Source organism: Coregonus lavaretus (assembly GCF_964263955.1).
Source record: "Coregonus lavaretus genome assembly, contig: HAP1_SCAFFOLD_2000, whole genome shotgun sequence".
In the NCBI taxonomy this organism is placed as follows: domain Eukaryota; kingdom Metazoa; phylum Chordata; class Actinopteri; order Salmoniformes; family Salmonidae; genus Coregonus; species Coregonus lavaretus.
Genome location: NW_028161187.1, coordinates 1 through 72,089, shown reverse-complemented (window position 1 = coordinate 72,089; position 72,089 = coordinate 1). Strand labels below are relative to the sequence as shown.

The following is a 72,089-nucleotide window of genomic DNA, read 5'->3' as shown; positions in this document are numbered from 1 at the left end:
CAAGGCACTTAACCCTAATTGCTCCTGTAAGTCGCTCTGGATAACAGCATCTGCTAAATGACTAAAATGTTCAATGTTTCAATGTTTAATCAAATATTTTATTTATTTTAATTTTTATACCTAAAATCAAAAATCAAAAGGCTAAATGATCCTTGCTATGAGCATCTTAAAGCAATTCCATATGTTAGCTTAGAATTAGGAAGGTCTGAAAAATGTTGGAAATTCTTGCCTACTTCACCCATATTTAATTTAATTTTAGCCAAAAAAGTAGTGTGTAGTTCCAGTAGTTAGCTACACCGCTACATGGCAATTAATTACTGAAAACACTACCAAGATTTGAATTTAGTTCAACTACCACCAAGCTACTGCAAAATAACATTATTTTACTAATTGAACATCAATTACTAATTGAACTACATGTATTTCACTACTCCCCAACACTGTCGTTTGATCACGTGCAACTACATTGACGATTTTAATTGGCTGATGTGCATTTTGAGACTGAGAAAAAGTTTAAACTTAAACGTATTCTAATGTTCGCAAGTATGGCCCCAAGGTGTTTTTATGGTCTTATCATTGGTTATTATGTCTCGACAGGATGTCAGTTAACCATACCAGCCTTTAATATATGGGTGAAGTATTATTGTGATGCATTTATAAATCTTTCTTGATCAAATAGTTCCCCTGCATGTGTCAACAACACAGCCCACAATGTATTATACTGTACTTAGAGGGCTATTGACGTTGGCAAACATCTCAGCAAGGATGATATGAGGTCAGTTATGTTAAAGAACATCATAGGCAAGGAAAGGGACATCTGAGTTTTCCCTTTCGATGAAAATATATCATAGTTAAGCCACAAACCAAATATTGAATTTACAAAGGTTTAATCTGGCATACCTGACTTAAGTCTTCATAAATCTGTTGCCTTTACATAATTAGTTATACCAGCAAAGCATAATGGTGTTATTTACTATGAAGATTTTCACATACAGATGTAGGATCGTCATTTGATCACCCTGTAGCATGAAAACATTTAACTTGTAGTGGGTTTTTTTTCTTTCTTTTTTTTAAGGTTTAAAACTACTTCTGAAGTTTGTAATTTCCACTTTAAAATGTCAGACTTGATTTTCACGAAAAATGTATCAATCCCTACAAAAATGTCCATTATTAAAATCCCCATAATAATTCACATTTCCTGTTGCTGCAGGATTGTTTTCCTGCTGTAGCAAACTGGCTCAAATTAAGATTGTACATCTGTACATTTTACCACATAAGACACTTGTTCTTCCATATTTGACATGAGGCTTAAAATTGAAAAATGGCTCATGCCAAACAGACATTAAGCTATTGTCTATGAACAATAAGTTAACAAATAGCATCCTGAACAGCCAGTTACTGCCATTGACATCTGTGTATACAAGTGCGCTATCTATAAAACAGCCCAACACAGCCCCTATTCTAACCCATTTTCAGTAGATGGTAAAGGGAAGATAGATATGAGATACCATTGTGTATTCATATTCGGAGGTGTCACGCCTGTGGTTTCTAAAGATATCTTTGTCTTGTCAGATGTGTTTGCTTACGACTGGGTGGGGTAGTCACCCTCTTTGTGACTGGGATAGCTTGAGATAATATATGTTTCTTGTGTAAATGAGATCACTGCATACCAAAACTAGCCAAAGATTGGACCCCAATATTTATCACAGATTTTAGCTTCATTCAGATGAATATCTTAAAGGTCCAATGCAGCTGTTTTTATCTCCATATTAAATATTTTCTGGTTAACAATTAAGAGCCTTCTTGAGATTGTTTTTCAATTAAAAAGGTCAAAAAGAAACAAAAATAGCTTCTTAGCAAAGAGCAATTTCTCAAGCAAGAATTTTGCTAGGACTGTCTGGGAGTGGTCTGAGTGGGGAGGGGAAAACTGAAAACTAGCTGTTATGGGTAGAGAGTTTGGAACTCTCTTTCTTATTGGTCTATTAACTAATTTACTGCCTGGTGATGTCACGCCATCCCACCTAAACAGGATGAAAATTTCAGGCGGTCTTTTCAAACAGCTATTACACTAAAAGGGCATGATCATAATTTTCAAAATGTCACAGTATTATTTACGTTTTAAGTTTTAATGTCACATGCAGTGTACAGTGAAATGCCTTTCTTGCAAACTCAAAACCGAACAATGCAGTAATCAATAACAATGTAATACTAGAAAATAACATAAGGTAGAACAAAAACACACAAGAAATAAGAATAAGAAATAAGAACACAATAAAGTAAGTAAGTAAGCATACTATATACAGAGTCAGTTCCAGTACCATATTTACAATGTGCAGGGATACTAGAGTGATAGAGGTAGATATGTATAGGAGTGACAGTGTTTGTGTGTGTGTTGGAGTGACAGTGTGTGTGAGTGTGTAGGGCCCTGTGAGTGTGCATATTCCAACCTCATAGTGTGGAAATATATATATATATATAAAACACAGGAAAATCACGTTTTTAACTGCACTGGGCCTTTAAGGTAGGTCACAAGTTTATATGTGTTGTTTCATTATTCACTTCAGAATAGAGTATAATCATACATAAACAACACCAGTATGTGTCTTGAAGATGTGGACACACTCTATGTTAGAACTTCATCAATGTCTTTCTTTATCCTCCCTTGCAAAGTCAACAGACAGCAGAGGAGGACGATTAGGCCCTGGCTTATGGTTCTGTGTTCAGGCAGCCCACAGTCACATTTAGATTAAGAGCTACTGAATCCTTCCACAGGTGGCTTTTGACCCAGTTAGTTGACCCGTTATGACCGTTGACATGATTTACCAACCTTTTGTTATGTATCAGCACATTTCAAAACAAGAGTGTTAAAATCTACATGGCTAACGTCAAGAATTTACACATAGAGCAAGTTGAGTGAACACACCATTCATTTAGCTGAACTGACAATAGGCATATATTATGTACCAGTGGGAACTGTGGTTGACATCCTGGCACCAGCCAAGCTTTCTTCTCCAGTTCCTTCTTTTCCAGTGAGGGCTGCTGGGATGTGTCTGGGGTGTTATCCACAGTTGCCCACCCGTGTGTCAATGTAGACTAGATGGATGAATTGGCTGCCATAGTGAAGGCATATCTGGGGCATTTACACAGCAGGACCTTCCTCTCTCACAGATGGAGCAGATTCCCTCATTGAACCATCCATCAAAACAGTACAACCAGACTCCTACACATTCATAAAGAGTTATGCTATCAAATCTGTTATGTAAAGCTGTGAGCAACTGTGTTTTATTATCATGTGTTTATATGGATGTCCAAACCTCAGTTTAACCGTGTGAAATTAGCTTTTGTCATGGGAGAATGTATGTTGATACAGAAACATAGACTGCTTGGTGCAGTCCAATGGTTTCTCTGTTTCTCTAGCCCGCAGGAAACAAGTTCTAGATGTCCCTCTTTCAGAGTGTGCCCATCAGATATCCAACAGTTTCCTATCAGTCACTTTCTATTTGAAGCACGTCAAATTCCACATACCTGTGTTCTATCTCAGAGGGAGACTTTTCATGGACAGTTGATGTGTGATCAAAACATAATTGTAAGGTAAACTATCTGAAATAGTTTGGAGAAAATATGAGACACTCGTATGTTTGTAAGAAAACGTGAGTATCTGGGAATGTGTGTGTGCTTGAATGCACCAACATGGTTCCCGTTACGGAGAACAAAGCCCTTATTTGTTCCCAACAGCCTCGCTCAGATGAAACTTCAGACTATTATGAGAGCTACTGAAGGATTGGGGGCTTGGGTTAGCTACATGTGACTCTCTAGCTAGCAGCCTACCTTTGTCTCAGCCTATTGGAAACTATGCTATGCATTTACTGTAGGAACGTCACACCAGAAGTCTTAGGATGCCTGAGAATGTAACACCTACCTATTAAACTTGACTATATTCTGTGGTCAGTCTCAATGTTTGGGAAGATGGAGGCACTGCCAATCAGCCATACTAGAGATTTTAGTGGTCTGAGCATGACATGTATGTCATATCCTCTCTATGACGCCAACAGTACTGTGTCTGCCCCACCCCCAAACCCAGGAGCAGCTGGGTCTTAAATCCACCAGGCAGGCATTGTGAAAGACTCCAACAATACAGCCATAGAGAGCGAGATGGAGAGCGAAAGATGGAGACGGTGTGTGGGGCTCAGCGTGTCCCCCTACCACTGAGAGGCCTCGGGCTCCTGGCTCTCCTGGCTTCCCTAACAAGCGACACACACTTCAGCTCAGATGTTTTCTCATGACTGCTAAAGAGCTTTCGGCCTGCTCTCTAATAGAGCCCTTTATGAGGGAGCGGCGGGGTCCGATTTGTCTTCTGTAAATACTATATGGCATGCCATTGTCAACAGGGGCCAGCCCATCTGTGGGAGGCAGAAGGCCTTGATTTATCCCCTTTTTTACCCGGTTGCAGATGCATTGTATTTTCTTTAAGCGTGGGAACACCTCTATGGGGAGAACCTTCTCAGGAAAGGGCACATTTTAATGGCTTAAGAGACTAGTCAGAATAAACAGTCAAATGAAGGTCCGACATGGAGGGAACTGAACAGAAGTTCCAGTCCACTGCACTGAGAAGAGAGGTGAAGTAAAGGCAAGCTTCTCCAAGGAGCAGCCATGATGACAGCTCAATATGAATTTTGGAATTCAGAATTCCATCCCGAACACCAACATCATTCCACTGTGTCATTCCATAATGCAGAAAATAACATATTCTGAAGGCTTCTGCGATAAAATGCCTCAATACTGAAGTAGAAGCATTTATTTTAATTGTCAGGCTGTTACGTTATCAGTTATAAGGGTGTGGGTCAGTTTGTTCTTGTACCATGTGAGTGTTATATTGTGACGTATGTAAACTGGTTTTACATGTGTGGGATGACTTTTTTACAGACTGACCCTGGATTTCCACATGCAGTTAATTTGTTTAGCAGGAGGACCTTTGTGCAGTGGGTGTAGGTCCCCATGCTCTGTGACATGACAAACACGTCAAGGCTCGTCTGAGAGGAAGTTTCGTGTTTAGCTGTGTCTTGAGCTGCAATACCATGTGCTATGACTGTTTAAAGAGAGGGCAAGTCCTATAAACCCCCACCCATGAAGAGCAAACGAGGTCCATAAACACACACAAACAACATGTTCTGGGACTGAGGACCTCAGGTCCCCAGACAAAGTAAAGGCACTGTAACTGCTTTCTATAATGAGTATTTCACATGGTTATGCAATCTCATGTAATAATCAGGTGTGATTTTAGAGCTGCTGTTATTTGTTGGTGCCTGTGGTATGGTCAAGGGTCAGAGGTCAGAGCTGTGTCCAAAGGTTAAGCATGTCACTGAGGTGGTAAATGGAGTTGTTTACAGGTCTCCATTTTGAGTTAACCAGACTATTGACTAAACTATTTAGGCCTACTGCAGGCCTACAGGTCCTTCAGAAAGTATTCACACCCCTTGACATTTTCCACATTTTGTTGTGTTACAGCCTGAATTTAAAATGAATTAAATTGAGATTTTGTGTCACTGGCCTACAAACAATACCCCATAATGGCTGTCTAGCAATGATCAACAACCAACTTGACAGAGCTTGAAGAATTTTTAAAATAAAAATGTGCAAATATTGTACAATCCAGGTGCGCAAAGCTCTTAGAAACGTACACAGAAAGACTCACAGCTGTAATCGCTGCCAAAGGTGATTCTAACATGTATTGACTCAGGGATGTGAATACTTATGTAAATTACATATTTCAGTATTTCATTTTCAATACATTTGCCAACATTTCTAAAAAGACAAATCTTACTTTGTCATTATGGTGTATTGTGTGTGTATATATATATAAAATATATATATGTAATCCATTTTGAATTCAAGTTGTAACACAGAAACATGTGGAATACGTCAAAGGGTATGAATACTTTCTGAAGGCAATGTATATCTGGTGTTGATGTTGCTGTTAATTTTGAAGTGGAAGAACGATTGTATTGGTGATTGCAATACACTTCTGTCCAACATGTGTTTTCAGTTAATACTTGTACAGTCATTTGTCCCTAACACTCTTTGCAAAACATGTTAAAAATCTGTGGTATTCACATTCTAATTAGCAGGTTGGTGTGATCTGCCTCAGCCACTGTAAAATGGCCTCTAGGCTTGTTCCAGAGTTTTTTTTCCAGAGTTTGAGTTTAAGCTATAGGTAGACTCAGTGATATTACGTAGATGCAGAAAGTAAACAGCATAGTGGGTCAATTTCCACAACAACTAAGAGCGTTGAAGCACGAGGCTCAGCTTCTCCCCTGTTTTGGTGCCTTGGCTACCATGCTGTAAAACAGCGTGAAGCGATCCCATGCACATGTGAAGATACTGTGTGTGACTGTGTGAGAGCGAAGTCTTGCATCTCGCTCATCTCAATATCTGTGGTGCTGCTCGTGGCAACGTCATTTCGCTGAGTCTACCTTTAATGATGTCATAACCCTGTGTGTATAATCCATATGTTATTGCATTGAGAAATACTGTATGTGTACGTGAGTGTTATTTAGTATTTTATTACAATCCCCATTAGCTACTGCTAAAGCAGCAGCTACTCTTTCTGGGGTCCACACAAAACATAAAACATGACATTTTTACATTTTAGTCATTTAGCAGATGCTCTTATCCAGAGCGACTTACAGTAGTGAGTGCATACATTTTCATACTAGTCCCCCGTGGGAATCGAACCCACAACCGTGGCGTTGCAACCGCCATGCTCTACCAACTGAGCTAAACAGAACTAATACGACATAATACATAACAATAATAGACAGGTAGATCACAAGGACAGAACTACATACATTCAAAGTAAGTATAAACACTTTCATACATTTATGTCTTCATAATCATGTTATTCATATACGCTACTGAATACAAGAGCAACACACAAAAAGGAAATTGGAAATGCAATAACAAGGATTGTGTTGCAAATAGGCATAGACTTTTCGCTAAATTCCCCTGACGTGAATATAGCAACATTGTTTCGCTAAATTCCCCTGACGTGAATAAAGCTGCCTTGTTACCATAGTTAGCGTAGTTACCACCCACAATGGGTTTCCTGGGATAAAATGCAACATTCATGAACATGAAATAACCAGGCCTTGAATCTTGAGCCTGAGGTATTGTGCTAGGCTTTGGACCTGCAAATAATATTAACAATATCCCTGTGAATCAGATGGAATTGTTACGCTCCTACTCATATAAAATGAACCAGAATCAGATTGGAGTTTCACCTAAGGTCCTTGGCTCCCACTGAGGCTTTCACCTCAACCACCGTGATCAGAGTTAACCGACGTGTAGTTTCCTCCCTCTAAAGTTTCAACTTAATGGTTTCTACCTCAGCAACTTGTCTTACATTTCCACCCTCATGCCCTACACCACATTCACACCCAGTAGCGTCCACCAGTCACACACATACACACATATCAGTACATACTTAGGTATCAACTCAAGGACAGAACTACATACATTTAAAATAAGAATACACACTTTATACACTTAAAGATGCACTATGCAGAAATTGCTCCGCCATTTCCTGGTTGCTAAAATTTGAATAGTTTGCCTAACTTCAGTTTGTGACAAAACAAGCAAGTATAGTGTAGAGAATCATTGTAGAGAAATTATATTCTTCATAACCAAAAATATTGTATTTTCAGCTGTTTAACCGAAAGTAAAAGACTCAAAAACGAAACTTAAGAACGTGAAGCATAGAAATAACTAACATAGAACAAATCTACCGCTTCCTAGACTTGACCCGATCCTAGACGGTGACCCGATCCTGTAGGTTCATGCTCTACAACATTCGGAGAGTACGACCCTGCCTTACACAGGAAGCGGCACAGGTCCTAATCCAGGCACTTGTCATCTCCCGTCTGGATTACTGCAACTCGCTGTTGGCTGGGCTCCCTGCCTGTGCCATTAAACCCCTACAACTCATCCAGAATGCCGCAGCCCGTCTGGTGTTCAACCTTCCCAAGTTCTCTCACGTCACCCCGCTCCTCCGCACACTCCACTGGCTTCCAGTTGAAGCTCGCATCTGCTACAAGTCCATGGTGCTTGCCTACGGAGCTGTGAGGGGAACGGCACCTCCGTACCTTCAGGCTCTGATCAGTCCCTACACCCAAACGAGGGCACTGCGTTCATCCACCTCTGGCCTGCTGGCTCCCCTACCTCTGCGGAAGCATAGTTCCCGCTCAGCCCAGTCAAAACTGTTCGCTGCTCTGGCACCCCAATGGTGGAACAAGCTCCCTCATGACGCCAGGACAGTTGTAAAGTGGTTATCCCACTGGCTATAAGGTGAATGCACCTATTTGTAAGTCGCTCTGGATAAGAGCGTCTGCTAAATGACGTAAATGTAAATGTTATCAATGAGAATGACAGATCTACAACTCACCTTTCTATGTGAATGTAGTCGGGTCGCCCAAAAAGTTACATATTACAGCTTTAAACCTAACATTACATATATCAATAATGCGTTGCTCTACTGAGGCAGGCCCTGATATCTTAATGTCACTGCACCAATGTTCTTTAAACAACCCAAGTTATTCTTACAACACCAGTTAGTCAGTGAGCTGAGCAGACTATCATATCATACAGAGCATGACTGAAGTCCTTACCCTACTGAGGCTTTGCTTACATGTTTTCTCTAAGCAGGCCCTGATATCCTAATGCCAAGGGCACATCTTGTCTTTAATTTTAACCCAAACACCAGATCTGCTTGGGAGGGAGATGCTACAAGCTATTTAGGTCAGAGGCAATGTGCTGTGGTGCTGTTTTATTAGTTTTTAAAGCTGTTTTTGCCGCTTGCTTGAGTGATTTGAGATGGCAGAGAGTTCCATGCTATCATGGCTCTATATATTACTGTGTTGCCTTGGATTTGTTTTGGCAATAGGGACTGTGAAGAGACATCTGGTTGCATGTCTTGTGGAGTATGAATGTCTTTCAGAGCTGTATGTTAGTTGATTGAATAGACATTTTGGAGTTTTAACACAATAATATTTCTTACAAAACGAGAAGTGATGCAGACAATCTCTCTTCTACTTTGAGCCAGGAAAGATCAACATGCATTTTGTTGACATTAGCTCTATGTGAACAATGCAGGGCAAGACGTGCTGTTTTGTTTTGGACCAGCTGTAGCTTTATTATGTCTTTCTTTGCAGCACCTGACCATATTACCGGGCAGTATTCAAGATAGGATAAAACTAGAGCCTGTAGGACCTGTAAGAATGCTGAGCATGTCTTTATCACAGACAGACCTCTTCCCATCTTTACAACCATTGAATCAATATGCTTTGACCATGACAGTTTACAATCTAAGGTAGCACCAAGCAATTTAGTCTCCTCAACTCGCTCAATATCCACATTTTCCATTATCAGATCCAGCTGAGGTCTAGACCTTAGGGAATGATTTGTTCCAAATACTATGCTCTTAGTCTTAGGACTAATCTAGGACTAATCTAGTCTCAGAACTAATTTGTTACTGACCACCCATTCTGAAACTAACTGCAACTCTCTGTTTAGAGTTGCAGTGATTTCACTAGCTGTGGCTTCTGGCGTGTATAGGGTTGAATCATCAGCATACACAGGCTTTGTTTAAGGCTAGTGGTAGATCATTAGTAAAAATAGAAAACAGTAACCGGCCAAGACCACTTCCTTGCGGAATACCACACTCAACATGTTTTACTTTAGAGATGCTTCCATTAAAGAAAACCCTCTGTGTTCTATTGGATAGCTTTCGATCCACAATATGGCAGAGGGTGTAAAGCCATAACACATACATTTTTCCACTAACAGATTATGGTCAATAATATCAAAGGCTACACTGAAGACTAACAGTACAGCTCCCACAATCTTCTTATTATCAATTACTTTCAGCCAGTCATCAGTCATTTGTGTCAGTGCAGTACAGGTTGAGTGGCTTTCTCGATAGGCATACTGAAAGTCTGTTGTTAATTTGTTCATAGAGGAATAACATTGTATCTGCTGGTCAAACAAAACAATGTCCAAAAGTTTGCCAAGAGCCGGCAATAGACTGATTGGTCGGCTGTTAGAACCAGTAAAGAGGAATGACTTTAGCTTCCTTCCAGGTTTGAGGAATATGAACAACACGCTGTGGGCTCTGCATGGAGAGATGCTCCACCACTATCACACATCTCAGATCTGTCAGGGCTGATGCATGCGTCTGTCTGCCATGTTCACCACGCACTGTTGGCAGGAAGGATATGCAACTAGCTACCATCATAGCTGCGGTAGCTGACACTGGAGGGACTCACACCCCAAAATCCTTTACTGTATATGAGCGAGAGCACTGCCTCAGGTGACCATGTGTCTGTTTTGTCTGGCCCTCATTGGCAGCTGCAGCCTCACACTCTGTGTCCAAACAAGTGGATTTGACTCAGGATGTTTGATATCACAAGGGCGTTTTATTGTGTCTCCACGGTTTCCCTACGTACCAACAGACATGGTTGTTTGGGCCAGATAAGATCCTGAAAGAATAGCCACAGACCAGAGCAGAGCTTCAGTTAAGCCACCAGTATCAGGACCATGAGAGAGAGACCATGGAGCTGCTTAGGAAGGGGTCATGAAGAGGTCACTGAGGACTAGTAGCTGGTGGTGTTGTTACTGCTGCACTGTGTACTAACTGTCATTACTGGAGCGTGTATTTAGTCATATAACCATTACTGTAAATTTATTTATGTTCTGCTATTCCTTTATTGTTCTGCGATGCTTTAGCATATTCCTCCAGTAAAAACGTGCACTCTGGTTGGCCGTACCCTTCCTTCAACTCCAAGGACTTCAGCCATGTATGTCTTTTTAACACCCAGGATTATGAGCACTGAGCACTGCTTTACAGCTTAGGTCTGAATTGTAGAACAACTGATTCTGTATCTATATTCAGTTGTTTACATTTCTTTTCTTGTTGCATGCACAATACCTAGCTAGTCCTGCCTCATTCTGAAACTAGAACAGATCGATCAATCCACAGGTGTCAGGAGATAATATATCCAAAATGCATAGCTAATATTTTCAAGCAGCTGAAAGGATTTTCTCCTGTAATAAGAGGGTGTGTTCATGCTAATGACTGATATTTCCCATGTCCCCATGCTCCTCTACAGGAGACCTGGTGAGGTCTGCACCTGGTTAGAAAAGGTACAGGAGAGTGTTTGTCGCTCCAGGGGTTTGAACCTGTGACCTCTCTATAATAACACTAATCACCTACACATGCAAGGAGTTGTTCAACTATTCATGGCTTAGTTCTCTCACCTGATTAGAGAAATATGTGTAATAGGGTTGCAAAGGGAGGGTATATTACTGGAAACTTTCAAAGTTTACCAGTAAACTACCAGAATTTTGGTAGCTTTCAAGGTTTTGGGGTAATTTTATAAAATGGCATCTAATGGGCTTTTTGGGTACTTCAGATTATCACATGTCCGTTATTATTTCTGGCCCTCTGTGTGGCCTTATCACATGGACAATATATACAATAATAAAATAAGATGATTTTAAAATACAACATTGAATAACAAAGCTGTAAAACATTATCCTAAATATAAACCATCAAGTTAGTGAATACCATTGGTGTTTAATATTAGGATTTCAGCATGAAATATCCTTTATTAATTTTCTTTACACACTTTTATTTATTTTACTAGGTCCATAAGTCTTTGTTGCAAATCATTTTTTGTCATTAATTAGGCTTTTTTCTCTTGAACCATATGGTTTATCCACTAGAAACTCATGGACAATATGGACAGATATTTAAAAAAAAATGAATACATTTTATTCAACTATAAATTACCAAAGTCACCATAGATTACTGAAGATTCTGGTAACTTTGGTAAATTACCGGTAGCTTTGCAACCCTAGTCTGTAAGTAGGACACTTAAGTAGTGTCATAACAAATGGGTATGCTTTCCGCCCAAGTGCAGTTTTGATTTATTTGCTTGATTATTCCTTCCCCATCTGTGGAAACTTGCCTCAAGCAAATCCAACTAACATTCAGAATTATTATTTTACGCTTATTTGAAACAGGGACAATGTACAGCAAATCATAAGTCTCAGAAGTGAGAAGTGATGTGTTAGCTAACATCTATTGCACACTGTGCATACAAAGTATTTTATATTGTTGAAATTCTCAGCCTATCCATTGTAAGCCTGTCCCTTGCTCTTGGGTCTTTCTAAAATACACCTTTGGGGGATGAGTGTCCCCAGTATCTGCAACCACGATACAAAAGCAACAAATACATTTTCACTGGAAACCATCAAAGGTAAATACATTTTTATTACCGCATTAGTGTTTAACTTTAACATCATAAAAAAGGTACCACATCCACCATTCTGAGATCCTATTTCAAGCTGCCTGCACAATGTCTATGTGCCTGAACGCTAAAAGAATGTGCTCCACAAAAATCTTTGCAACATGATACAATGCCATTGTGAGGGAAACCAAACTTTCCCCCATCAAGTGATAAACATGGGGGCCACAGCAATTGTTCAAGTGCAAGATCTTGTGAGTTTTGCCCCCGGACAGAATCCATTCACTTTTATTATGGAGAGGAAGATCATTCTGTGAGGTTGAGAAACACCCAGAAATGTTAATGTGTTTTTCTGTAACTTATACCATGTGCACCCATGGAATCCTCTGTTATGCATGATAAGACTACACCTGTGTGTTATTGGAGGAGATAATTCAACCAAATGCTCAGCTGTAAAATGGCTACAATCAACCTTTCTTCACCCATGGGTGTGGTTACCAGTCCGTTACACATGTATCTTCCTCTTTGATTATTGCGCATTTCCTTACACCACTATTCTCTCAGTGACTCCTTAGACAGTATATATGGGCTGTCAGTGTATGAAGTCTTTAATCAGACAACAGTCTATCAAAGAGAATCCATGTTGCAGCTAAACACTGAACTCTGGAGTCTCTGCAGAAGCTTCTGGAACAAAACTCCTTTTCCATCGAGGCGGTGATAGCTTTCATTCTTTTCTGGAGTATTTTATCCTGCTAGCAGAGAATGGCCATAGCGGATGAGCCCTTTAGCCTTGTTGCACACATCAAAGAAGCTAGCTACTGTCACTGGATGAGCTAGAGCAAAAGCCTACAAGCTGCCTCAGGCATGCATACAAAAACAGTTTTTCAGTATAAAAATCTGATCTGTAACTCTGATCCCTAATATTCTCAACATTCAAAGCTTGGGCAGTCTGACAACTCCAGTGAATATGGTAACACAATAATGATGAAACATGAATAGGGCCTGGAGTATTTCCTTGTTAGGTTACAAGGTCAGGAAAGACTTGTGGCGTTAAAAATGATCAAATACTTCTCAACTGAGATCAGTACTACCCTTCCTTCTGCATGATTGCACATATATAGACCTTATTCATGCAGGTGTATTTTTCCTTTTGGCACAGGCGGTAACACTCTCTCACCATAGCAGACACACGTCTGTGAGCACAGACAAAACATCCAGAGTTGGCCGCTTCCGAAACAGGGCACATACCTGACATTCCCAATCGTTCCCATGATAGAGTCGATGAGTGGCGGAAATGTCCTAAATGAGGAGCAGGTCGCTAGGGGTCATGTTGAGGATTATTTCAATTGGGGGAAACTAAGATTTAGCTCCTCTCTCGGCTCATGGCAGTAAAGCCTTTGCTTTTCATTTGCTTTTCAGCACAGTGGCAGTCACACAAACACTAGTAATCTTAAGGGTCTCAACCGCTTCAGAGCATGCTGCCCACTGCCATGGAGGGCTGGGCGACCACACAGTGGCTTAGTGGGGCCTAGTGTACTAATCACAGATTACAGGATGAGGATGGAGAGTGACCACAGAGAGAGTTTGTGGAAAAAAACATTATTTCCTTAACCTGCCTTCAATGATGCTCATTTGAAAGAGGTCCTCTGTGTTTAGTATTTCAGGTAAACTCTGGGTTGCTCACAAGCTTGGAGGCTGGTTTATAGTGAGCTCTAAAATACCCCCATAAACTCTCCTCTCCATTTCATTCAGTAGCCTGACCTCTGGGTCTGCACCCCACTGGCCTGACCAGAGCTGCCCAGTGAACGAGGCCACTGCCTGGGACACGACCTCCAGCGTTGCAGGTGCTGCCCCTCACTTCCGCCCGGGGGCCCTACATTGTAAGTCATTGCTCCAATAGTAAATACGGCGCCACAATGAGACCCCTGAGGCAGCAAGGGGAGGGTGTCAGTCAAGACAATGGTGAGAATGAGTCACGGCCGTGAAACCAAGCAGAGTCTGTGTTTTGGTTGGCCTTCACCTTGTTGTGGCTGGTGTTCTAGCGCTCATCTGTCAGCAGCATGTGCAGTTGATTAATTAAATCAGGCATTGAGTGAGAGACTTTGGGGTGGTAATCGGGAGCGCTCAAACTTGTAAGTGCAGGTTACATCAGGTAAGCTCCACTTGGCACTCTGATGACGCTAGTTTCCCTGCAGCGGTGCAGTCAAGTGGATCTGCTGCAGTTGACATTCAGTCGTTGTGGAGTGTTGCATTCTAAATACGAGCTGTGCTAATTGCCCCAGGTTTAATCTCTGACTGTCCTCTCATGGCTGGCATCAGACACCGCAACAAAGTTTCACAGCATCTCTCCCCTCTAGGATGACAATAAATAGTCTTTGTTGATGAGTTTGTTGAGATGTCAATTGTTTACTGTAGACCAGAGAATGAATGACTGGTGGAACCAATGTGGTTGTGATGCTGTAAGTCAGTCAAAGCACTAGTGTTTTCGTCCCTCCAGTTTTGTAGACATGAATCACACTGATGAAACGTCTTTGTTTGCTTATCGGTTCAAAGTGATATGAGTCATTTCAAAAAGATACATTACTACCGAAATAATGAAATCTGCGTCCGTACAACAGCATTACTCGGCCCTCATGTCCTGATAGCTTCTGCAGAACTTTTAATCAAGGTATAGAACAGTACAGAACGGCTCAACAGTATGTGAGATCAATACTGCCTTGCCATACACCCTGTACCTTTAAAACCCAGTGAGGCGTGGGCCAGTGGGCCTGGCTGTGGCGGTGGCAGGCCTGGGACACGTCTGCTGTTAACGGATGTGACAACCCCGGTGTGACTGGGAGGGACCGTATAGCACCACACTGTGCTAGAGGTCAGAGGTCACATCACAGGCCTGCTGGATTAACACACCTGTCGCTGGAATAACTAGTCTTAATGAGCATAGTACCATTGGTCCCAGTCTGATACCAGTGGGCCAAGTGCTCCTGAGTGCCTCAGCCCAGAGTGCTGGGGCTGATTGGCGTTTGGTGGAACCTTAATGGAAAGCTCGGCTCTCAAGTCCCTTCCTTCATTAGTGACTCCACCGCGGGGCTCTTTCTGCAGGGGAACAAAGGGACCTAGCAACACAAAGTGACACATTCCAGGGATTAAGGAGCATTGAAAGATTGTGCCGTTAAAAGAGACACAATATTTCCTGACGTGAAAGAAATGTTTTTTTTATAGGTTGTTCAATTTAACTCAGTTTAAGGGGCCACATTGTTTTTTTCTCCAATCTACTGTAATTTCAAGATATAAACTATATATACAAAAGTATGGGGACACCCCTTCAAGTTAGTGGAATCGGCTTTTTCAGCCACACCCATTGCTGACAGGTGTATAACATCAAGCACACAGCCATGCAATCTCCATAGACAAACATTGGCAGTAGATTGGCCTTACTGAAGAGCTCAGTGACTTTCAACGTGGCACCGTCATAGGATGCCACCTTTCCAACAAGTCAGTTCATCAACTTTCAGCCCTGCTAGAGCTGCCCCGGTCAACTGTAAGTGCTGTTATTGTGAAGTGACATCAACCCCATGGGATGAACTGGAACGCTGACTGCGAGCCAGACCTAATCGCCCAACATCAGTGCCCGACCTCACTAATGCTCTTGTGGCTGAATGGAAGCAAGTCCCCATAGCAATGTTCCAACATCTAGTGGAAAGCCTTCCCAGAAGAGTGTTATAGCAGCAAAGGGGGGACCAACTCCATATTAATGCCCATGATTTTGGAATGAGATGTTCGACAAGCAGGTGTCCACATACTTGTGGTCATGTAGTGTATATGCAGCAGGAGAAAGCCATCTCTAGTCTATCTGAGAGAGTTGTTATAGCCCTGTGGTTTATTTTCTAGCTCTGGATGGGCCTCAACACGGGAATAGCCTTTAAAGGTTAGTTAAAATAGCCAGGGAGGAATAGGACAGAATGTAGGGGACCTGGGTCTCAGTAGGCCTGTATCTGCATCGTTGTCCTGTGGCTGGGACAGGAAAACTGTGGGAGTTTGGTGTGGTCGGACCAACCCTGGAAAATGACATCAATCCTTCTTCCCTTCTTCCCATGCACTGATTTCCTTTGAAGTTAAACCTCCATTAGATACTAAATGGACTTGGATTCTAAATGTAGAACCAAAGGTGACCTTATCCTACAAGCACCATGACTGACACAATGATTACCATAGATATTGGCCTTTTAAAAGCATTCTTGAACTGAATGATGACGTTTTCTCTCTGGCTGTCATCCTAGTGAGACAGAGTGGTGCGTAAGAAGTTCCTGTCTCTCTTTTATAGAGCTGATAAACTGACATGATGAAGTAGTGACCATGTGGAAGGCCTGACTCTGAAGGTCCAAAGTCAGAGGGGTCCTGGCTCTCATAGCATGCTGCCATTATACACCCCCATTTCCCAACTGTTACCCCCAATGACCCTGGAGCAGATAGAGGCTCAGGGCTGACCTCTGCCTCTCAGACCCCAGAACAAAGCCCTGGCCCATGCCATTGTGTCCGCCTCCCATGTGTCAGTGTGTGTGGAAACTTGCGTAAGTGTGTGCATGCGTGTTCGCAACGTGAGTGCAAAAGTCTGAGCTTATGCCTGTGTGTGGGTAGAGTTAGAGTATAATGCCGGCAGACGAGGGGAGGTGGAGAGGGTTATCAGAGAGCCCACTGGGGGAAACACTGAATATGTTTCGGTTGGAGGCTGCTGGGAACCCCAACCTCATTAAAGCAGCCCAGTACAGAGGAATGTCTGAGAGAAGAGGACCAGGACCCTCGAGATTCCTCCTCTGCCTCTCAGGTGGCTGTAGTGGTCTGCAGCACCTGCCATATGGGACCACCCTCTCCAGTAGCGTGGGAAACAAACACCAGAAGAGTCACACCTGTAAAACAAAAGGAAAAAAATACGCTCATTATTCACATGGGGAAAATAATGCATCCAAATCTGACTTGACACGTAGAAAAGGTTTCCTTTTCAAGTCCTGTGGCAAAATGATGTTCTTATGTGTAACAATGCGTGCAATGGAAACAGAGCCACCTGAGAGAGTTCAGCACAGTGAAAAGCGTTGGGATATGTTTTTTAAGAAGCAGGAAGACTACCGTTCACATGCCATGTGATACAGTACATCCCCTTGTCTGATAATGATGGTGCTCCAGATTCTCCACCATTACCATGCATTTTAGATGGCTCAGGTTTCTCTGAGGAGGCAGAGGAAGGAAATGAGAAGCCTTGGTTATGAAATGCAATAACTCACAGGGCTGAGGAGTTCTCTTCAAGACAAAAACTTGGGAACATGTACTTACTTTGTTCTCTTTATAAGTGCCAGGGAGAACTGCAACCAATGCAGTATATATACACTACATTACCAAAAGTCGTCGAACATCTCACTCCAAAATCATGGGCATTAATATGGAGTTGGTCCCCCCTTTGCTTCTATAATAGCATCCACTTTCTGGGAAGGCTTTCCACTAGATGTTGGAACATTGCTATGGGGACTTGCTTCCATTCAGCCACAAGAGTATTAGTGAGATCGGGCACTGATGTTGGGCGATTAGGCCTTGCTCGCTGTCGGCATTCCAATTCATCCCAAAGGTGTTCGATGGGGTTGAGGTCAGGGTTCTGTGCAGGCCAGTCAAGTTCTTCCACACCGATCTTGACAAACCATTTCTGTATGAACCTCGCTTTGTGCACGGGAGGGCATTGTCATGCTGAAACAGGAAAGGGCCTTCCCCAAACTGTTGCCACAAAGGTCGAAGCACAGAATCGTCTAGAATGTCATTGTAAGCTGTAGCGATAAGATTTCCCTTCACTGGAGCTAAGGGGCCTAGCCTGAACCATGAAAAACAACTCCAGACCATTATTCCTCCTCCACCAAAATCTACAGTTGGCACTGTGCATTGGGGCAGGTAGTGTTCTCCTGGCATCCGCCAAATCCAGATTCGTCTGTTGGTGAAGTGTGATTCATCACTCCAGAGAACGCATTTCCACTGCTCCAGAGTCCAATGGCAGCGAGCTTTACACCACTCCAGCCGACGCTTGACATTGCGCATGGTGATCTTAGGCTTGTGTACAGCTGCTCGGCCATAGAAACCCATTTTATGAAGCTCCTGACAAACACTTCTTGTGCTGACATTGCTTCCAGAGGCAGTTTGGAACTTGGTAGTGAGTGTTGCAACCGAGGACATATTATTTTTACGCGCTACTCGCTTCAGCACTCGGCAGTCCCGGTCTGTGAGCTTGTGTGGCCTAACACTTCGTGGCTGAGCCATTGTTTCTCCTAGACTTTCCACTTGACCGGGGCAGCTCTAGCAGGGCACAAATTTAACGAACTGACATGTAGGAAAGGTGGCATCCTATGATGGTGCCATGTTGAAAGTCACTGAGCTCTTCAGTAAGGCCATTCAACTGCCAATGTTTGGCTATGGAGATTGCATGGCTGTATGCTCAATGTTATACACCTGTCAGCAACGGGTGTGGCTGAAATAGCCGAATCCACAAATTTGAAGGGGTGTCCACATACTTTTGTATATATAGTGTGTATATACAGTAAATATATATATATATATATACACACACACACAGTGGGGAGAACAAGTATTTGATACACTGCAGATTTTGCAGGTTTTCCTACTTACAAAGCATGTAGAGGTCTGTAATTTTTATCATAGGTACACTTCAACTGTGAGAGGCGGAATCTAAAACAAAAATCCAGAAAATCATTCATTTGCATTTTATTGCATGACATAAGTATTTGATCACCTACCAACCAGTAAGAATTCCGGCTCTCACAGACCTGTTAGTTTTTCTTTAAGAAGCCCTCCTGTTCTCCACTCATTACCTGTATTAACTACACCTGTTTGAACTCGTTACCTGTATAAAAGACACCTGTCCACACACTCAATCAAACAGACTCCAACCTCTCCACAATGGCCAAGACCAGAGAGCTGTGTAAGGACATCAGGGATAAAATTGTAGACATGCACAAGGCTGGGATGGGCTACAGGACAATAGGCAAGCAGCTTGGTGAGAAGGCAACAACTGTTGGCGCAATTATTAGAAAATGGAAGAAGTTCAAGATGACGGTCAATCACACTCGGTCTGGGGCTCCATGCAAGATCTCACCTCGTGGGGCATCAATGATCATGAGAAAGGAAAAAAAAATAAAAAAATGTAAAATGAAGGTGAGGGATCAGCCCAGAACTACACGGCAGGACCTGGTCAATGACCTGAAGAGAGCTGGGACCACAGTCTCAAAGAAAACCATTAGTAACACACTACGCCGTCATGGATTAAAATCCTGCAGCGCACGCAAGGTCCCCCTGCTCAAGCCAGCGCATGTCCAGGCCCGTCTGAAGTTTGCCAATGACCATCTGGATGATCCAGAGGAGGAATGGGAGAAGGTCATGTGGTCTGATGAGACAAAAATAGAGCTTTTTGGTCTAAGCTCCACTCGCCGTGTTTCGAGAAAGAAGAAGGATGAGTACAACCCCAAGAACACCATCCCAACCGTGAAGCATGGAGGTGGAAACATCATTCTTTGGGGATGCTTTTCTGCAAAGGGGACAGGACAACTGCACCGTATTGAGGGGAGGATGGATGGGGCCATGTATCGCGAGATCTTGGCCAACAACCTCCTTCCCTCAGTAAGAGCATTGAAGATGGGTCGTGGCTGGGTCTTCCAGCATGACAATGACCCGAAACACACAGCCAGGGCAACTAAGGAGTGGCTCCGTAAGAAGCATCTCAAGGTCCTGGAGTGGCCTAGCCAGTCTCCAGACCTGAAACCAATAGAAAATCTTTGGAGGGAGCTGAAAGTCCGTATTGCCCAGCAACAGCCCCGAAACCTGAAGGATCTGGAGAAGGTCTGTATGGAGGAGTGGGCCAAAATCCCTGCTGCAGTGTGTGCAAACCTGGTCAAGACCTACAGGAAACGTATGATCTCTGTAATTGCAAACAAAGGTTTCTGTACCAAATATTAAGTTCTGCTTTTCTGATGTATCAAATACTTATGTCATGCAATAAAATGCCAATTAATTACTTAAAAATCATACAATGTGATTTTCTGGATTTTTGTTTTAGATTCCATCTCTCACAGTTGAAGTGTACCTATATGATAAAAAATTACAGACCTCTACATGCTTTGTAAGTAGGAAAACCTGCAAAATCGGCAGTGTATCAAATACTTGTTCTCCCCACTGTGTGTGTGTGTGTGTGTGTGTGTGTGTATATATATATATATATACAGTTTAAGTCGGAAGTTTACATACACCTTAGCCAAATACATTTAAACAGAGTTTTTCACAATTCCTGACATTTAATCCTAGTAAAAATTACCTGTCTTTGGTCAGTTAGGATCACCGCTTTATTTTAAGAATGTGAAATGTCAGAATAATAGTAGAGAGAATTATTTATTTCAGCTTTTATTTATTTCATCACATTCCCTGTAGGTCAGAAGTTTACATACACTCAATTAGTATTTGGTAGCATTGCCTTTAAATTGTTTAACTTGGGTCAAACGTTTCGGGTAGCCTTCCACAAGCTTTCCCAAGATAAGTTGGGTGAATTTTGGCCCATTCCTCCTGACAGAGCTGGTGTAACTGAGTCAGGTTTGTAGGCCTCCTTGCTCGCACACGCTTTTTCAGTTCTGCCCACACATTTTCTATAGGATTGAGGTCAGGGCTTTGTGATGGCGACTCCAATACTTTGACTTTGTTGTCCTTAAGCCATTTTGCACAACTTTGGAAGTATGCTTGGGGTCATTGTCCATTTAGAAGACCCATTTGCGACCAAGCTTTAACTTCCTGACTAATGTCTTGAGATATTGCTTCAATATATATCCACATAATTTTCCTTCCTCATGATGCCATCTATTTTGTGAAGTGCACCAGTCCCTCCTGCAGTAAAGCACCCCCACAGCATGATGCTGCCACCCCCGCGCTTCACGGTTGACATGGTGTTCTTCGGCTTGCAAGGTTCCCCCTTTTTCCTCCAAACATAACGATGGACATTATGACCAAACAGTTCTATTTTTGTTTCATCAGACCAGAGGACATTTCTCCAAAAAGTATGATCTTTGTCGTGGAGTTGCAAACCGTAGTCTGGCTTTTTTATGGCGGTTTTGGAGCAGTGGCTTCTTCCTTGCTGAGCAGCCTTTCAGGTTATGTCGCTATAGGACTCATTTTACTGTGGATATAGATACTTTTGTACTTGTTTCCTCCAGCATCTTCACAAGGTCCTTTGCTGTTGTTCTGGGATTCATTTGCACTTTTCGCGCCAAAGTACGTTCATCTCTAGGATACAGAACGCGTCTCCTTCCTGAGCAGTATGATGGCTACATGGTCCCATGGTGTTTATACTTGGGTACTATTGTTTGTACAGATGAACGTGGTACCTTCAGGCATTTGGAAATTGCTCCCAAGGATGAACCAGACTTGTGGAGGTCTACCATTTTTTTTCTGAGGTCTTGGCTGATTTCTTTTGATTTTCCCATGATGTCAAGCAAAGAGGCACTGAGTTTGAAAGTAGGCCTTGAAATACATCCACGGGTACACCTCCAATTGACTCAAATTATGTCAATTAGCCTATCAGAAGCTTCTAAAGGCATAACATCATTTTCTGGAATTTTCCAAGCTGTTTAAAGGCACAGTCAACTTAGTGTATGTAAACTTCTGACCCACTGGAATTGTGATACAGTGAATTATAAGTTAAATAATCTGTCTGTAAACAATTGTTGGAAAGATTACTTGTGTCATGCACAAAGTAGATGTCCTAACTGACTTGCCAAAACTATAGTTTGTTAACAAGAAATTGCTTCTTTAATCAGCACAACAGTTTTCACTTAGAATGTATTTGTTGCCATTCTAGGGTCATGCACTACTCATAAAACATATTTGTAACTTGTATTATTAAAAAACATAAAATACCGTCAAATACTGCCATACTGTCAAAACAGGGATTTTTTATTTATTTATAATATGACACTCTTTTTTTCCCTTTATTTGACAGTATGGCAGTATCATATGATATTTTGGCCATATCGCCCAGCCCTACACTTTCAGGATGAAAACTTTCCCCACAGTCATCATAAAGGCTTCCCAGTCACTACCAAGCTGAGATGTTTGCTCTAAAAAGAGGTGTAGTCCTTATTCTCTAGGTTTAGTCTTGTAGACTGATTGCCTACCTGGCTGTAGGATGTTTGAGGCGTTGGAAATGTACATCTTATGACTAAGTCTCCTTATCCACAGGATGTAACCTTGACTGAACCTAAATACATGCATCTTCTTTTCAAGATGAAGTCTGTCCTGTCCTGATCATAAAGCAAAACAGAAATTACTATAAAAATCATGATGATTAATGGATTGAGGCATTTCTTGTAATCCAGCAGGATCATTATTTACGGTTACTCCTCTGGTCTCGTCCATCGAGGGTCAACAAAGATAGTGCAAATATTCCTCCATTGCCCCGGCATAACTGCCAGATTCAATATTTTGTGGCGTGAGTTTGCACAAAGTATATTGGTTTATTGACAGGGTTATAATTCTCTGGGACATTCTCAGGGACATGAAGATCTAGACAAACAGCCCACCCTGTCTACACTGCCTGTCCCTGTCAGATCACATATGGCCTGGGCAATGTGTTTGGGTAGAGTAGGACTGGCTTCTCTCCCCTATTCCTAGTCGGCGGTAGAACCAGGTCTGTCTCTGTGACTAAATATGTTTTTTTGGCTGTCAGAAGGCATTCGGTTTTCTGTTATCTCATTTCCACCTTTTACTTGTCTTATTCTAATTCCCTTTCCATTTGTTTCTCTCTTCACAGCACCATACGATTGGCTAGCAGGTTGGGCTGAGCTCCTGTGGTCCATTCAACAGGAGCAGATGTTAAGCTGTGCTCTCAGTCCATCAGCGTCAGGCTGAGGTGTGTCTGGGGCTTAGAGGTTGTAGTGGTATTAGAGGCTGTGTGTATGGTCCATGTGCTTGGTCAATGGCCTGTCCTGCTTATCTGCCCGCAGTGGGCCTGCACAGCCTGCAGCTGAAGAGCAGCTCAGGTCTGCATGGTCATTTCTCTTCACAAGCCGTGGACTGCCAGACAAAGGGCAGGCAGGCTGCAGCAGCTGCTTAACACGACACATTATAAAGTCAGAGTTGGGGCAAAAGAGTGTTTCTCCTCCGAGACCAATTATTAATGAGGTGCAGCAGAGGAAGCAGTCAGGTCTTAGCAGACGTGCAGTGCCTGTGACAAGTTTCCACTGCTCATGGGTTATTTATAACGCAGATTTGATGTGCATGTACTGTATGTCACAAAACCGCTTCATACATAACTATAGGGCCATAAATTAGGGAGAACATACATAGCCTACTGTAACTGTGAACTGTTGAAACGTGTTATGCTAAACAGGAAAGTTGGGTTAAGATGTATATAATGTCAAGTTCCACCATCTTATTCTCTCAACACTCTCACAGACATTAGTGCAAGTATTATTGATTATTATTACACAAGTAGAAATAAGGTGAAAAACATCCCATGTGACAGTCCACCTACATTATAGATATAGACAGTATTATTATCACTTATCTAAGATCTAACAGGAGTAGTGGAGTGAACCCCAAATCCCCAAATAAACCACACATGATGAAATCCAGCCTTTTACTCATCCTTTGGTTCTTTAATTCCTGTTGGCTCCCTGAAAAGAAGCTCTTTCCTATTGTATTTCTGAACTGCATTTCATATTCAGTGTCTTTCAACTGCATTCTGCATTACGTTGAAGTGCTGTTAGTGCCTGAAGGGATAGGACACCTCGGGACTTCAGTTCTATGTGTATTGCGTCTTCTATTATTCAAAGATGTTAATGCAACCCTTTATTTCAAGCAACACTAAGACTTTTGATTGTCTTTATCTCTGAACTAAAGTAACTGTTTACTTCATACATCAGGTGCATTCACTCTTAAGAAGCACAAAATACTGGACCAAAGATCCATGATTTTCCAACATCTAATTCAAGTGAAAGTTTTGTTTATTTTATTATATCGTGTGTTCTTAGAACCACTTAAAATAGAAAAGGAAATGGAATGAATTCCTTGCATAAGGTGGATGTACCTTTTGCCTAACATTCATTTGTTGTTTCATCTTCTGCTCTGGTATTGGCTCTGCCAGTGTGTGATCCTGAGCTGTGACCCAGCCCTGCGTCACGTGCATTCCCTTTCACTGAGAGGCACACACAGTATCTTGCTGGCGCCACTGAAAGCCACATCCTTTCATTCATGTTTGCCTGTCGTCCCTCTCCTTCTCCTACTTGCTCTGCCTTTAGCACACGTTTAGAAAGAGCCTGTCTGCATGCACTGCAATCACTTCCTTTTTTGTCCCTTTTATAGGGAGCTGTCACCCAGATGTCAACTGCTAAGCGAGACAAACAACACATCCCAGAATCCCCCAGAAGTCACAGCCTCTGAGACGTGAGGGGTACAAGACACATTCTTCAGTATCAGCTGGCCATTGCACTCTCCCCAAACTCTCTTCAATTATACCACACAGTGAAGCTGCATTGTGAGGGTCCAGTAATGTAATCCCCCTAAATCAAAATGCAAATCAGGCCTATTCTCAATCCTTTATGCTCCCTTCTTTTTTGAAGATGGCTAGCCGGCAAACGCTGTGATGGTGTTTTTGTGCTTTGTGTGGGAAGAAACCTTACTTTTACTGTTTAAGGCAAGACACAAAACAGGTCATAAACTCTACAAGTTCACTCCCTATGCCACACAGTTGTCAGTATGGAAAAAACATAATTCTAGTGCATCGTCTGGATGTATGGTAATATGATTATTGATAATAGCACATGTAAAAAGTATATAATGTTACGGTATTGGAATGTTTGCCATAGAATGTAGTATAGGACATAATATCACATTTTATGCTGTCACAAAGCGATTAAGATCAATAAACCAATAATTTACTGCAGTTAACATTCCAATGCCAAGATAAACAAGATGTTGTTGTCCGCCATACAGCTCCAAACTTCTTCAGAGTGAGAGGCTATAGATAAGGTGAGAGATATCAAAGCAGCTAACAATAGAGAGGTGGATGGGTGATGTACCTGTGGGTGAATAACACACATGAATAGGTTCCTTATGGGTAGTGTCTTGTCTCAACGCTAATTGCTGTTAAAGTATCAGATCCCATTTTATGGTTATCAAGTATCTTTGATGTTGGATAAAAGTTTTCTAACTAAAACTCAATGGAAGTATTGTGCATGATCTGAACATAAAACCCCTCTGGTCTTATGTTCTGCAACCTAAACTTACATGAACATGTATGCACTCACTAACTGTAAGTCGCTCTGGATAAGAGTGTCTGCTAAATGACTAACATGTAAATGTAAATACCAACATGCTAGTGTGTGACTTATTTAGCCAACTTAGAAAGAATACTTTTAATGGTCTTGGACACTCTTCATACAATGAATAAGAAGTGCATTGTGCCATAACAGACTTTGTCTTCATTATAACCGTGAGGTTCTCATTAGACATCCCTAAATAATTACAGAACCTTCTAATAGCACCGCTGTGCATTTATACGATACATTGAAAATATTGAATAGCCATTGTTAGTCCTCTGGTTTTGATTTATCCAATCATAATCAAACACATAAAACAGAGAACATCCTCCCAGGCTTCCAGGATGGAGGCAGTAATGTATACTGCTGTTATGTCTCAAATCCAACACCTGACACTGGATACCTACTGTATGCAGGTACAATGTGTATACTAAACACTGGTTGGTTTACAGTGTGTGTGGTATCTAGGAAACCATACAGTAAGGAGTTTAGTTTAGCTATAATCCGTCTTTATAGGAAAACTGCTAGAACCACCAAAGTAGCCGACTGTATGTGGTGGAAAATCAGAGCGCCATAAGAACATGGTCAATCTGGTCAATATTTAAGCCAACAGTGGACTCTTACTTCATGATGTTAGAAACAAAAGCAAATGTGTAAACACCTCAAGTAGTTTCTCCTTTTGAGTTAGTGCACTCAGTATGCTGTGTATGCTTATGCTTTAGTGGCTGCATGCATGCTGTGCTTGGCTTGTATGTTGTTGTCATGGTTCCTGTATACAATGTTCAATGGCTCTGAATGCCAAATATAAATCCTACTGTAAGGCAGCCAAATCAGAGAAATGGATGATTGTAGTGAGTGTCAGGATACTTGGAGCCTTGCTTATTGGTCTGGAAAGTCAGTTTGGCACTGACATTTTTTTCTCCCTCTTGTTTAAAACACAAACAAACATCCCCCCGAGCAATGCAGTGTCCCATGACCATGACTTGATTGACACCTGCGCCCTATTTTGGGTTCATCGACTATGGAGTCACTGAACCTTCAAATATTGGAGTTCTGATAGTGTGACAGTTCTCTTGTTCTCTCTCTCTCTCTGTGTCGGTCTGTCTGTCTGTCTGTCTGTCTGTCTGTGAGAGAAGCACTTTCTCTGGTTTGAGAGTCCCCTGTAGTGCTCCTTGACTAACAAATTAATGTTTTCAGACAGGAGAAATTGTAATAGGTGCTTTACCCACTAGTTCATCCCAAAATCACAGTAATAAAGTGGGAGAGAATCAAGCGTTTTATCTGGTCAGGTTCTATCATGGTGGTGCGTGTCCCTGTGTAAAGTGAAGGTTTTGGTTCAGACTGTCTGAAACCTGGACCACCTGGGTCAACATTAATAGCCCTGTCCTCTCCTCACACTGCAGTAATGAAGTATTTATGGGAAGGGTGGATTCAGAGTACCTGTCATTATCACCCATTGATAGATACCTGCCTCGTTCAGAATAGGGGAAGGGGTTGCAGGGAGTCAGTGGGGCAGGGCCTCATTAAAGGGGGTGGGGGCTCAGTGCTCGGTGCAGGGGAGTGGAAGAGATTCATGAAGGATCAAAGACATGGCAGTAATTGCATCCTGTTTGCTGTTTGAGAGATGAAGGAGCCCCCTGAGAACCTCCTCTTCTAAATACACCTCCTCCCCAAAGCTACAGCTCAGTCACCACAGCGTTACTCACTTTCCCACACTCCTTTGAAGAGCTTGTAGAATTCATATAAAAATGATCACGTATACTTGGTGTGTGTGCGTGTATGTGTGTATGTGCATACGTGTGTGTGCGTGTGAGTGAAGAGAATGAGTGTATGTGTGAGTGAAGAGAGCCTCATGAAAATAGTGACATAAGCTACAACGCCAGTAAAATGTCCTACTAGTTGGGTGGCCATTCTTGTGTGAGACAAATCTCATCTAGCCCCTGTAGTGTATGTCAGTGGAAGACCTGCACTATGTGTTCCTGAGCCTGTACAGCCAGGAAGGGAGTTTTACAGCATTCCTCATCACTGGTGCGTCACAGATCCTTGACTTTATTACTGAGGAGGGTACGAAAGGTTCCCATAAACTCTAGCCAGTGTTTCTGGACTGACATTAAAAAGGGATTAGCCTTCTCTATCTGTTGTGACCTCCGAGTGCATCCAGATCACATACTAGTTCATTCAGTGTTGTGCTGGTGTCATGCTAATATCAATTTCTGAATAGATATAATATAATTGAGAGTGATTGGAATTATAAAATCATTTGTGAAATAGCATGGTTATAGAGTAAAGTAACCCTACTACCGGAACTGGAGGTTTTCATTATGACTGGTCTTCGACGCACATTATAATCCAGCCCTATTATAATATTTTATAATTATGTCATCTGGAAAGGCTATTGGCCAAACGTACAATATGTTGCTTTAATCCATGCTCTGCCCAACCCGAGGTGAGGAAATACTTTAGTCCAGATGTTCACTGGCTGTGATAGACAGACATAAATACTATTTGGGCCATTGGAGCATATTTCGCCCTCTCTTATTCACAGTTTCTTGTTATGAAATTCTGTAGCTTATACATATGTAATAACAATATTATCTGAATGATTAAAATGTGAAAATATGTTAAATGTTCTGCACAAATAAAATATGTTGCTACAGTGGTGAATGTGAAGTAGAGCCAGAGGTAATGCTCTGACATTAGCTTTGCAAACAAACCTGAGCCTTGATGATGTTATTTGTGACGGTCTGAATGCATCTGCAGCTCTGGCTTTATAGCTACAATCCTCACACTGCTCAACAGCCAACACCCAGATTAACGCCAACAGCATGCCTCTGATTACAGCTGATGCTGGTTTGATCTAGTGTTCAGGTATGTGTTAAGAGTGCACTATGGCAGGGGTACAGTAGGGGTGGGCAGTGAGGAGGAGGAGGGGTGATCCTCTTATGAGACTCTGGCTGAGAGGGAGTGGATCTGAAGCCTGACTGAAGTCCAGTCAACAGTGAAATACAGTAGCATCATGTGATACCCCACCTGGGTCAGAGAGCAAGCCTCACACTCGCTATTGTGTGGAGAAATGTAATGTAAGGAATATTGTATGTCTCTCTGTCAAAGGTATCTCTGCTGCTTCTCCCTGTGTGGTTAATGTCAGAGGAAGTTTTAACCCCTGGCCTCAGTCACATTGATTGGGAATCCCCTGACACCCATGGATATGAGCCTAAATCCTTCATGCCCTCCCTGGTTTATGCTGTGTGAGCCCAGCATCTGCTTGGAGTTTTCATCCCTTTGCGTAATGCTCCATGCCACCCCTTACCCTACCTACCGTCTCTCTCAAGCACACATGCCCACAAGCGCATGAACACACACACACAGTGATGCATGCATCCACACACACTCACACATACATTGTTTAACATCATCCTGTACTTTTCACTCGTTGCATACAATTTGCAGACTTAGTATTGATTAGGCAAGGCAAAGTCATTTTCTGCATATTTCAATGAAGGAATTGCACATACAAGTTTTGTAAATTATCTTTATTTTAGTATGTCATACACCCTTCATATTTAAGACTCGTCTGTGTGTCCACAAAATCACATTGGACAAGTGCAGAGCACTACCTCACTTCCAACTAGAATTAGCACTAGTGCAGTGTTACAATTAGCATGGTCTATTTGAAGTCTGTTTAGTCTTGCAAACACAAAGGCTTCCATCCCTTATCCAATAATAATCTGACCAATAACACTGAGGTGTGTCATATCCTGGCACAGGTCAAAGGTTTTTTTTATAGAGAAAAGGCAACAAAATATGTGAATAACTGTAAGTGCATATATTTAAGTGACCAAGTATTTTGACTATGTATTGGGGTAAGCTACATATTAGTCAATACATTTTTGAATAAATTATATTGTTGTTCATTGTGGGGATATACTCTGTCAGATCCCTGAGTTTTTAGAAGTACAGTAATAATGTAATATAATTGTCAATAGAACTTGAAGCATCCTGGCAATTTATACCAATGACTCGCACACAGGTGGGTTATCCGAGTCCTGACTGTGCATGGAGCTCAGGCCAGTGTCTGAGTCGTCATCGTTGGCATTGCATGTCTTTGAAAGCCCCCTGGCTTGCTCCACCCACTCGCTTTTCGTCTCCAAGGGACGCATCATTGCTGCCTCAGTAACCACAGAGTTGCAGTCATTGTCGTCGCTTGGTGTCCCGTCGTCCTCTATATCCAATGAGTTCACTTTCTCCAGCAAATCCCGTATCTCCTTTTCTTTCGCCCCCCAAATATCCTGGGTTAGATTCAAATCACTCCTAATAGCCTCCAAATCCGTGTTCAAGCGCAGTCCAATGTATAAACTAGTATCCAGCTGCGTTTTGATCCTATCCTCCTCCAGAAGCAAATCGTTATCTAATGATGTATCAGCCTCCAGGGCTAAAGTGTCTGTGTGTGTCGCATGGGCTGTTGATACCCACATAGCGGTCTCTACCGCGCTGGGTTCCACCTCTTTACTTGACAGCTCCTCTTGCCTTCGCGTCATCCACCTCTGGTTCAGTTCCTCTTGGATCTCCACAGTAATGCTGTCCATGAGCGCTTCGTGCTCAGCCAATTCATCCTGAAGTCTAATCACCTCCTCACACCGTAGGGCATACTCCTCAAACTGGGCAACAGCCTCCGCTGAGCATTGCTTCTCATCCTCCTGCTTGGAGAGCCCGTCAGAATGCGCATCCACTAAGTATGTGTCCTGCACGTAATTGATCCCATGCATTTTCATTCTGTCAAAATGAACTTTAGCTTCATACCTTTCTATCTCTCTGTCCAGTTCTTTAATTCTCTGGATTTGTTGGCGGATTGTGTGGTCCTGGGATATGACCAGGTGAACCAAAGTTTCCATTTTCTCCCCAGTGGGCGCATCCTTGGATACGGTTTGCGCCCTCTTTTTATTTATTTTATCCAACTTTCTGAAAGCTTTCCTAACAATCCGACGTTGTTTCTCATGTGAAAAGCCCATGGTGGCTCTTGCTGTCCCCTTGTAAACGCACGGGCTCTCCTTGCTGAGCACAACACGCGCCTCTGCGCTCCGGGGTCCATGGTTAGCCAAAGAAGCCTCATTTTTAACCAACACAAACCGCACGTTCTCCTGCTCCTCTCCCCACGCGCCCCAAAGTCGAAGGATCTTTGTTTTATTCGGCAAAATTCTCTCAGATCCTCTCCATTTTTCTACGATGCAATAGGACTGGGGTGATCCAGAGAGCATGGCTGCAGAGACACATTGTTGCAAGTTTTGATCCTCAAGGAGCACATTGACCACATCAGCACAGGTGGTACGCTTTGACAGTCCGGAGATAAGCTTCTCCTCTCGGCAAACCCACACAGATATCTTACTTTCCTCGGACTCCATCATAAACTAAAACGAAACGTTATTCCCCTTTAGAATACCATTCAAATTCCGTTTTTTGAGGAGGGAAACGGATTAGAACAGAGTTTTGTCATTTAAGTGCTAAATGGATTGTACATCCGCATACGTTAGAATAAAGAGCAACATCCAACATTCTGAGAGAAATTGTTCATTTTACGCGTTCCCTCATGTAGTTGTAGCGGTTGGGAAGTCCATGTATCCGCTGTAGCGGTTTGCTCTGTATCCAAGTAGGCACACTCAACTGCGCCCTTTGCGCGCTGTGCGTACAACGGGAGACTCGCTCTGCTTTGATCACATGACAACTTTACAGTTCCTAAACTCGACAAGTAACACCGCCCATAAAGTTTGTCACTCTCCCAGAGAACCTGATTGCGTATTTTGAGAACCTTATATTAATAAAACAAGATAACAATAACAACAACAACACTATTATTCATTAATAACAACAACAAACGACTAATACTACAACTAATAATGATAACAATAATTACAACTATCACATCAATAACAATAGTAGTGATATGTAAAATTATAACAATACTTATAATAATACTTGTATAAATGCATGTTTATTACTATTAATATTCATTTTTAATAATTTACTGTAGTAAATGTTGATGAATGAGACCCAATGAGTAGGCCTATTCATCCTTAATTTCACCACTCATGTAAACATCATATTATAGCACGTGGGAACTTGGCAACACTCATGCATGAGATGTATGGCAGTCTGATGCCAACAGAAACACAGACATCCCTGGGGGTTATGCAACACATCAAATAGTGACAATGGGAGGAGTGAATTAAGGTACTGACATCCCTGAATCAGAATATGTTATCTTACTGCTGAGCATACTCACTTTTTTAAACCAAATACATTAGCATGCAGCATACAAAGACTAATTTACTTACATCTGCATAGGAGGCTATAGCCTAACACATTGCACAGTGCATCTTCTCTGGGTGACACACATACAGTGGGGAGAACAAGTATTTGATACACTGCCGATTTTGCAGGTTTTCCTACTTACAAAGCATGTAGAGGTCTGTAATTGTTATCATAGATACACTTCAACTGTGAGAGACGGAATCTAAAACAAAAATCCAGAAAATCACATTGTATGATTTTTAAATAATTAATTTAGCATTTTATTGCATGACATAAGTATTTGATACATCAGTAAAGCAGAACTTAATATTTGGTACAGAAACCTTTGTTTGCAATTACAGAGATCATACGTTTCCTGTAGGTCTTGACCAGGTTTGCACACACTGCAGCAGGGATTTTGGCCCACTCCTCCATACAGACCTTCTCCAGATCCTTCAGGTTTCGGGGCTGTCGCTGGGCAATACAGACTTTCAGCTCCTTCCAAAGATTTTATATTGGGTTCAGGTCTGGAGACTGGCTAGACCACTCCAGGACCTTTGAGATGTTTCTTACGGAGCCACTCCTTAGTTGCCCTGGCTGTGTGTTTCGGGTCGTTGTCATGCTGGAAGACCCAGCCACGACCCATCTTCAATGCTCTTACTGAGGGAAGGAGATTGTTGGCCAAGATCTCGCGATACATGGCCCCATCCATCCTCCCCTCAATACAGTGCAGTCGTCCTGTCCCCTTTGCAGAAAAGCATCCCCAAAGAATGATGTTTCCACCTCCATGCTTCACGGTTGGGATGGTGTTCTTGGGGTTGTACTCATCCTTCTTCTTCCTCCAAACACGGCGAGTGGAGTTTAGACCAAAAAGCTCTATTTTTGTCTCATCAGACCACATGACCTTCTCCCATTCCTCCTCTGGATCATCCAGATGGTCATTGGCAAAATTCAGACGGGCCTGGACATGCGCTGGCTTGAGCAGGGGGACCTTGCGTGCGCTGCAGGATTTTAATCCATGACGGCGTAGTGGGTTACTAATGGTTTTCTTTGAGACTGTGGTCCCAGCTCTCTTCAGGTCATTGACCAGGTCCTGCCGTGTAGTTCTGGGCTGATCCCTCACCTTCCTCATGATCATTGATGCCCCACGAGGTGAGATCTTGCATGGAGCCCCAGACCGAGGGTGATTGACCGTCATCTTGACCTTCTTCCATTTTCTAATAATTGCGCCAACAGTTGTTGCCTTCTCACCAAGCTGCTTGCCTATTGTCCTGTAGCCCATCCCAGCCTTGTGCAGGTCTACAATTTTATCCCTGATGTCCTTACACAGCTCTCTGGTCTTGGCCATTGTGGAGAGGTTGGAGTCTGTTTGATTGAGTGTGTGGACAGGTGTCTTTTATACAGGTAACGAGTTCAAACAGGTGCAGTTAATACAGGAGGGCTTCTTAAAGAAAAACGAACAGGTCTGTGAGAGACGTAATTCTTACTGGTTGGTAGGTGATCAAATACTTATGTCATGCAATAAAATGCAAATTAATTACTTAAAAATCATACAATGTGATTTTCTGGATTTTGGTTTTAGATTCCGTCTCTCACAGTTGAAGTGTACCTATGATAAAAATTACAGACCTCTACATGCTTTGTAAGTAGGAAAACCTGCAAAATCGGCAGTGTATCAAATACTTGTTCTCCCCACTGTATGTCACTTGACTGACAAACACCCCAACAAACTGATGGTAAAAGAAAAGCGATTGGATTGATCCAGCTTCGTGGGGTTCCACAGTACATTGCCTCGTCTCACTTTTCTATTCCTACATGCTAATCATCAACATCAGTTTAACAACCCAGTAGGGAAAAACTGATTGAATCAACGTTGTTTCCACGTCATTTTAACAAACACAATTCAATGTGATGACGTTGAATCAACGTGGGAAACTAATTGGATTTTCTAAGTCATCAAGTCATTTTTCACCCAACTTTTCACCTAAATCCAATGACATGGTGACATTTTTTGTTGATTTCACATTGAATTCTCGTTAGTTGACAACTCAACCAAATGTAAACCAAAACTAGACATTGAAATGACGTCTGTGCCTAATTGGAACACACTATCTGACACTTAGACGATCACTTCCTGGCTCATTCAGAAGGCAGAGTTCTAACCTTGATCTCGAGGATTTATCTGGAATTACCGAATTAGAGAGAAATCCTGACCCCCTGCTGGTACCTGTCGTGAGGACTGCTACACCATGAATCAAGACCATAGTGGGGTACAATTCACACCCATTATGAGTGTCCAGTATTCTTCCTCTTGTACTCAGATACAGCTGTGTAAAGGCCTCCCTAGAAACACAGGAAGTGTAGTAGTCCAAATCTGGCAGGGCTCTGACCCCTGGGACGATTACACTGGTGCACCTTGCATGGATTTAAAAATGACTCCAGAATCAGATCCTCTCACACACATGAGCCAGACAGACAGACACACATCTGTTAGATATTATGTGGACAGTGTCAGTGGAGAGAGAGGGCATTCTGTAGACGGAGGAGTTGTTCTGTGTCTCTGATTATTCAGTAACAAAGCACACTAAGGGAAAAGGGGATACCTAGTCAGTTGTACAACTGAATGCATTCAGTTGAAATGTGTCTTCCGCATTTAACCCAACCCCTCTGAATCTGAGAGGTGCGGAGGGCTGCCTTAATCGACATCCACGTCTTCGGCGGCCAGGGAACAGTGGGTTAACTGCCTTGCTCAGGGGCAGAACTACAGATGTTTACCTTGTCAGCTCGGAGATTCGATCCAGCATCCTTTCGGATACTGGCCCAACGCTCCTACTCGCCAGGCTACCTGCCGAAACTACTGACGTTACAATCGTTACAACGTAAAACCGTTACAAGGTATAACTGATGTGTGAGTGAGTGAATGAGAGAGTAATAGATACCTAGGCTCCAGGTTTAAATATGTTAGCACTTTTTACAACAGTGTTACAGAATGAGCATATCAGTGCAACAGCTAAACAACAGTACTGTGGCCTTCAGTCTTTTTTGGGCGGGTCCAATGGACAAGTCTTTATTTTGATAATGGCTCCATCTGGTGTTACCTTTCAGTATTATCCATGATAACTGTTCTGCAAAATGGAAAGTGACACATTTTACATTGACACTAATGCTTCATGTATTATTCACAAAATGTTTTCAAATTAAGTGCAACAGTCATGTTAGATGTTATTTAAAAATGATCGAAGCATAGAACTTTAGCTGAGAGAGGGCTGTGCTTTAGGGATAATAACATTGGTTGGCCTAGCGGAACCTTAAGAGCTTTGGGCCAGTAACCGAAAGGTTGTTGGTTTGAATCCCCCAGCTGACTTCGTGAAAAATCTGTTGATGTGCCCTTAAGCAAGGCACTTAACCCTAATTCTTCCTGTAAGTAGCTCCAGATAAGAGTGACTACTAAATGGTCCTCTGTAGCTCAATTGGTTGAGTATGGCACTTGTAACGCCAGGGTAGTGGGTTCGATCCCCGGGACCACCCATACGTAAAAATGTATGCACACATGACTGTAAGTCGCTTTGGATAAAAGCGTCTGCTAAATGGCATATTATTATTATTAAATGTAAATCATCTTTACCAAAGAGTGTAGCCTGTGTAAGTGGCTTCATTACTGTTTTTATAGGGGCTTTTTTTGTAAATTGTTGTCCCAGATTATGAAATCTAGTTTGATAATTGAAAATAATGCCACATCACATACTGTAACAAGGCTGGCACCAATACAAAAGGCAGAGAATGGCTCCCTCTGGCACCAATACAAAAGGCAGAGAATGGCTCCCTCTGGCACCAATACAAAAGGCAGAGAATGGCTCCCTCTGGTGTGTATCTGTGGTTAGTACAGCTGATGTGTTACATCTAATACATTTAAGTATTAATGTGGAGATGCTCTATTTTTTTTGGTATTCTCACTGTCAGTTGTTCACAGAATAAAAAGGGAGACCATATTTTTCATGATTTATTTAACTTCAATATTGTATACATACAAAGTATCTAGAAAGCTACAAAATATCTACCACTTTATCAAGAAGGCATCAAAATGTTACGGAGCAAAGACAAGACCATATGCAGTAGAGAACACATACGCATAGCAGGTTTTCTTTTCTGTCCCTTGCTCCAATGCTTTACTGTCATGGATATGAAAAGATATCACACTTCTGTACCAAGAAAAGCCAGGATATATAATTTTATACAAAGCACCTTTTTACAAAAAAAATCTCTGCACACAAACCCAATAGTTTTTTTATGATACTATCTGAACTATGGAAAAGTTCACTTTAAAGCCAACATCTTAAAATGGTAATAACGAACAAAAAAGGTACCAGTACCTACATTTAGACGAAATTACAAACAAATAACAACAAGAGCTAAACTGCTGATATGTTTGTGTCGAGATTCCGTTACACATCCATACTTTATGTCCATTTTGTTCAGAGTGTCCTCTAGACAATTCATCTGATCAAAGGCAACAGTCTTCTGGTCCCCAGAGACGTGGGAGGTACAGTCAACTGTTCCAGCCTGGAACTGACATGTCAAATGTACCAGCAGTGTAGCAGTAACAGCATCACCACCCTCTTGGGGCTTGGAATATACCCAAAACGTCATCACAAACCATTGTATACATGTAGAACAGTAAAACAGGAACACCTCAGTAAGTCATTTATAAACATGAACTAGTACACAGGGCAAAATGGGAGATAAAACAGTTAACAAAGAAAATATATGCCTACTGAACTCCAGTCTCCATAGGGCTGTAGCAAAAATACTGAGCAATTGAACCAACTTTGTCTGTATCCACCAGAATCTTTTTCTGCAATGATTCAGAATAAGATATTCCCATAAATAATTTAGTAAGAATCAGGAAACATGTATCTCTTCTTAAGGTAAAGTTGTAAGCCTATGTGACTTCACAGCTGCTGGAACGAGTCACCATCCTCCATTCTATCAGTTGCTGTCTGGTCAAACAGGCCTTTCACAGACTATAACTTTACACACATGAGTAGTACAGGTACTCTTCTTAACAGATCATTTCTTAAAACCAAATTATATTAATATATAATTTATTTGACCATGGATCGACTCACTCACTCACTGTCCCTTGTTATCTATTACAAACCTTCAGCAAGGCAATGTGGTGATTGGTTTCATTACATCTCTTTTTGGTTTAGCAACGCTTAATTCATAATTATTTTGTATTTTCAGAGCTGGAGATTCTAAACCAAAGGCACTTCCATGTTACAGTGCAGGACATGACTAGAGATCGTATCTCTGTATTTTTGGTCTTTCAGAACAGGAAAGGCAAAGTCAGTTCTTATTTATGTTAAAAAGTAACTCAGTTTAACTCGTGTGTGTGGTAAAATGTTGTACCAATATGTATATTGGCGAGTGATTTTATATGTTAAATGTTTATATGTTAAAAACAAAATACATTCTTAAAAGTGAACCAAGGCCAGTTTGACACCATACACTAAGGCACTGTACACTGTTACACTTTGGCAGATTGTACTGTAGTAGAATTCCTACAAAATGTGAAAATTAGTCACCCAGTTTAGGAAAAAGATCACAGCTTTAGTGGCATCTTTTGGAATTCACACGTCCGTAACATGTTTAAGGCTCGGAATTGGTGTAGGCCACAGACTCATGGGGTGGTGTGAACGTAAAGGCAGCAACACTGGCTAGGACTTAGTAGAAATTACACTGCAATGACCAGAACAAATGAAAGAAAATCAGAGATTGTAGAAATTACACTGCAATGACCAGAAAAAATGAAAGAAAATCAGAGATTGTAGAAATTACACTGCAATGACCAGAAAAAATGAAAGAAAATCAGAGATTGTAGAAATTACACTGAAATGACCAGAACAAATTAAAGAAAATCAGAGATTGAAAAAATGCATAATCTGTTCAGAGGCAATTAAACTGCATACTTAACACAGCCCACTGTCTAAGAAGTGATCCATTTTCTCACGATTATTTCAGGATATCCTAAAACCTTAAACCACACATCTGAAAGAAAAACATAAAAGTTAAAATTGTCATGTCCTAGAAGGGGAACCAAGTGCTTAGGACAAGGTGACAGTCCACTCAGAGTAGCTAAAGTAGTGCTTTCATGTTTTTAGAATCAAAACCATTTTAATGACCGTCTTCTCAGAAGAGAGGGACTCGTTTGTAACGTAGGACATTGGAACAGGATAGATGTATGGTTTCCTTATTGCAATGTAAGACTTGTAAGCCCTGTCTGAGGCAGAGACACAGGTTGAACTAGGCGTCTGTTGTGTAATCACAGTGCATTCATTCTGCTGTTAGTGTCTAAGACGTGGATTGTCCACAGGGATCGGTATCTTATTTCCCTGAAAAAAACAGATGTTTTTGTAAAGCAATAACTTCACTATTATGATGCCCACAATCACTTGCCTTCGACTAACTTTCGTGTAGCAATTTTATTATCCCCAAAATGTTTATTTTAAAAAAAAATGCTTTTCTTTGGAAAACCTATTGGTCAAGTATATATGTACGGTTTGTATATCTATACCACAGGAGGCTGCTGAGGGAAGAACGGCTCATAATAATGTCCGGAACGGAGCAAATGGAATGGCATCAAACACCTGGAAACCATGTGTTTGATGTATTTGATACAATTGCACTTATTCCACTCCAGTCGTTATCACGAGCCTGTCCTCCCCAATTAAGATGCCACCAACCTCCTGTGACCTATACACTCACAAATCAACTACAGACAGTAGTTTACAGAACCCATGGGGAAAAAACTAACATCTTTCTAGTGTTTTCTTAGTGTACATTACAAGTTCAAAGCAGAAAAAGACAACATACACATGTCTGTTGACCAAATGAAACCCAACCAACAGATTCCTTACATACTGCCACTTTTATATGTACATCCTACAAACAAAGATTGACTCGCCATCCTTAAAATGAAGAATTTCTCCTGTATCAAAACGTAGAACAACTGTACCGCAATTCACAGCTGCAGTCAAACATCAAATACATACATTAATATACAAAGAAATGAATGACAATAAGCTTCACCCAAAATGTGACCGAAAAGCAGTGTATGTGTGATTTTCAGCTAGAGGCACTGCCACTTTGTTTTGAGGTTCTTTAGTCTATGTAAAGGGAGGATTCAGGGGGTTTAGGAGTCTCATTCCTTCACCAGTCGGTAGATATGATGCTGCGCACCGTGCTCGCTGTTCGACACCTCAAACACACACGCCATACACAGCAGAGTCTCCTGTGTGTCCCTGTTCGTCACCACCTGGAAGAGACGGAGACATCATGTTAGTCATTCGGACTTAACGCAATCCCACTCCATGTAATGCAATGAGCAGTCTCTGGAGAGGAATCTGAGTCTCAGGAAAATGACTTTCCGATGTAAAAAGGCCCACGGACAGATGTCAATCAGAAAACAGTGTGACAAAAACAAGTCAATTTGGAAAATCTAAGGAATTTAAAGGAGCGGGTGAAAAATATGAAACAGACAAAACCAGGGCAGTGTTGAGAGTGCACACCCACACAAGCATTAAAAATAGCTCTCTCTGCAGTTGAGAATAGGACTTTAAGCCCCCATGTGATGGCTAATAACAGGGGTCCCCATCCGCTCTGATCTCCCCCTCCCCTCCTCCTCCCTGCAGATAATGAGGCTCCTCACACTGCGTTCCATCCCCTGTGGAATGCGAGGAATGCAGGAGCAGGGAGCAAGGCTCATCTCAGGCCCCAGTCAGAGCTCCTCTTTTCAGGCTCGCTGGAGCCAAAGGAGCCCAGCAGAAAGCCAGGATAAAGGAGAGGGAGGGTCCTAGCCACAGGTTAGAGTAGTGAGAGACTGGCTTTTGTAATTGGCTGCTTTAGGAAGCAGTAATAGGACATACAGGACACGACAGGACATAACGCTTACCAATAGGATGGTGAAGTTCTCCAGGACACTGTTCATCATGTATTTTTCAGGCAGGTGTTTGAGCTTGTGGATAAAGTTGATCATGTATTCACACATGGGAGACCGGCTTATCCTGTACACAAAGCGTCCGTTTTCAAACCGGGCATACTCCGTCTGGGGAGAGAGAACCAACATCCAGAAATGTGTGACACATACTGTATACCTTCCCTATATCAGCATCGAACATGTCACCCTCCCTAGGAGAGGGGGTGACCTTGACAATTTATTGTTAAAACGAGAGGCCGCCTGGATCTTTAATTTAAAGGCCCTTGCTCCCTTCGGTCTCATCGTAGAGTTTGATCTGAAGCCGTTCCTGTGAAAATTGTGTTTTTGCTATCCATTGTAAATAATGTGTTTGTAGGCATATATGCTGTAGACCAATTGTATCTATGATCGTATGTAATCCATTCATCTTATATGTTCTTCTGATATTTGTACATCGACAAATAAAATCATGCCACAGCTGGCCATGATTACAGACACCTGTGTGTCCTTCCAAACGATATAAACTAGTGACCCGCAGTGTTTGTCATTATACCCTGATGAAGACAGCTTGGTGATAAACGTTGGTAATCAATGATTGAATCTGAACTCCTAGTATGCTGCTCTCCTTTTCTTTTTGAAGTGTTCTACTCTGCTAGCCAGCACCTCACCTAACCAGGTGTTCTACACTGCTAGCCAGCACCTCACCTAACCAGGTGTTCTACACTGCTAGCCAGCACCTCACCTAACCAGGTGTTCTACTCACCTAACCAGGCGTTCTACTCTGCTAGCCAGCACCTCACCTAACCAGGTGTTCTACTACGCTAGCCAGCACCTCACCTAACCAGGTGTTCTACTCCGCTAGCCAGCACCTCACCTAACCAGGTGTTCTACTCCGCTAGCCAGCACCTCACCTAACCAGGTGTTCTACTCTGCTAGCCAGCACCTCACCTAACCAGGTGTTCTACTCTGCTAGCCAGCACCTCACCTAACCAGGTGTTCTACTCTGCTAGCCAGCACCTCACCTAACCAGGTGTTCTACTCTGCTAGCCAGCACCTCACCTAACCAGGTGTTCTACTCCGCTAGCCAGCACCTCACCTAACCAGGTGTTCTACTCTGCTAGCCAGCACCTCACCTAACCAGGTGTTCTACTCTGCTAGCCAGCACCTCACCTAACCAGGTGTTCTACTCTGCTAGCCAGCACCTCACCTAACCAGGTGTTCTACTCTGCTAGCCAGCACCTCACCTAACCAGGTGTTCTACTCCGCTAGCCAGCACCTCACCTAACCAGGTGTGCGCTTCTTCCGCCTCCACATATACTGATATCAACATGTTTAGTTTTTTTAACAATAAGACTGATTGAGTACCCACCTCCACCTTCTCGACCACCTGCTTGCCAAAGGAGCACACCTTAGTTGAGCAGGTGATTGTCATGTTCTCAGAGCTCTCATACTGACTGGTCACTCCATAGAAAGACCCCGCTTCATCCTCTATGTTGCAGTTCAAGTCAGCCTGGGAACCACAAATAACACAATATTAGTCGTTGGTAAGACAGAAATGTGTCTCATTTGTTCATCCATATGAGGTGAGAGAAATGTGTTTTAGCAAAAAAAATTGCCATCATCACAATACTGCCCTCTAGTGAGAGGGCAATCAGATGAAGATTTAAAGGGATGCAGAACAGAGTTGTATGTAAATGCACCATGCAATGGAAAATTGTTAGTGTAGATTGAAAGTCGTCATTTATCTCAAATAAATAACGACCTAAACCTGCAAATATATTACCATCTAGCTGGGCATCAGTGATCACGTGAATGGACATTCTTAAATAAATAACACACTTCTTAGCCACCTCTGAATGACTATGTAAATGTAATCCATATTTGGAACTAGATTATAAAGGAGATTAAATGAAGTTATGTTAAGGGACTGATTCATGCTAGTGAAAAGGAGCAGTTCTCCGAGGGCAGCTCTCCAGGCCCAGGACATCATGTTCATTATGGGGACAAAAAGAGCACATCTCCTTCTATAGCATCCTCCTCCTTCATTAGTCAAAGCAGTTACACTTTAATTATTGTGCAGATTGTGCCTTTCATTTGAAATTCAGATTGGCCGGTCACTTCAAAAGGAATTTGAGCGGGCTGTTCTGGCTGCGATGGCGAGCCCCACTTTGTTGGCTGCCGCTAGTTAGCATTTTCCATTGGGGTAAAATACATGCAATGTTTAAACAGCCATTAAGAGTGTAACCAGGTCACTCCATTGTTTTTAGATATTACACTGAATTAGCGAGCCCTTTGATCACAAGCTCTCCTGCTATGCGAGGCCAAATATAGCAACATGCATTCTGCAGCCATCTACAGTGTTTAGCCTCTGATTAAACTCACTGGAGATTAAACCAAACAAATCCTGTTTTCTCTGGGTTGTAAAACAGGAAATGCTTTATTCCACAGAAACAACATGAGAAATGATATACAATATATCTTTATGGAGATACTAATGTAGAACAAAATGCATAAAATACTCACCAGTTTCATTTCACAAGCTAATTAATAGTAAGTAATTCTGTGAACATATTTGGTTAAATATCTGTGAGTTTATTTTTCTTTCCACAATACAGTGTCTTCTCCATATCTTTTCTTTACCTCTTTCTCATACAAACACACAGGCCTACTGTTCACACTCAAGTGCTATTCAGTCACCAGACCAGTGCCGATACTTAGCAACATGACACTCACCCAAAATTTTATGAGGAAGAAGGAATTCTGGGGACCCTTGCCAAAGAGCTCCTTCAGTCCTCCTTTCTTTTCAGGGAATTTGTCATAAATCTGACGAATGTCCACTGACTCAAGCAAGGCATCGCTGTAGGAGTGGTTCGTCTGTCCGATGTGCACAAAGAGGTGCTTGTTGTACTGAAAGACAGTAAACAGGAGGATCTTACAGGGCTAATATCAAAAAGACACATTTGTAAAACATAAAAAAATGCTTTTGAGTATTGATCTCTCATGCAGAAGTTGCAGTTTTATTGCTGTTCTGTTTTCAATAACTGTAGAACATCTGGCTGACTGAGATCCTCAGAAAAACTATTGTAATTTACAGTACCAGTCAGTCTATTCTCCATGGTTTATGAGATATAAAAATATAGATAAGATATATAGTCATAAGACAAAAAGGAGGAATGCCAGCAAATCCAGGAATATCTTCACAATTAAATCTGTACTATTGTCCTAATGCTCTTGTTGTGAGAGAATCAAATCTTATCATGAGGGTTATTTCAAAGTCACTGTTGCCCTTTACTTCAGTATCAGAGTGCTGCATGGCCTCTCCAGCCTAGCCTTCAGGCCATGTAACCATCTCAAATATTCAGCTAAATGCAAGATTAATGGCTGTTGTCATGCGATATCAATAGCAAAATAAAATTCTCGGGGGAATGCAGACAAACCAAGACAGATCGCTCACGTCCAAACCAAACAATAAAGAATGTGAGGCATGAGTTTAGGGCTGCTGGTCTGTGTGCCTTTTCACATGATGTGACATGGGTCTGTGGTCCCTTACTTTCCCTAATCCCAGTGTTCTGTGTGTGTGTATGGTCGTCAGAACTAGTGAAGGGAATTCAATCTAGTGTGTGCATTCATTCTCGTCTCTTTGATCCTCGGCAGTGTGCAGCTAGACCCTCTGTGTGTTGAGAGGGGGCCAGAACTGGGTGATAAGAGCTGGAAATGACTGACAGCTATGTCTCATGAGAGTGACCACAAATACGGACAATACCCTCCCTATCTTGACATGCTTTTACATGCTTTCATGAAAAAGAAGAGCTATAAGAGCTTGCCGGTATTTTTTCCCTCAACATTAAAACCACATAAAAAACCTGAGGTAGTGCCATTCTGGATACAGTGAATAGGTCAGTGGCAGTGTGTAGTGGTGTAGTGTGGTGATGAGTAGCCTGGTAGAGTGGTACATACAAGATACATATAATACATATGCAGAGTGGGTGATGAGTAGCGGCAGGTAGCTTAGTGGTTAAGAGCGTTGGGCCAGTAACCAAAAGGTTGCTGGTTCGAATCCCCGAGCCGACTAGGTGAAAAATCTGTCTGTGCCCTTGAGCAAGGCACTTAACCCTAATTGCTCCAGCAAGTTGCTCTGGATAAGAGCGTCTGTTAAATGACACATAAATGTAAATGAGTATGGGGCTCTGATACTCACTGAGTCTTGGTCTCTCTGCTGCTCCAGGAAGGCAGAGAACTCCACCAGCCGGAGCTTGGATGTTCCGATGGAGCGGCCATGCCACGCTGGGACTGTGGGGGCTGGGGCTGACGTGGGCTCATAGCCTGCATCACAACCACCATGAGTAACACTCAGATGACACAACTCTCTCTCTGAGATATCATCAAATTGAGTTTTATCTCCATAACTTATTATAATGTCTGATTTTTAAACAACGCTATAGGTCTACTTATTAAGACAAATTTAGGAAAAAGGAAATTGGTTGTAAGCATGAGTGAAAGCCTTACTTGAAATCGTTGTTGTTACTGCTGGCTGGATGGGATATGCTTGTTGGGTGAACGGCTTGATGCTAAAACAGAGGGAGGAGCCCATTTAAAAAATGCAATGGTCTGGAACTTCTACAGAGCAACATATTGAACATATTACTACTGACAAACAGCGAGGAAGAAAGAAGGCTGACTGAAGTATTTGTATCTCTGGAACATATAGATTCTTCAACTGCTGCAACCACAAAGAAAATATTGGCGAGTACGTGACAAGGAGAGCGACAGAGATGGAGAGAGTGAGAGGAACAGCAAGAGGGTGACAGAGAGAAACAGAGATGGAGAGAGAAATAGAAAACAGTCACGTTGCATGTTTTCTGAGAATAGAACACGATACTCACTCTTGTGATGATCCAGGTTGGGCTGTCGATATCATGCCCTGCCAAAACTAGAGAATTAGATAAATCAATGCACAACAAAACATCCAAACACAAATCCCAAAAAAATACTTCCAAGCAGCACAATTAATACATGTAGTTATCTCGACTAGCATTCGTTTTGATTGTGTGCTTATCAGATGTGGTCAGTTTCCATAAAGCCCTGATGTGTGTAATGTGATTTGGATGGGACGTCAGTTGTGTTGGCTCTGTGGTGTGTTGGTCTGAGTGGACCGATAGTGAGTTGCCGGCAGGCCTCTTACCCCTGCCGCTCCGGGGAAGGCTGGGCGCGGGATGCCTGGCAGGCCCAGCTTGTTGTGGATGGCAGTGGCAGAGACGATCTGAGCCGAGGACATGGAGGCCATGCTCTGGAGGGCTTTGTCCTTCACGGTCTGATCCTTCAACGGCAGTCACAAAAGGCTTAGCACTCACAGAGGGCAAGATGGGGGACATAGAACAGTGATAACAACAGCCACGCTTCTAAACACACATCATCGCCTCCAACAATGACGGACAGCATGCATGTTAAAAGCAAACATATTGTGGCAGCCATTAAAGAAGTGGATTGTTTAAAAGGAATGTGCCACAGAGTAAAGTGAGAATTGAATTACTGTTTAAAATGGTAAGTGTGGGTATTCACTTAATAAAAGCAAGTTTCCTCGATGACTAATCTATCACTAACACACTTCCTACCATATATAATAGGTAATATATTGGAGTGAGTAATAATAAATCCTTTCTCTGCTATTCCTTGAATATAACATAATTCAATAGTTCTTATGTCAAGGATGGATTTGTCTGCCTGCCAGAACACAGTTAACCATACAAAGAGAATTACTAAAGTAAGTCAGAAGGACGAAAGCTTTGGTTAAGAGTTCCTTTCATGGCTCCTCTCACTACATCCCTCCACTCTTCTCCTTATGAGAAAGGCTTCAGCTCAATACAGTACATGAGGACTACTCTCAGCCTTTGCATATCAGAAATGTAATGTTGATATCAAGAAAGATTTAATCGATAGCAGGAGTAGGGAGTTAGTGTCTGAGGGAACGGTGGAGAAAAACTCACTTGCATCAGTTCCACTCAGAGGTCTACTGTATACCATCCAGCTAAACCCTATCTATTGCATTCCTTTTCTACTGGGTGTTAACGCAGCAGCAGCACAAACACACAGAAATGTCGTTTCTTATCCCAACACAAGTAGAGTACTTAGCAGTATACAGTATGTCTTCTGACCCATCCCTACAGAACTAGGATCCCCATGAGAACACATGCAGAAGCTGAGGGTCAGCATGCTGGCAAGAGCTGTACAGTATCTGTAGGTGGAGTGGTGTGAAGCTATGATAGAGGCCCACAGACTAGACAGTCACTGGGCTGCAGCAGCAGCTATGGTACTATAGCAGAAGCAAAGATACTCAACCAACTGACAGGTCTGGCAAGAGCAGAGCCAGGAGCTTGGACGGATAATTTATACTTACCATGCTTGTAACCTGAATGCAAACAAACAAGGTTTTATTGTAATTTTATAATCCCTCTGGACAACAATCCTGCAATAGCAAGATGTAACAATTTATGTTTTATCAATCACCATTTTGATTTCAATGACCCAACACACAATACCTTGATAACAAAGAGCATTTATAGAAATCACTTCAATCAATTTGACAATGAAGGTTTCAGTTAATCCAATTTGATTAATCCAATTTCACATAATGCTTGTAAAATTATATGATTTCAATTGAATCATATATATAATATCCTTTGGTCATAACAAACATTTTTGAAAACCCGGACTGACAAAATACCATTGTTAAATGGTATAAAATATTAAAATGTGTATTCAAATAAAACTGCAGTTTCAAGTATTTATGCCATGTCCTCTGTCAAAACATTACACTGAAAGAAAGTGTTGGTACAGGAACCTCAAGAGTAATTAATCAACTAGCACTGCTGTCACATTGAAACTTGGATACGTCAATTAATAATAATGTGGGGTGGGACATTTTGGAGAATGTGGTGGACTTGGAATGTCTGAGGATTTGATCACTATGGTCAGCTATGGTTTGAGAGAAGTAGCACAGAGAATGGCACCATAATGACTGTCATTTCACTCAACATGTCTCAGATAAGAAAAGAGACAGAGCAGATTTACAGCGATGTTCCCTGTAAATGGAGGGGGGCGAATGCCTTTCTCTTTGCTGCTGATCTCTAATTTGCTTTAGATGAGAGTAGACAGAGACCCATACAAAAGATGGCTGTTTTAACTCAGACAGCCGCACTGTGCCTGAAAGACCAGGCATTCACAGCTGGCTGATACACACACACACACACACACACACACACACACACACACACACACACACACACACACACACACACACACTAATGAGGGGTCATTAATCCATCTGAACACTGGGAACAGGGGAAAAGTGTGAAAGTCAAAAGATGTAGTCATCCCCTCATAAAGATAAGAAAGAAAGAAATCTGGCAACCCTTAAGGTCTTTAAACACACATACATTACCAAATGACCCTTGTAAAAATGCTTTGAATTACAGGTACATTTATGACAAGATTACACCTTTCACAATAAAAAAAAATTCAGAAGACATTTTGGAAAGGGTATATTTGGTGTTAGCCCATGATTTTCAACACATTACTATTGGTAAAATGAGTCACAGAGGAAGAATGTAATAGGACAGCTACACACAGAGAAAGGAAGGCAACTGATAGCCATGTCAATGTGATAGCTTAGAGTTATCAATATGGAGGGAGTGCGCAACAGCAGAGAGGGCAGATGAGATGCTGCTTCCTCATGGTCTTAACTCAGCACTGACAGGGGAAGATGATTAGGTTAAAACAGCAAAATAAAGAGGCAAAGGTTTTTTCATAGACCACCCTTAGTCTTTGAACCTAAACCCTTTTAACATGCAGCACATCAGTGGCTGATACTGTGTCTGCTTATGACATGTAAACAGACTTCTGCTGATGACCTCTGAACTCCAGCTCTCAGCCACTCACCAACAGCCAATGCATCTTGCCAACATGCTTTCCCACATACAGTACAGATAACACCAGTACCAACCTCTGATTCTGGTTCACATTGTCATGCCAAACAGAAAGAAAGGAGCAACAAAGTCTACGAACTATGAGTACATTTGCTTTGAGGGATTTAGAAGGATCCAATGTGGTTGGGCTCATTTTCATTTAACTGTAGAAAATGCTGACATTGCCTTTAGGATGTCTGGGCTAACATTAACATATTTTTCTTGGCAAAAATTACAGAAGAAAGTGAAATTCTTTAAGCTCTTTTTGAGCGTGTCCACTCTGAGCTCTGTGGAACAGATTTAGAATATTTGCGAGCCTTGCTCTCATGAGAATATTGAATTTCTCATTCACATTATATCTAACACTTTGCTATTTTCAGACTTGCATTACGGACACTAGTAATAACTATATTGTATATTTTTCACAAACGTAAAATAGATTCTTAAGAATTTAAACAGATCCTTACAATTGTTTTCAAAGCAAATGCACTTATTGTTCAATGACAATAAAGAAAATAGAAATAAAACACTTTGTGTGTGTGTGTGTGTGTGTGTGTGTGTGTGTGTGGGGGGGGGGGTTATTTTATGAATTCTAATCATAAGCAGGGGATCTAGGCTACGGGAATCAGAGCGTCAGGCATTCACTCTGTCACCACGGGAAACAGGAAGTAAGACGACGCACAGCAACCACAAGCCCAAAAGCAGAAAAGCGCATACCTTTAGCTTGGAATGAAACTCACGAGATTTCCTTCTGGCAAGAACCTGAATGTGACTAGACACCTGCGGGGTAGGAGAGGGGAGGAAAACAAAGGAACAGCCTGTAACCATGGCGATGAAAAGCCCCCCTGCAACTGGGCAAAGCCAGACGTACCTTGATGGCAGCTGAGATTTCTCGAACTTTCTTTCTTGCTAAGACCTGTATGTGACTAGACACCTCCATTTTTTTTAAACAAAAGAAGGGAGAAAAAAAACAAGAAAACCAAAAATACAAAAAGGATTACACATCTCTTTGTTGAGAACACTTCAGGGGGATTTGAGCTGCCCAATAGAATAATAGAAGCATCTCCAAGCCACACACCAAGCTCACAGCCACAAAGCATTGTGTTGCCTGTTGTTGTCACTTAAGTGAGCTGATTAAGAAGGATGCAGGCCTCTCCACACATTAACAGGGCGCAGATGTGATCGACTGTGTACTGAATGAGAATCGGTCAGTCTTGTATTCTTAAGGGAGCCGGATAAGGCGTTTCAGAGGCCCATGCTGCTTTCAACATTCACACAGACTTGGAAATATGTAATGCTTTTGTATAAAATATTCAGTAGTGTAAATGGTTGGCTATAGTAAGATAATGTGTGGTCAGTCTGTATTTCTGATGGGGGGAGAGACGAACGCTTGGTCTGAGGGGGATTTCCTTCTCTGCTCTCGGTCTTAATCAGGCCAATCACACACAAGTGGCTGTTGAGGCAGTTCACCGGGGAATGATCAACGCCTAAAAGCATGTCTGTTAATAGGGAGAGCAGGGTGATGGGGAAGTGTGAAGTACTCCGTTCCAGCTCACCAAAATAAGATTACAATTAAAATTCAATCTGACATTACTTATTTTAATCAACCATTTTCCTGATATTGTTTGCTCTAGTCTCACATACAGAACAGAGCTCTTTAGTTAGAACAGTGAATGTGGAAGTAATCATAATATTTCAAATTATGTTAATTAACTCAAATAAATTACAATGATTTCTGATTGAGACTGATTTCTTAACATCTCATCACTTCAATCATTAAATATAAAATAGTTGTGTGTTTTGGTTGTATCATAAATTCTATTACAGCAGGAAAACAACCCTCTATCTTGTGTGATTCCCCATTGAGAGAGTGAATTACAGAGACATAGCACACATTACCTTTCTTTAGCTGGCTGATCAATTCCCACCCAGCTATAGAGTGCCAGTCTGGACACAGGGGTGTTTATCATGGACATACGAGCCAGTGGTCATGAGCATGACTTCCTGCTCAACCAGACTGATGGACCACATGGCCAGACAGCTTCCCACCAACTGATATTATGGGAGCTTATAGACAACCTCTATTTATATCTACAGTCTGTTGCTTACATCAACTGGAAACTTCTAACAGACAAAAATTATGTTGGTATTAATCAATGTCCTATCATCCATGTCCTAATCCAGTTTCTGTTATGATTATTTAAAAACACTAAATACATTTTTTACAACAAATATTGAGTAATGTATCCCTCTTATAACACACTCTTCCAGATGGAACGATGGTCTTATAGTTGCGTTACTGTAATGTGAGGGTGTCCAAGTCAGAGTGTGTGTGTGTGTGTGTGTGTGTGTGTGTGAGCTTTTGCAGAGACATCCTCTCATGCAGGATAACTGTAAGAAGACTGAACACATCCAGGGTATGGTAAGACAGCCTCCCATCAGACAAAGCAGGCAGCAAAGCTCCATGCAACTGTGAGTGTGTGTGAGTGTGTGTGTGTGCCCTGTGTTCTCTCCAGCAGAAGCACAGGCAGTAGTCACATTCAGGTGTGATGGCCTTCTTCAGTTTAACATGCCATGCAAACATATCCGCTCCCCTCTTACCTGCTTCCTTGTCCTCGTCTTACCAGTCCGTAGCTTGATGTATCGGGCTATCAGCTCATTCCGACCTGCAGAAAGCACACAGAAAGGAGAGAGAAAGGCTAGCACAAAATAAGCCATCATTGAGATCCTGGACTTCAGTGTGCTCCTTTCAATTTACAATGACACAAATAAAGCACACAATAGTCAAATATGCATCATACTGTATAATCATCAGACATTTACATCTCACTATATATATCTCGACAAACAAACAAACAAAAATCCAATTTGAATGTAAAAGTGGCATGTTGCATTAGCATGAGAAAGCCTTACAACAAGCATACAGCCTTTCAAATTCATCTAATTTAATCCCATTCTCTTCAAAGCCTCACGATATGAAAGGAAACAGATCCAGACATTCATACTGTTACTGTAAATAATGGCAAAGGAAATATATTAATTTAAGCAGTGCTGTTCTCTAAATGATAATTAAAGCATGGGCTTTGTAGTGATTTCCAATTAATGGCAGCTCTAAACATTCTTCTGCCCTCAGCTCGCCTCTAATTGCTGCAGCGAGGCACAATGACCCCTGCTTAGCCTTTTCATATGGTAATAATATACCGCCACCCCAAAACTATTACACAAATTATAGGTAAGGAGCCACTCTAATGATGTGTCCAGCTGAAGGCAACTAATGCCATGGACCTACTTCTCTCTCCCATGTAATGCAACACGTCCTTTAAACAACTAAACAGGCTTTTTTTCTCCAGCTCAATTAAAGGCCTTGTCTTGATATTTCACTTAGCATCATCAATATACAACGGTACATTTGCTATGGAGCAGCGACTGTGTTCTCAGAATGGAAAAACTACAACATTTCCTGTGAAAGGCAGTGGATGGACCACCTAATGCAGATACTGCACATGAGGATGGTGTATAAAGTGGAAGTATAGAACAAGCGTAGTGGAGGTGGTTATTGAGGTGATGGCAGGCAGGTCTGGGTTGTTAGGCTGGGGCTGTATGTGCTGCCTGTTGTTTGTGTAGTGTCACACCGAGGCAGCCAGGCTGAATCCTCCACCTGTTGTGAACCCAGCGCTCTGTTCAGGTGTGTCAGATGAAAGGAGGGCCAGTCTGGGTATTGCCCCTTGAGTTACTGCCATTAACAACACCTGGCGAGGGGGTGTTTTTTTTCTCTCTCGCTCTCTCCCTCTCTCTCTCTTGCTCTCTCGCTCTCTCTCTCGCTTTCTCCCTCAGTCTTATTCTTGGATGCCAGAGGGGTTTGGATGCCAAGATGTTTGCTTTCACTATTTTATAAAATGTATTAGCCCCTAGTTTCACTACTGGCTCTATATATAAGCATTTCAAATGTTCAGTTTCTTTTGAAAGAAGACACCCTGATGTAGCAGATTTACCAGTGCCTTTTCAAAATAGCAAATTTAAATCAACACAGTGAAAAAACGGAAGAAATTAAGTAAACACATTTTGTGTAGCGCAACACCTTGCTCCATGTGTCTGCCACACCCAGACAGGTGTTGCTCTGCTGTGTGACGGGGGCTGGGGATTATTGTAGGCGGGGCACCAGGAGGAGGGGTGTGGCGAGAGTTGTGACCCAAGTCTCACCTCCTCACAAGGAGCATTTAGGTAAGGCCAGGGTGACTGAACCAGGTCTCCTTCCCCTGGACAAATAAACATAATCTGGGGATTTCAATCCCGGCCGGGCCACCCAGCGTGCCTGCACTGTAATCTCTACCAGATGAAGCTGGGGGCCGCGCTGTTTTCAATAATTCACACACTGTGTACACATAACATGACAATAAGGGCATTCATGCAGACACCTGATTCCTAGATCAAAGCTCACAAATGCTTATTGCTGAATATTTTTTTTTTTCACCAGGCTGAAAAAAGACTGCTCAGCGGGTCTTGGCGAGCTTGCTTTCTTTCCTGTGTTTCCACTGCAAAACAACATTTGCAAAAAAAAGCAACTGGCCACATTCAGGACTCTGAATCCACTTTATTCAACCACCCTCCCCCTACACAAAAAGTTTCTAAGGGGCAGTACTGTGTCTCCCATAAACTAATCAACACTTGTGTTTTCCTCAGGGAGATGTGGCACAGTGCCTGGAGTCATGGTGGTAGAGAAGTTACCCCTGTTGAGAGTTCTAATTCAACATTTTAAAGTCAGGCCTTTTCATTTTACTGGAACCTAAGCAGTGCCACATTACTTTCTTCCTCCCTCTCTCTCTTTACTTTTCATTCACACTTTTCAAGTAGAGTTGGTTTCAAGTAAATGTTTGGGTTTTTAATTTCCTCTTTTAAAAGCACATTACATAATTGGAAACAATTGTCATTGGATCAAACAAGCTTTTCGATGTCATGAATGTTTTGACTTTACTAAATTGAAAGAAGTAATTAAATTCATACAAATGAGAACAATAAATTCAAAACAGATTGACAGATTATTTCAATAAGAATCAACAGATCATTATGCCCTAAACAGTGAGAACCAATAGCATTGAGGGGGGTGAAAAGATAGAACCTTTCCTCCGCATGAACATCAGGGTCCCAGCTCTGCTTCATCACACATTATTATTTCAACTCTGTGGGAGGTAAGAGTCAGAGCTGACATGAGCTGTTCATCTTATTTAGTGAGGTATACGACTGGGTTGAATTATTACCCCTAAAGACACTGAAGCAGCAGCCTGTGACCTCTCATTCCAGCACTGCACAGCTCCCCTGTTTTACTCCACTGTCTGTCAACACATTGGTTAACACCTTCTCCCAAGGCAAGACCAGACTGTTACGCTGGCCTGGCCTCTCTGCATCTCCTCACGCATTCCCTCCAGAAGTTTCCCGCTGGGCAAAAGAGACCCTGCATCGTAACAGATGATGCCCTGGGCATCCGCCTGAGTTACAGAGCGCTGGAATGGAATGGCTGAGGGGGAAGCTCTCAATCTTTGGGAGTTGGGAACATCGTAAGGAAACATTATTTAATTTTCACTCAGGTTGACGGGTGGATAGTTGTGCCTCACTGGAGGAAGACAGGGAAAGTCACGGCGAGGGGATGGGGGTTGACTGAGGGAGTTGACTCTTGAAGGAGGGTTCTTGTTGTCACTCAAAGCAGCAGGAAAAGGATTAGATATTTATGGTGTGACCCCCAGAGTAGAGTCATGTTGCTAGGCATGCTCTGTGTATTCCTTCCCCTGGTAAGAATGCTTTCCTCTGAATCTCAATGACCCTGAAGGTCTTGGGGCATATCAATGGCACTCAAACCACAGCACCACAAAGAGCCAGTGGGTCCACTCTTCCTGGGGTTGTCCCCCAGCAGCTGATTCTTCATTCAGTCAGACATCTAATTTGGACCTTAGCATCCTTCCTCCTTGGGAGGATCCTGGGACAGCCTCACCATGGTCCCTAGCTCTGTTGGTTGTGTTACAATAGTAGTAAAGAATTAAGTCACAGTCCACTCAAGCCTGACCACAGGAATACACTTTTTCTGCCCCTGCAATAAAAAATAGAATCAAATCAAATGTTATTTGTCACATGAGCCGAATACAACGGGTGTAGACTTAGCCGTGAAATGCTTGCTTACAAGCCCTTCCCAACGATGCAGAGTTACAAAATAATCATAAAAAGAAAAATAGTAACACAAAAGGAATAAAATACACAAGAATGGAGCTATATACAGGGAGTACCAGTACCAGATGAGGTATTTGAGGTAGATATGTACATGAAGGCAGGGTAAAGTGACTAGGCAGCAGGATAGATAATAATAAGAGTAAAATAAAGAACAGAGTAGCAGCAGCATATGATGAGTGTAAAAGTGTGTGTGTGTGTGTGTATGTGAATGCATGTGGGTTTTCTGTGAAAGTGTCAGTGTAGTGTGTGTATATAGTGTGTATATATAGTGTTGTGAGTGTGCATAGATTCAGTGCAAGATAGGGTCAGTGCAGATAGTCCGGGTAACCATTAATTAACTGTTTAGCAGTCTTATGGCTATTTAGCAGTCTTATGGCTTGGGGGTAGAAGCCGTCTCGAAGCCTGTTGGTCCGAGAGCCAATGCTCCGGAAAGTTTGCCGGACGGTAAGGGTGCACAAACACTTTTAATAGGATAATGTTTCAATTCAACATTTTGTGGATGACCTGCTGCTTAGGCCTATTAGCTGTCATGGTTCATACAGCAGCACAACTTCTTTCATGGTTTTAAACATCTATGGTATGTAGTTATTGTAGCACATTCCACCATTAAACTGTAAAATGAAGACCATGTTTTTAAGTGAGACTGCAGTAGTCTATGAGGTTAACTGGCCTGGCTGGAAAGTCCCCCCCTTGCTCTATCCCTCCCTGGACAGTTGGGGTTTACACAGCTGCTGTGCCCCCATCCAACACCCCCCTACTGCCAGCCCCCACCCTGCCTCTACCCCTCCCCACCCCACTCATACCCCCTCTGGTGCTGCTGGAGTCTGCTGCCAAAAAACAAAACAGACTCCCAGCTTATTTACAACTCCTCCACTTTCCCTAGGCGTATTCTGACAATGTTCCATCACACTTCTTTGAGTAACATTAGCATTACTCAGTTTGATTCCCTCTTTAGCAATAATTTCCTCTGAACTTTATAGAGTCTTTCTCAACGTTTCAAAAATCCCAACTGCGATAGGATTTTTTGAACTTCATTTACAAGTAAGAGTTCAGGTGGGCCTTCGCTTCAGCAAACAAAGGAAAGGTGGGGTGCTCAACGACAATGACAAATCATGAGAAGGGCTTAACAAGAAAAACTTCCTTGTTTCTATAATGGTGTTGCCTTGATTTTGGGGGTCTCTGTGTCTCCGGATTCACAGACACCCAAATATCTCCTATGTATATTTTTACATGGCCTATTGATTAACCAGACACACTATTTCTCTTATTATTAGTATTATTTTGTACTATAATTTGCCATTTACCTTGAAACATATTAGCATTATTATGTTCTTACATTGTTGTCTCAATGGGCCACTAGGCTATGAATAGGAGCTAAGTGCAATGGTCAGGTAACTCTGAGGAAGACGTCAGCTTGACGTCGAAACATCAGTCACCTGTTCGCATCCTGTACAATGCATTAAAGTGAGCTAAAACAAATCAATCTCTGCTTTTTTTGTTGAGTGCTCCAACTCCTTGAGTCCTTTTGGATGTTTTTTTTGGTAAGCCCTTCTCATCATTTATATGTCTTGACTCGCTCTCCTCTTCCGTTCTCCTCACATTACTGTCTCTGTATTCAAATGAATCACTGCTAACAAAACTTCCATCATTAGCTGCTCTATGGAAAGGAGAGAAAAGCTGAATCTTGCAGGAGATACAGTATATTGATGTTTGAGTTGAAGTTAGGTCATCCTACATGTGTAGGCCACATGTCCTTCTGCTCCAGCCCGTATTCTAAAGTATCCTGCTACTTATGTCCTTCTGCTCCAGCCCATATTCTAAAGTATCCTGCTACTTATGTCCTTCTGCTCCAGCCCGTATTCTAAAGTATCCTGCTACTTATGTCCTTCTGCTCCAGCCCGTATTCTAAAGTATCCTGCTACTTATGTCCTTCTGCTCCAGCCCGTATTCTAAAGTATCCTGCTACTTATGTCCTTCTGCTCCAGCCCGTATTCTAAAGTATCCTGCTACTTATGAGTGGTGAGTGACACCAGGGGAAGACAGGTGGTGCTGTGGTCTGACTATTGTCACCTGCCAGGGGAACAGCAGTGCTAGAGCCTCATCTGAAGAAGTGAATGAGATGGAACAATAGCCTGGGTCATGTGGCCATAATATCCACTGAATACATATGGTATGAGAGCTTAATTTCGCTCTAAAATGGAGCTGACCCTCCAGAACTTGAACTCGGCCCAGACACACATGTTCTCACCCATGGCAGTGATGATAAATATCTCCAGAGGGTGAGCTGGTCAATTATATAAGTATGAGTGAGCTTGATGTGCATAAATCTGCCATTGATCATGCACCCATCCTTAGCATCTCCACTGGCGTATCAATGAAAAGATGATTCGATCTGAATAGGCCCCAAAGCCATGCACCCGCATATGATAAACATTGGGATAATTTAGGTTATGGTGTAATAAACATTTTAACTGCCTTGGTTACATCCTTTGAGTGGTAATAACAACGCTTTGCTGAAGTCTTTTTCCCTCCTGCTTTTAAAGGCGCTCATTTCCTGTAGCAGCACTTTTGTTTAATGCAGGCACAACCACAGTCACATCTGGTCCGGCGGTGGGCGATGATGTCAATGGATGTTGAGACTGTGCTGGGCCTGGCTCCATGGCAGCCAGCGGAGCGCTCGCTCATGTGGTTTTAACTCTCTCCTCTTAGTAGGAGCACAGGACACGCCTTGGACAGCACAGGGGGCAACCTCTCGCCCACAAGCCCCGCCCCACCAAACATATCTATCATTCAAGTGTCACTTGTCAAAGCCCAAAAGGAACCACCAATGTGATTTCGCCCAGTCTTAACCTGAATTAGACCTGTGAAAGCTTAACATGCTGTAAGATGTTAGGGCACTCCTCAGTCATTATCTCAACCCAATATTTAGAACCTTGTGATGTTGGAAGAACTACTGGGTAAAGCACCTAATACAAATTCCCCTGTCTGAAAACATTAATTTGTTAGTCAAGGAGCACTACAGGGGACTTTCTCAAACCAGAGAAAGTGCTTCCTTGTTTTGTTTCTCTCTCTCTCTCTCTCTCTCTCTCTCTCTCTCTCTCTCTCTCTCTCTCTCTCTCTCTCTCTCTCTCTCTCTCTCTCTCTCTCTCTCTCTCTCTCTCTCTCTCTCTCTCTCTCTCTCTCTCTCTCTCTCTCTCTCTCACACACACAGAGACACAGAGACAGGCATCTATGTAAGTGTTGATTACATAGATGGCATTGATCCTTTTCCATTGGGTTTCCTGTCCCAGAATGCAGTGTGGGCCAGAGGCCAGCCTCTCTCTCTATGTGGATGGAGTAGCAGGTTCAGACAATAGGCCTGACTTCCCTGTCATCCCTGATAGATGACTCAGGGGTCTCAGGCTGACATTAGCATCACAGTAGACTAAACCAACAATATGGAGGCATTCAGCAGGAGGGTCCCTGGCTGGGTCAGGGTGTGGGTAGAGGAGGCAGGAAGCCTTTTACTTGACAAGAACAACGGCACACTGGGAAACAGCGCTTGCCAAGAGGAGAACCTGTCACTAACAATAAAGGAGACTTGTGGCCTGGAAGTTAAACAGGTGACAGACAATGGTATCCTAGGTTTGGCTGTCAGTTTCAAGTAACCTACATTTGAATATGTACAAAATAATACTATTTTTATTTTTACGGAACGATAGCCCAGATTTTATAACCATTAAACATAACTACACTGCAAAAGTATGTTGTTTGTATTGGTGTTAATTGTACAAAACTAATTATTGCTGAGCTGCCAAGGTGAACAAAACAATAGATCTGTCCTTTGAGCGAGAGGCTAGTTGAAACAATTCCAGTGCTTCTAAAAATAAAGGCTTGAAGTTGGTAAGATCCTGCAGGTGTTTCCCCATGAAGATGTGCCTCAAAGAAACTCCCTCCCCTCTTCCTCCTCCCCCTTTTCTTCAAATCCCTGCTCTCTCATGGTTATAATTAGGGTCAGAGGGAGAGGGGGCTCAGCCCCTTATGCCAGTGAAATCCATTTAGAAAGAGGATAACGTCTGCTGATCCCAACATCTGACCGCAGCCAACCAGCTCCCTATTATGGGTGGCTTAACTCCTCCCCACCCCCCGTATTTAAAGCGTGGTGCCCCAAGAAAGACTTCAAGGCCAAAGTCGGCACGTCGACGATCACACACACTCAGGCCATTCTTAGGGTCACAATAGTTTACCCCCACGATGACACACACACACACGTCCCACCCATCCCTCCTAGCTTTTACAAACTGAAAGTTTAAGCCTATACATCTTCCCGAGAGGCCATCTGTGCGTGTGTCCATCTGCCTCCTGCTGAGAGGGCAAGGTCACACACAAACACACGTATACACATCTACATTCTACACATTCAGCTTGCTGTAATAACCCATCACGTGGTGCCATGCTGCTGAGTAAGAGGAAATAATTATTAATAAAGACCATATGTTTGTTTTTTGTGCAAATCGTTTTCAAGAAGGTTGTTATGAATTATTTTAAGTGAAACGTTGTGAGAGATTCTGATTTGTCATCTGCAATCTGTACATCCATTGCAGCCTCCACCCAAAATTTCACAATCCATGATTTGACTATTTCATTTGTGGAGCCTGCTGTGTGCCTCTGTAAATGTAGGGCAGGCTCCTTAATGTCTCTGGGAGAAAGAAGCAGAACATCAGTGGCTCTTTGCTTTTGGCTCTGACCTCGGCCCCCACACTCAATATGGGTATTTCTCATTCATTCATACAGCCACAACCACAACAATTCAGTGCTCATTTGAAACAGAAAAATGAAAATATTTATACCAATCCATGAGGGCACTTATGTAACACTGAAGAAGAAATGTGAAGAGCTAATGAATTTGGTTTGAAAAGTAATTAAGTACTGTGTCCCCTCCTCAGGACTTCTCAAACAGGCCGGTGGGGCAGACAGAAACCACAGAGATTCATATCACCCATTTACAAAACACGAATGCCCTCAAATAACTCACTAAACTCACATATGGGCTTACACAAACAGATTATGTTTTTAAGATGATGTTTACATAATATCATGTTTAGTATTAAAAATGCAGTATAAAATGAGCTCCACAAACAAAAAGGCTAAATCCAGTCCACTTTCAAAGACATAGATATAATGATGTTCCCAATCTTTTACATAACCTTTAGCATACAATGTGAATTGATGGAAAGTAACATGCAAATGTAATGACATGATTGTCATTTTAGAAATAGGCAGACTTTTACTCAAAACTCCATTTACAGTATTTCTCTAACAACAGTGTGCTAGTAATCAACAAATATGTTGCATAACTACCATAAACCTATCGTTTAATGCTCATATACTTCTGTCTAAAATGTATTCATCTATGAGAAGATAAGGTCTTATATTTGCTGAAGTATAATCTCATTTTCTCTTAGATACACTCTGATTTCAAGTGATTCATCTATCCCATTTCTGCAGTTTGTTGAGTTGTGGTTTCTAATGTGGGGACTTTGCTGACTGGTTGAGAAAATAGAAGTAGTTCCTTCTGATGATTAGGGCTACAAAGGGTGAGCTCTTCTATGGAACGGCTAGGCTATATTTGTGGTCTTAAGCAAGCAAAGAACAAACAGAGCAGCAGACCCCAAACCTGAGTAATGTTTCTCATTCAGTCGTCGAGCCGTCCAACAATATCCGCTACTTAATCATTGTCATGAGATATAACTGTTGTTCCACAGTGAGTAACAGCAACCAGGATCTACAAGCATTCAGTGGTAATAGACCATCACTTTCACCCGCAGAAAGTGGCCAGCTGAATAGGCTTCGCCAAGTTCTCGCGACTCCTGATACACATCCATAATTCAACCCAGTGGAGGTCGGCGCTCACTGTGTTTAGTCTTCAGGCCTGATTAATGGATCAAAAGTCTCATTAGGTGGCTGGAAATCTGACTGCTGATCAATTAATTTCTCCTTACAATGTCCTTTGTATGTAATTAATACCTCTTTAAAAATCTATTTATTTCTGCCAACACCAAAAAGAAATCAATACTTCACTTTAACTGACCTTAAAGTGAGATAAAAGCCCAGTGAGTGGTTGAGGTAATGAGTCAGGTTAACCGTGAGAGATTAAAGGTGGGGTATTTTCTCTCCAGCTAACGGGACATCAGATATCAACAGGTCACTGACCCGGGTCTTCATGGAGACACAGAGAGGATTACACCAGCTAACCTCTGCTAAATGGTGACTGTGTTTTGGACAGGGGCGAGGAGTTAGGGCTCTACGTCCTTTCTCCCTGGCCTGTCCTGCTTTGGCGAGCCTGCGGCTGAGTCCTACTCCCCCCTCTCAGAGCAATATATGGGCTCACCGGGGAACAATTAACGCAGCCAGCACTCGTCTGAATCACTCTATCAATTAGGAGCCACTGAGTATATCATCACATACATTACTGTAGAGGCAGGCCTGGCCGTTGGGTCGGGGTGTGTCTTTCAGGAGTAGTGGGGGAGGAGGAGGAGAGAGAGAAGGAGGGAGGGAGGGGGGGGTGAAATAAACAACCAGTCGGACTGGCTGCTGGACTCATCTGTGAGGACGGCAGTAATTAGGAGTCCCCTGAGGAACTCGTAGCGGAGCGCGGCCGATGTGTGAACATGACGCTGGCTGGCAGGGAGGCACCCCCACCCGCCTCCTCACAGGGTTAAATCAATATTTTCAATCTCTTAGGATCAATCCGGCATCTGAACACAAAGAAAAACCTGTTAGCGGCGACCAATATGTGTAAATGAAAAGCCCAACTTTGTGGCCCTGATGTAGTCTGCCTCTCCTTCTCCCTGCTTCTCTTTAACTCACACAGGCTGAAAGTAAAAACCTCATCTCTCAAAGTTGAGGGAATTCTATCCTTTTCCAACAGAGAAATCCCACACAATCCTCTCTGTCAAGGCTGTAACAGTCGGACAGCTCCAATCAGTCTAGAAGAGATAGCTGCCGGTGATACAGACGAAACACGATAGATAGTAAACGATACATAGTAAATGTGCCCAATGTGATCATTTCTATGCTGTTGAGATCTGAGTATGTAAGTCTTCTAAGAGCAGCTCCTTTGTCTGCTTCTCTGCGATAAACACTGTGCAGTGTTGTCAAGGTTAGTATATCTCCTGCCTGTTCTTCATGATCCTCTTCACGAACAGACTAACAGTGTCTACAGTTGAGAATCCTATACTCTTTGCCTTGGACATACAATTGCAGGCTTCAACATCTGCTGCAATGACAGGCTTCAACAATGACAGGCTTTAGGAGCACTGGTTGAAAAATATAGAGGTACGGTACATATTCCATTCTTACATTGATTACACAGAATGGTTTCATCAGTGTAGAATGGTTGGTCTCATCAGTACAAAGGGTTTCATAAATATAAAATGGTGCCATCATCAGTGTTAAACTGATGCTCTACATGAATGGAGAGCATCAGAGACACTGCATCTTTAAGAAGCCCAGAGTTCCAGCGTTTTACTCAAACAAAAGCAGCCAATTGGGAGCGTGCAACCTGAAACCAGCGCAGCTCTAAAGAGACTCACACAGGCTTCACTGCTGGGACACACCCCATAAAGTCCCTGACACACACAGGCAGCAGAATATTCCCTACTAACCTAACCCTGCTCTCACATGGAAACATTTCCTGATAAAACGTTGAGCAAACTTCACCATGGTCAAATCACAACTGAGCACACAGTAACTCTCTGTAGTCTCTCTTCCCCGCAGGTCAGGAATTACATGGCAACTTTAGAAAGCACTCTTTCTTCTCTTGTTAGAAAAGGATGGGACTTGAACGCCTGAGGATTATTCATACAAAAAAATCTAGATTGTGTCCTTTACATGGGAAAAACAAACATTGTATTTTTTGGTGGGAGTGAATCTTTTGTACAATCATTTAATGATAAAAACAGCCTCAGTGTTGATCTTCTTAGGACACAGAGGTCCGTGTTTATGTGTGTGTGCTCGTGTGTGCATGTGTGTGTGTTTAGCCTACATGCATGTATGTGTGTCTGCTTTGTCTGTGTATAAATTTGTCTGGGTTCACAGTCTCTAAAAAAGCCATCTGAGATTCCATGGTACATTCCATTCTGATGAGGAGCCTGTCTGGACATTGATAAACCAACTGCGGTCCTGACCTACAAAAGACAAACCGGGCTGCATCAGAGGCAGATGTGACTGCTGTTCATAATAGACATACCATCTACTGTATGCTGATGGATTTACATAATATACAAAAAAGTCACTAAATGTCACGAAACAAATCCAGTGGAAAGAGATTTACAAAGATTTTCCTTCATCTAACCATGCCATATGGATACACCAAAAGTATCCGCAATATTCAAGAACTTTGCACGCTATCTCCGTTCCTATTGCTGCGTCTGCGAGTAAGCCGTCTCTTTAGCACCATTTAAGCTCCTGCCAATAGCATCCCGTCACCCACTGGTCAACAAATAACAACAACAAGAGCCCAGGGCCCATTGTTCTGGCTGAGCAGCCAAGCGTGGTGCAATCCCCCAACAACCTGAGGCTGGTTAATGCAGCAGGCAGGCAGGCAGGAGACAGGAATCTAAGACAAGTGCCAACATGCCATGTCTAGTCACACCTCACACAGGGTCACTTCAGTATCAACACAGGTCAACACTGGGGTCTACATGCTGGGGAGATCCTAACTAAGAATAATAGTAAAAGGAAATATATATTTTTTTTAAGGATATGTGTGTATGTGTATGTATGTGTGTGTGTATGTATATATATATATATATATATATATATATGTATATATACAGTGGGGGAAAAAAGTATTTAGTCAGCCACCAATTGTGCAAGTTCTCCCACTTAAAAAGATGAGAGAGGCCTGTAATTTTCATCATAGGTACACATCAACTATGACAGACAAAATCACATTGTAGGATTTTTTATGAATTTATTTGCAAATTATGGTGGAAAATAAGTATTTGGTCAATAACAAAAGTTTCTCAATACTTTGTTATATACCCTTTGTTGGCAATGACACAGGTCAAACGTTTTCTGTAAGTCTTCACAAAGTTTTCACACACTGTTGCTGGTATTTTGGCCCATTCCTCCATGCAGATCTCCTCTAGAGCAGTGATGTTTTGGGGCTGTCGCTGGGCAACACGGACTTTCAACTCCCTCCAAAGATTTTCTATGGGGTTGATATCTGGAGACTGGCTAGGCCACTCCAGGACCTTGAAATGCTTCTTACGAAGCCACTCCTTCGTTGCCCGGGCGGTGTGTTTGGGATCATTGTCATGCTGAAAGACCCAGCCACGTTTCATCTTCAATGCCCTTGCTGATGGAAGGAGGTTTTCACTCAAAATATCACGATACATGGCCCCATTCATTATTTCCTTTACACGGATCAGTCGTCCTGGTCCCTTTGCAGAAAAACAGCCCCAAAGCATGATGTTTCCACCCCCATGCTTCACAGTAGGTATGGTGTTCTTTGGATGCAACTCAGCATTCTTTGTCCTCCAAACACGACGAGTTGAGTTTTTACCATAAAGTTCTATTTTGGTTTCATCTGACCATATGACATTCTCCCAATCCTCTTCTGGATCATCCAAATGCACTCTAGCAAACTTCAGACGGGCCTGGACATGTACTGGCTTAAGCAGGGGGGCACGTCATGCACTGCAGGATTTGAGTCCCTGGCGGCGTAGTGTGTTACTGATGGTAGGCTTTGTTACTTTGGTCCCAGCTCTCTGCAGGTCATTCACTAGGTCCCCCCGTGTGGTTCTGGGATTTTTGCTCACCGTTCTTGTGATCATTTTGACCCCACGGGGTGAGATCTTGCATGGAGCCCCAGATCGAGGGAGATTATCAGTGGTCTTGTATTCCATTTCCTAATAATTGCTCCCACAGTTGATTTCTTCAAACCAAGCTGCTTACCTATTGCAGATTCAGTCTTCCCAGCCTGGTGCAGGTCTACAATTTTGTTTCTGGTGTCCTTTGACATCTCTTTGGTCTTGGCCATAGTGGAGTTTGGAGTGTGACTGTTTGAGGTTGTGGACAGGTGTCTTTTATACTGATAACAAGTTCAAACAGGTGCCATTAATACAGGTAACGAGTGGAGGACAGAGGAGCCTCTTAAAGAAGAAGTTACAGGTCTGTGAGAGGCAGAAATCTTGCTTGTTTGTAGGTGACCAAATACTTATTTTCCACCATAATTTGCAAATAAATTCATAAAAAATCCTACAATGTGATTTTCTGGATTTTTTTCCTCAATTTGTCTGTCATAGTTGACGTGTACCTATGATGCAAATTACAGGCCTCTCTCATCTTTTTAAGTGGGAGAACTTGCACAATTGGTGGCTGACTAAATACTTTTTTTCCCCACTGTGTGTATATATATATATATATATATATATATATATATATATGTGTATATATATATGTATATATATATGTATATATGCGAGAAAAAAAGAAAAAAAACAGACAATTACATTGACGGAAGTTACAATCTATCTGCAATATTAAAGCTGATCTACCCCCTAAACAAATAAAAAATAAAAATATATAAAATAATAAAATATAAAAATAAAGAATAATAGTACTTGATCATCAAAAAAGCTGAGAATCTAGATTAAAATCTATTCTAATGTAAATTGATTACATTACAATTACATAAGTGATATGAAATCCAGTTTGAAATACAACCAGACCTGTTTCTATCACCTGTCCTCATAATCTTCGAGCTGGGCCTATTGAACGAACACACACACGTCTCTCTCTTAATTGCCACGGGCACAAAACAACAACAGGTGCAGGCAAGCAGCAGCAGGATTGTCAGCGGTGAGCTTGGTTTAAAGTGACAGCACAAAGAGCACATATAAAAGGTACCCTCCTCGAATTTTAGATGCTGAAATGTCATGTGCCTTTGAGTCTTGTTTTACAGCAACAGTCTCCCTTTGAAAATCCGACAGAATTTTAAGGAGCAGACAATTGGAAGCATTGTCCCTGAGAGTAAACTAAATATACTGTAGAGAGTGGGGAAGAGCGGACAGCAAACAATCAGAGAGATGGGCAGATAGAAGCAGAAACATCTTCACTGACTGACCCAGGATGACTACATAACTTTGGTGTGTCAACCTCTGAACTCATGACCTTTAAATCCTTTACATTATTCAACACAACCCCCTGCTAGTCTCACAATGCCAACATCCAGCCCGTTCAGACTGAACTCAGATTACACTTCAAGGGTTCCTCTTATCAAGAGAAAAATATATAATATAATTGGAATTTGGCCTTCATGTGTGTAAAAACACAGTAGTGCTCCATTGCCACAATGGCTCAGGAACAAAGAGGGGATTATTGTGGAGGTGTCTGATGCCTATCTGGCCTGAAGTTCCGCACACTCCAATCTGTGTGAATGCAGGTGACTCAGGGAGCCTGAGCTGATCCCAGAATTCCTCATTATCCGCCCAGCGGGGGATCTCAGGTCCGCTCGCTGTCTCTGGAAGCACTGCGGGGCCGGCGAGGCGGGCCCCAGAGGAGCACAGAGCTGGGCCATCGGGGGTGAGCCAGGTCTGCTCATTATGCCTAACTCATCCTTGGCATCCCTGCAAACCAAGTGCCACTTAGTGCCCGTGGGAGGGGCATGGGTCGGCCAACTGATGAGATGACAGAGCACACAGCATTGCAGTAATGGGAAAGCTTTGTTTCAAAAGACACAAGAAGGACCTAGGCATATACGTGGACTGTATGTGGACTGATAGTGTCTCCAATCTCCAGAAGGGTAATGTTTTGCCAACCAGATGGACAGAATCGTATGTAAAGCCCTGTCTTACCTGTACCTTAGCCATCAAGTTGAAATGACAGAAAGCAGTAAACATTTTCGACCTCTAAACTCAACAGATGCAGTGTAGTGATTGGCCATGCCCAGATAGGGCCCAATCAGACAGCCTCCAGGAGCAGAGCACCTCTGAGTTCCCCAGACAGATGGTAGTTTCACACATCATAATCATTACTGTTGCCATGGCTTCACTGCTCCATCACAAACATATTGTGATATTTAGACTGGTTTATGATAGCTGTGCCAGTGCTTTGTCTACAGTGATGTGAAGTGGAATTATTTGCTGTGGTACGTAACGCACACACCAGAGGAGTTAAACAGCTCTGCTATGGAAAACATGAATTAGAAACAGCCATTCTTTGAAAGTGATGGGTGTAAAATACAAGAAATGTGGCTATAGGCATCACCTAGGAAAATTGAAAGAATTCAGATTTACTTTGGCAGCAGTAAAATGGGAACGATTCACTCGTATTTCACGACTAGCGTGTAAATGCAAATACACAGTGAATACATTTATAATGTGGGGCATGTCATTTCATGCATCAACCCTATTTCTGGGTTGAGTTAAATAGTGGCTTGCACAGCAGGTGAATTATGTAAGTAAGCAACAGTGTTGGGGGCTTGGGGCCACAGCCACTTTCTCACTGTGCTTTTCATGATCCTCTCATCAGCCAGCCTAGGGCCAGGGCCAGGCTCTGCCTACCATGCAGCTGTGCTGTTGTTCACCCCAGTCACAATTAACCTCTGAGACTGGGCACGGCGCCAGCCCCGATGAGACTCAGGGCACCAGAAAGCTCTTCAGGTAAACACTGCCACGATAGGCTAAGAAGCCGAAATTAGACATTGTTTTGAACCGAGAGGCAGTTGCTATAGAGACTGTTGCTAATTAACTGCACTCGGCCCGGGGGTACCAAAGGGCTTAAGGGCACTCAGGACGGTTCCTCTTGTGATGAGCTTTATGCACAGTACCCATTGCTATCCCCAGGGTCTCTCATCACCAAAATACCTGCGTCTCCACTCTCCATCTGTCACAGATGCCATGAGAGGAGCGGTGATGGTCTGTCTCTCTGCCCATCAGGACACAACCCTGTGGACCAGGATTACAAGGCTATGTGAGGGGAGATGCTCTATGGTTGGCAGGGCCCGGCTCGCCCTCTTAAAACACAAATCACTGTGGCGTTTCAGACCAATCAATGCCCTCCATCAGCGCTGAGGACCACTTCATGGCTTTCTCATCATCTCTGGTGGCATTCTGAAGTGATGCCCTGCGAGCTAGTGCACCTCACTAATGGAAATCTGTAGCATGCAGGTAGGAACAGACACATATCTAACATCGTAAACAAAACTCTTCAGTTTTTCTCGGGGAAATGCAACAGGTCGGTATGTCTAAAGATGAGGCTCTTGCTGGTAAATCTGCTTTCACGGGGGGATACCTCTAGAGGTATCCCCTTTGTTCTCTGTTTTTGAAACAATGACACTGGCATCATACAGATATCCCAACAATTCATGATTGGTGAGAAAGGAAGGAAGGTGTGAGATTCCTGAGGGAGATGAAGAGGCTGGGTTGTGAGATTCCTCTTGGCTCTCCAGCCAGACACTGTGTCTCCTGTGAGACAACATTGCCTCATTGAGAGCTGCATCTCTCCACAGTTAACAACACCACTGACTACATCCATAGCAGACTACCCTCTAAACATTGGCATTCTTCTAATAATAATAATACAATTTCAATGTTTGATAATTATTATATTTTTGTGCAAAAAGTTTTTCTTAATAAAAAATAACATTTGAGTGAAATTATATTTCGGTAAAATTGCTTGAAGGTAAGATGTTTGTTTCTTACTATTTCCTTAATTACACAGTTATAATATGTAAACAAACACAGGTAAAAAAAATAAAATCAAAACATTCCCAGTAAAAAGGCAGCCTATATTCCGTGCTGGGCAGCGCTACAGTCCTCTTAATGGCTCAGTGAGTATGAGTGGGGTCACAGTTCACGCTATGATGAGTTTGGCACTAGGACCCAGCAACAGCTGCAGGGCTGAACAGAACAGCTAGCATTGCCCCCAGAAAAAGCCAACTAACACACTGAGACCAGTTCCAATCTGCTCCCCTCCACTCCCTGCCCGCCCGCCTCACAGTCCCGCCAAACTTTGTGTTAGTTAGGCACTGAAAGAAGACCACATCCCCCCTCCTCCCTTTAAAAAAAAAAAATAAAAAATCTTCCTCTACACACTGTCTTTCAAAAGCGCTTTCACACAGCTGAACACTGGCACTCGACCTAGTCTGTTTTCAAGGCACAACAAACAACCTTGTTTAGAGCTTTCTTGTGCAGCATGTAAGCTTGTTGTCTTCACATCTTTGGATCCGTTGGCCATTGTGCTACAGAAAAGCAATTAAATTGTGCAGCATGAAAATTAAGAGAGAGTGTTACTCACATAATAATGTCTCCATTAACACATCCCTTGATAAACTTCAGTGGTACTTGAAGCCTTATTTCAATACAAGAAGGATCATCCCACTAGATTTACACACCTGCGCAGGTTGCCTCCAGAACTTCTTCGAGGCATGATACGCTGTGGTGTTCAATCGTTGCTCAGTTGGTATCAAGGGACCTAACGTGTGCCAGGAAAACATTCCCCACACCAGTACACCACTACCACCAGCCTGTACTGTTGACACCAGGCAAAGTCGCTTAGGTCACTCGTTTTGCCCATTCTAACGTTCAATCAAACAGTGAATGCCTTGATGCCTATCTGCCTGCTTTATATAGCAAGCCACGGCCAAGTGACTCACTGTCTGTAGGAGCTAACCATTTTCGTAAACGGGTACCTAATAAACTTTTGTTTTGAGTTTGTATTCCAGTCATTATTTCACTGTGAGTGGTTGACAGCTCTGGCTCAGGGCACAGGGCACAGTGAAAGGCCAAGTCCGGGGACACAGTGTTGGTGAGTATATAAATGCAACTGGATACCCAGCACCTCTGGCATGGTTGACCTCTGCTCAATCCGCCTGATCTCAGGCAGGTCAAGGTACATTCAATACCCCCAATTACACAACCACTGACGGAACAGCTGTAAACACCACTCTGCATGGCACTTCCCTTTACACAGCACTGAAAACAAACAGAGCAGCAGACAATGGATTTTCATGAAAATGAATAACCTTGAATCGGCTATTATCATATTCTTTATGCATCAGCCGAGCCAGCAAAGGCCTATCAATTCTCCCAAGGTTTGCATTTGACACAAAATGTGCTGTGTTATGTTAAATGCTGTTTTGTGGAATTTGTAAAGGTAGAAGTGCCTGAGCTAAAATATAACTGTCTGATGGTAGCCATTAAACAAACTGCATTCTGCAAGGTGTTAAATCTCTTCTCCAAATTAAACTTTTATTTCACCTAATTTGATCTCTTATCGGACAGAAGAATGCGTACAACAAAAAACGAGTCTGCCGTTTTTATTTGAGGATGTCCAGTCTGCACTAGTGAGTCTTGTCCTTAGCATTAATCATTTAAAACTTGCAACGCAAACCTATTTGTCATGCTTTAATCCAGAGCAGGGGGAGTGTGAGTGAGTTTCTTTGGCGCTCCCATTCTGCTTGTAGGGTAGAGGAGAGGAGGTGGTGCTGGGGTGGTGAGCTGGTTGATCGTGTGGTCTGAAGCCTCTTTGTACCGGCAGCTGAGGGGGCTTCACTGCGACTCCTAGACTTTACATTTGGTTTGGCCGGAGGGGTCACATGACAGCTGCAAACGAACACCCCGAGGGGCTTTCTGCTTTCACTTGACACTGACAGGGAGAGAGTCCAACACTGCAGAAAGAAAATATTCCCTCTTTCCATGACATCGCCCAGCCAGGAATGGGGGAGGGGGGGGGGGGGGGGCACAGCTGGTGACAGCCGCAGAACCATCTGCCCCTGACTAATAGTTCATGCTGCTTTCCTTATAGACTTCTACTTCTGCAGAGAAGGGAAATTAATGTATAGCCACCGCCAGGGAGCCCTGAACAGCCTGCATGTCCCACAAATTAATTCCTGATTGACAATTTCACTCCCAGTCTATTGTTTCACTTGTGCTGTCCCTTTATCAACACTGAATCTCTCTGAAAATCTTCCTCAGTCACTTTGGGCACTTTTAAGGTCCCATACCAAGATTATTTGAATGTGTAATGATGATATGCAATTGGTTTTAAAAGTTAAATGTTGTGACTACCATCTGAAAAAATGTATTTAAAAAAACTAGTCACGTATAATTACAAAGGAGGGTAACGCCCCTCTTCCTCCCATGTACCAACCCACATCCCAGACCCCATGTACTCACCGTACATCTTTCCCTCGTCAGATAGAATGATCTTCCTGCGCCCACAGGGGGGATAGATGGCCAGTGCCTCCTGAAAGCTCTGCTCGATGTCGGGGCTCCACACCCCCTCAGCGTCATTGTCTAGGGGCTTGTCTGCCGAGTCGCTCATCCTCTCCATGTCCTCGGCAGGGCTCTCGCTGCCGCTCCAGCTGCTGGGGTCCATGGTGGCGCTTGGGATCTCCAAGCCGAAGTCTGGAGCACACTAGGGAGAGACCTGGAATTCCCAATAAACAAACACAAGCCATCCATCACTCTCCACAGCCCAGACATCTGCCTCCAAGACGACAACACACTGCTCATGGCCACTGGTCAATAGTGTGGTGAGCCAAACAGGAGAGGATTCTTGGCCTGGTTATCTACCTATGATGTTAGGATGACTGTGGTACAGTTTTACTAGTTGCCATGGAAGGGACTAAAACGTTGCTTTATGCTAGTTTTTGTCTGACATTTTAAATGGTACTATTGAAAATCTTTCATGTTAGCTCCCATTTAAAACATATGATGTGATGGAGGTCACGTGCAGCTACTTCGTCACAGGATACATTTTGAGCATGTTGTAGTAGATTCACCTCCTTTACTTATCAACACAGTTACAGCAGAACGCAGAGGTTAAATAGATTAGCAGGCAAATAAAAAATATAAGATTGCAGATATAAATAAAATATGTAAGGAGAGCATAACCCTAAAACACATCCAGTGCACCTGGTATCTCCTGCACAGGAGCAGTTGAAGCCTTTTTAAACCAGCTGTCAGGACTGTCAAATAGACTCTTAAATCTTGATGAAATTCATGTAGGAGAACTATAGAATGTTTATGAGGCAAAAAGAGAAATGGAGAAGCCCACTCAAGAAAGGACACAACCATATCTGTACCACTTTAAATTCCAAACAAAAAAAATTATCCCCTGTCCTCTTTATTCAAGGAAATAGTCTGTTTTCCACATTGTGAATTCCCTTGACATAGAACATTCCATTATGAGATTTTCTTTGCATTTATGCTGTGTAAACAACCTGCTCTGAATTAGATCCCCATTACAAACTCATTCAAACTGCTAGATTATAAGCAAAGGAGGAGGAAATCACATTTAAATTAGAGGCAGAAAAGTACCTAAACTGAAAGTGTCCATCTCTCCACAATCAAAACTATTGTCCACAAAGTGACTCATAAAAGCAATGTAGGTTCTAATGTATTGCTGTAGACAATCATGCTGAGTTGAATTTTAACGGTGAAAATCACAACTGGGGAGTTCATTCGGTGGATGTTTTTGTAGCCCTTCACTGTAGCACCCCCCACTTCCCAGTTTCCCTCCCCAGTCTCCCTCCCTATCCTCCCCTCTCTGTCCACCTTCTCCCTCCCTATCCTCCCCTCTCCCTCCAGACGACCGCTTCCTCTCTAGGCAAGATCCTATTCAAGCAGCACAAGCTGTTGTGAAGTGGGACTAGCAGCATATGTTTCTTCTAGAATGTCGGTTCATGACGGGGGAGAGGGGGGATGGGAGCAAGCTGTTTGGGAGAAAAAAAACTCCCAGAGAGTAGAGGGAGCGTTTACTGAATTCCGTTTTTGTGTGTTGACTGCTGACACTGCAGAACTTACTCACAGACTGATGAGGGAGGGGGGAAAACGCCCATTTCGACCACTAAATGGCTTGGGCTTTTTCTCCAGCCCTGCTCCCCCACCCAGACTGAATAATAAACTACACTGGTAATCACTTCCAGCACGGTCATGATGTGATTGTAATACTTGATCTCAAGCAAGATTTTCTTTACTTCTTCAACAAGTCAAACCCAGTCAAGTTGTAATAG

At 42.5% G+C, this 72,089-nt stretch overlaps 2 protein-coding genes across 5 annotated transcripts; both read right to left on the bottom strand.

Moving 5' to 3' along the window:
- Positions 1-29,652: 29,652 nt before the first annotated feature.
- On the bottom strand, positions 29,653-31,047 carry LOC311121037 (ras association domain-containing protein 10-like; the record flags this gene model as incomplete). The annotated part of the gene is made up of 1 exon (XM_084195580.1): positions 29,653-31,047. The coding sequence occupies one exon, from the start codon at positions 31,045-31,047 to the stop codon at positions 29,653-29,655; it is 1,395 nt and encodes a 464-aa protein (XP_084051706.1).
- A 6,296-nt stretch (positions 31,048-37,343) lies between these two features.
- On the bottom strand, positions 37,344-70,504 carry LOC311121036 (transcriptional enhancer factor TEF-1). 4 transcript variants are annotated; one of them, XM_084195576.1, is made up of 13 exons: positions 70,249-70,504; positions 50,468-50,532; positions 48,738-48,800; positions 48,584-48,646; positions 46,300-46,311; positions 45,088-45,222; positions 44,789-44,835; positions 44,412-44,473; positions 44,104-44,228; positions 42,639-42,812; positions 41,275-41,415; positions 39,882-40,034; positions 37,344-39,245 (listed from the first exon to the last, which is right to left on the bottom strand). In XM_084195576.1, exons 1-13 carry the CDS (start codon positions 70,448-70,450, stop codon positions 39,132-39,134), a joined length of 1,356 nt encoding a protein of 451 aa, XP_084051702.1. In that variant the 5' UTR covers positions 70,451-70,504; the 3' UTR covers positions 37,344-39,131. The 4 variants fall into 4 exon arrangements, with proteins under 4 accessions (XP_084051702.1, XP_084051703.1, XP_084051704.1 ...); XM_084195577.1 differs by lacking the exon at positions 46,300-46,311; XM_084195578.1 differs by lacking the exon at positions 48,738-48,800.
- Between the last annotated feature and the right edge of the window lie 1,585 nt (positions 70,505-72,089).

Bases quoted from the DNA above. Each gene is read 5' to 3' on its own strand.
- LOC311121036 (XM_084195576.1), bottom strand. From the start codon at position 70,450: ATGGACCCCAGCAGCTGGAGCGGCAGCGAGAGCCCTGCCGAGGACATG. The intron at 50,533-70,248 runs GTGAGTACATGG...TGCTTTCTGCAG, and splicing joins TGACGAGGGAAAGATGTACG to GTCGGAATGAGCTGATAGCC. The intron at 40,035-41,274 runs GTGGGTACTCAA...CTCTCTCCCCAG, and splicing joins AGGTGGTCGAGAAGGTGGAG to ACGGAGTATGCCCGGTTTGA.